Genomic DNA, 72,089 nt, shown 5'->3' with positions numbered 1-72,089 from the left:
TTCGAATGTTTACGTTTTCGCAACTTTCACGAGGAGCACTACGGAGAAGACCGAGTAGATGATCTGAACCGACTGGAAGAGGCCCGCGAAGCAGCCTTAATTCAGTCGACTCGATATTTGCAAGGATTGCACCGTTATCATAATCGCAACGTTCGATCACAAGCATTCTTAGTCGGCGACCTGGTTCTGAGAAAAATTCAAACTACACGAGATTGGCACAAGTTATCCCCCTTATGGGAAGGGCCATTTATAATCTCCGAAGTCACTCGGCCAGGTTCCTATCGACTCAAGCGTGAAGATGGTACTTCTATCGACAACTCCTGGAATATCGAACATCTTCGTCGTTTTTATGCTTAAGCATTACTTTTGTATTTCCCTATTTTGACTGCTAACATCAAGCTTTCCCTTGAAGTTATCAGTCGGGGGCTACTATAATAATAATGGAGTATGATTTTTATCAATTCAATTTGCTTACTTGATTTATCATTGCCTTGCTTAATTTTTTGGCTTAGTCAATGAGGACTGAAAGTTTTTTAATAGCTTTTGCGGGTTTTAGGCTCAATAAGGTTTGACAAAAGCTTTTAAGAAATCAGAAGCTAAGTTCAAAATATTGAGCACAGCATAAATTCATCAGTATTGTACAAATTGTGCCTCCATCATCATCATCATCAGAATCATTGTTATGACATAACATCAATCGGTATCAGTTTTTTCATCATCAGAGTAATCAGATCCAGTCGGCCGAAGGTCGTTGTCCTGAAATCTTTCAACTACATCAACTGCTATCTTATCGGCGGCTTTCTGCGCATCATTGATGAGGTCAAGAGCAGCTTCTTCACTCGTCCCGTCTGCAAAGCCATCAAGGGTGTCAATGTCGATCTTCGGGTACAAGGACTTGGTCATTGCCAACGCCAGGCTTGCCCCCATACTTCCAGCCTCTTTGATATTCTTAAAATATGTATCCGGAGCAACTCTCAGCTTGTCGAAGATTTCGGAAGCATCGAATGTACTCGGACCATTGTTATTGAAGAACATGGCTTGGACAAGTGGGGTAGCAGCGTTGGCGACTTCATCTCTGGCTCCTTCAAGCCTCTTGATTTTGTTGACTAAGACATCGAATTGGGCCTGCGACTTGATTTTGTGGTCTGCATAAACAGATTCATATCAATGAGCAAGCATAAAGAGGATAATGGCTTTTGGAGTATTGATTGCTGGTACCTTCAACGTCTTTCAAAGCCGAGTCCCTCTGCCTTGCCAATTCAGCCTTGTCATTTTCCAGAGTTTGGATCTGTTTTTCCAGTTGAGATATCTTGGCGGCTTGCACTATATTGCCTCTGGTTAATTGATATTACAAAGATGGTAGCATAAGTAAGTTGGACAGAGATTGTGTGTACCTTTTGAGGAGCCACTCAGTTCGAAGTTGGAGTCTTGCAGCTCGGCGATCCGATCACTCAGATCATGTTCAGTTTTCCTAGCAAGCTCCCTAGCTTCGTGTAGCTGGTTTCTGGTAGCCTCAAGGGTTCCAAGGTGGGGAACTAACCTCTCAAGAGTTGCAGTTTTCGCTTCGTTCCTGAGATGGATTCTCTGCAATACAATTTTATCGGCATTTGAGCTGAGTGGCAAACAGGATGGTTGAGGCCGTGCATGAGGGAACTTACGTTTATGATGCGAGTAGCCTGGCTGAGTGCCTTTTTCAGCAGGCATACTTCCTCATCTTCTTTATGCTTGTTTATCACGATTCCCTGAGGTTGCATATCGTCATCCCACCACTTGACTAGAATGGGAGGGTGAGAATCTTCAGCTGCTCGTATCCGGAGGACTTTTTCTTCATCACCAATCATTGGCCCTTGTATATTCATGAATAAAGGTGAAACAATCGAATGAAGTCTGTTAGATCAAAATGATTTCGAAGAATATGTTTACCTGTGATGATTTCCGGTCGGGGACGAGTAGTCTTTTGTGCTTTAACAGGAGAACTGGACCCTGGGTCATTACTGGTATCATTTCTCGGAGGGCTGTCCGTTTGAGTTCCAACTTCAGGGATCTCTCGGTTTGGTTCTGCGCCCGACTGGTTTCCAGTCGGGGGCACCTGATTAACCCCGATTCCAGCTTCGGCCGACTGGTTTCCAGTCGGGGGCTCGTCGCTGGGTTTTACATTGTCGGGATCCGGCTGATTGTCACTTGGGTGATCTTCTGCGGTCGGCTCGGTCTCTTTTGAAGGACCCATCTCCATGTCAGTTGGTTCAGAATCTTTTCCAGAAGGATCTATGTCAGATGGCTTCCTACAAGTTTGAGTTACGCCATTATTATTGCTTCAATAGTGGGTGAGCAGCGCTACGAGGGAGGTAGTCAAACGATTTGTACCTGGAAGATTTCCTGATCTTTGGCATTGGACGACTGAATGTTTTCTTCTTAGGGTTGGTTTGCCTTGGCAGTTTTCTGGTTGCCCCTTTATTGCCGGATTTTCCAGCATCGTCGCCTTCATCATCACTCAGGACCAATTTCCTCTTGCGCGAGTCCGATTGGATGGTTGATTTTGAGATGTTTGATTGGGTTTCAGACCGGATTTTTGGTCCCCCGCTTGCCTGACCAGTCTGCTGGCGAGGTGATCGGCATTGGGTAATCGGAGGGTCTGATTTCATCAAGGCGAATTCCTGGGTATGATGATTCAAGCTTTTTATCAACCTTGCAGATAATGAAAGAATGCTTAGAAGCGAGCTGGGATTTTAAATACATACCGGTGGAGGGGGATTGAAGGCATTGTATGGCACCACAGGCAGCAAGTGCGAATAGCTGACTACAATTGCATTGGAGAAGATTTTATACATCCTCTCCTTCATGACCTTGAATTCAAGGGATTCGGGATCTTCACGGTTAGGGTCATGTTTGCCATCGAATTCAAAGGCTGTGCAAGATCTTTCTTTGATAGGAGCTAGCTGGCTCTTGTTGAAGTGCCGGGTGATTTGTTCTCCTTGTAGACCTTGATCCTTTAGCTTTAGCATGCGATCCATCAGGGCGAGCGCTTGGGCGGCTTCTTCTCCCATTGGAAGTGAATTCCAGGTGTCCTGATAAACTGGAGGGAGAGAGGAGTACTCGGGGAGTGCAGGCTCGGGGTTTTGTACATAAAACCAATTCGCATGGCAGCCTTTGTTTGAAGTTTTAAATGGCATGGAGAAATACTTTTGGCTCAGAGTTCCCCTCAGTTGGAATCCAGCTCCCCCAACTACGCATGGCTTGCTTTTGTTTGGTTGGGGCTTGAGGAAGAAGATGCGACGGAATAGGGCAAAGTGTGGCCTAATGCGCAAAAAAGCTTCGCAGACGTGAATAAAGTTGGCAATGTGAACTATGGAGTTCGGGTTTAAGTGATGCGGGCTAATCCCATAGAAATTTAGAATTCCCCGGAAGAATCTTGAGGTTGGAAGAGAAAATCCGCCATAGAAGAAATGAGAAAATACCACGACTTCATGTGTGTCGGGGGTCGGGAACGCTTCGCCGAATGCTGGACGCCACCCAATGATTTCCTTCGCCGGAAGAATGCCGTGCGCCACCATTTCCTTCAGGTTTTCCTCTATTACATCGGAGGGCGCCCATTGGCTCTCGAAGCTTTCTCTCTCCTCCGCCATGGATGCAAATTGGGTGATGCGATTTGCTTTGGAAATGGCAGAGAGTGGATGGGGGATCAGTGCGGTGGTTGCGCGGAAGGTTTTTTGTGGAGTTTTGGAGGATGGATTGGAGCAGATCGATGAACCCTAGCTTTGCCGGCGCAATTTTGCACTGTAGCAGGAAATGGGGAAAGTGGCGAGAGTCTCGGCGGGGAAGACGAAGAGACGTTTTATTTCTTTTTGGCGTTATTAGGGTATCGGGAGTACTAATGGGCTTGGGCCTAAAAACAGTACTTCAGCCCAATTCTATTTTCAGCGTGGCTCGTTGTGATCCCTGGGGACTTAGGCATTTTTTGCTTTGGCAATTTGTGCTCACAATGGTGTGGCCCGATGCTGTTAAAATCCTTTTTAATGTAGTTAGATGATTCTTTGGAATCACTACGATGCGAACAAAAAGGTACCCAACAGAAAAGTGTTATACTATTTTTGTAAGCTTTTTTAGGCTGCAAAAGCTGTTTGGGTTGATTCGAGATGATTAGTTTTCTCATGGTCATTCTCTTGGCATGTTATATGCTTATTTTGATTATGGTGAGGGTCATAGCCTAGGCTGTTTAGACTCGTTAATTGCCATGATTCTTATCATATTTGGTGGATCATCTTAAGAGTTTTTTACTCGGATTCTTGTCAAATATGTTTATTTATGGACCTTAGGAGTGTCTATCACTCGGGCTTTCTCATATTTCCGTTCTTGGTATGTTAAAGCTAAAAGCAGTCGGCTGGATGTTTTATTGAACGCCGCATATGCTTTGTTATATGATGTTTGGTTGTAAAACCACTTGGTTCTTGACTATATGTTTAGTTTTCTAACTAACCACATAGTCGGGGGCTACACCTAATTAGGTGCATCTAGTCGATGCACCCGTTTTTTCTATTTTAAACCTTCACAGTCTTTGGTTTTGGTATTCGGAGATCTATACAGAAGAAATTGAAGCACTCAGATTATTACTTTATGTTCCAAGAGAAGGCTATTTCGTCGACTGTAAAGATCTCGGGGGCTACTGTGGAGATTATGGATACCCCATATCTATACGACATGTATAGTCTGACTGGGTACAGGGTACCATGTATAGATAGAATATCTTCAAGAGGACTCGGGTTAAGTTTAAACTTGTATGTCAAGGAAATATCCGAGATTCTAGTCGGTTACGATTGTATTTTATCTGTAATTACATATTCCGTTAGGGATATGGACTGTATTTTGTAATACGGACCCCTTCCCCTATATAAGGAGGGGTCCGGGTCCCTCTAGGGACACGTTTTTTCTCCCAGATCATATGATCAATAATATACTCGGCGGATCAATCCCCGGACAGAAGTAGGGTATTACTTCTTGATTAAGAAACCTGAACCTGTATAAAATTCCTTGTCTCTAAACCCATCCACTTTTCCAGCTTGATAGCCACCCCCTTTTAGTATTGCCGAAATCTTGTTTCGACAAAAGAGTAGGTAATTGGTGGCCAACACGTCCTTTTTCTTTTTCAAAGAGTAGGTAATTCGTGATGAGAGTGGTGGTAGATTCACCTTTTTCTTTTACGTGGAAAGAGTAGGGGAAGCCCCAGGGTGATTTTCATTTAATAAAAACAAAAATTGTACAAGAGAGATTATAGATTGTCAATCCATGTTTGAAGATAAGGTCTGGAAACTAATCTAAGCCTAGGTAAATGTAGACTTAGTTCCTCCTTGAGAGTGGTAGATTCACCATTCATTCCTAAAAGAGACGTATATTTTTCTCGACTATAAACTTCTTATCTATTGTCTATTTGTGTCAATATTAGATATGTGTGCACGTACGTGTGCATATATCTGTCCGCTCAGAAAATTTATACGGAAGCGTCTAAATTTGGACGGCATGAAATTTTCATTAATTCCAGTCCCTTTGATGATAATCCAATTTTTCTGATCTAACTTGCTACTTATTAGCTATCACTCACTCCAGTGATTGAACAATAAACTATTATACGTGAACTATTATGTTACAAAATTACAAGGAACAAACTTATAACTCATAAAATTTACAAAATTACATGAAAAAAGTTAAATAGATAAAAATAAAATAAAGTTACAATTAAAAGAAACTAAAAATTGTACATTTATAGCACCATAATTTTAAGTGTTGTACTTTTTGAGTGGAAGCTGGTAGCAAAATTTATTCAACTACGAAAGTAGCCCGCGCACATGTATGGGCATCTTATTTAATATTGCTTGTATTTTTATTACAATGGTTTATATCCGGGTGATATTTTTTACTAAATATTCTTTGACTCCTTTTTAAATATGTATTTCTTAGTTATTTGTTTGGGCATTGACTATGATTTTCTACTAATTACCCTTACAACATATAAATTTTAAACTAAAATTATTTAGAACTGTCTAGTATTGAATTTATTAAAAAAATATTATGTTACAATAAAGAAGTTGATTCCTATCTATTTTCAACCATGTGTTTCTTTTTTAAAAAATATTTAGTGATGTGGACTAGGGTTCCCAACCTTCCGAAGGTTGTGATAAACATTTGATTTGGTAGAGTCACGACACAAATCAATCCGGCTTCTGAACGAACACGCTCTTGAGCCCCACAATCGCAACACCACGTCTCCTCTAATTATCAACCGTGTCGAAACCCAGTTGACCTCGCCGAGAAGGCTAATCCCTGCTTGCGAATCGAAGAACACAAACAAGAACAAGAAAAAATACAACCAAATTGCAGAGGAATGATTAAGCTCACACGTTGGAGTCTTATAAACCGAAGGATCGGCGAAACTGTTCTAGACAGATTAATCTAAGCAAAATCCAAAACCTAGGTGGTGGTGGCTACTAATATATAGAGTTTAGGGTCATGCAAAAAACCCTTGAGCAACTCTAATGAGCTCCAACACGATACACGGCTCAAAGGCCAAAATACGGAACAAATTCTATACGTCAACTTTTTCGGTTGATTCCCGATTACTTCGAAAGAATTTGGATATGGGACGAGAACCATTGGAAAGGCTATCTTCTTAGCTTTCCATCCATATAAAGAACGCCCCAATCCGAGTACGTATGCGACCTGGAAGCCCGTTTTACTGCAAACTGGTCCTGGACTCCGAGACGTACTCGAAGTCGATTTGGCTTGGGCCTCCATCTTGACTTGGATGCCTTTGCTGATCCTCCACGCCTCTAAGTCCCTCTCTAAGTGTCTCCTTGTCCTCTCCATTGTTCCTAATTTTAATATAATAATTAGGTAGCAATCTATTCTCAAAATCATATAAGAAAGAAAATAGGAATGAGCTCACCTCTAAATTCAATTGTCGCGCGCAATCTCTTGTGATTGGTCCTTGAATGAACGGTGGAGAATTGTTGTGTATATCTGAAGGAGAGATATCCTTATCATTTAGCATATTTTTTTAAGTTTTCAAACATCAAGTAATACTTTTTCTTGTATACCATAGATGTCTTTATGTATTTTAGGACATAGTAATAAATTTTGAGGTGTTTCATCTAATCTATTAGACATAGCAATCTATTTCTTTCTAAATAGAGTGAGGTGATTATTCATGTATAGAGACATATGACGGGTTAAACAGTGAGTGGACGTGGTCGCTCGCAGATCGCTCGCGCTTGGCAAGCTGGTGACACCATGCTGGTGTGTGTGCCCTTGAGGCAACACCATGTCAAGGCGCGTGCCCCACAGCTTGGTCTCACCTCTCCTCGTGGCGATGACAGTGTGCCAGCAAGGTATCTCTCATTCTCCCAGGCGAGTCATCTATATCTCTGTGATTTTTTTTAAAAAAAAAGGGTATATTCACATGTAATCGTTCGACAGAAAGTATATTTATATTTTTTTAGGCAAAGCACATACACAGAAAAACGATATCTTCCACTGCTGTACTATTCACATAATCACATGGGACCCAAAAAGCCCAATGGCGATCGATCCCTCCTCCACTTGGTTTCCCTTTTTTTTTCTTTTTTTTTTTGCACCGTATTACTTTCCTATTCTAGTAAATTTATGCACCTAAAGTTTCTACACCTCAAGTTTACATATCTAAAATTTATACACGTAAAGTTTAGAGACCCAAAGTTTATAAGCCAAAAGTTTATATATCCGATTCAAATTTGAATTTGACTAAAAATATTGTATATATATAGTATTTCTTTATATCTAAAATTTATACACCTAAAGTTTATAGACCCAAAGTTTATAAGTCAAAAGTTTATATACCCGATTCAAATTTGAATTTGAATTCAAATATTTTTTATATATAGTATTTCTATACATAAATTTTTCTAACTTTGTTTTTTTATTTTTTTAAAATTTATGGTGTAGTAGGAAGAGAAGAAGGGGAGGAGGAAGGGGGGAGAGGAACGTGTTAGGAAGGGGATGAGGGGTGATCGCCCACAGCGATCACCTGCCCATTAGCGTCACCCAACAATATTCAGAGTCGGTTTGTAAAGGAGGAGCAGAGGTCGGACTTGATCACTTATGATCCGATTTATTAGTTTAGATCAATCTAATATAATGGTCCTAAAGTATAAAGTATAGGACAATTGGTTTAAATGAGTTCAGCTTTTAAGATTTTCTTAGATAATCCCCATTCTAAGCCGTGCTCCAGGTGCTTTACATCTCGATGCTCCCTGGCTAGCAATGATGTTATTATCTTCAATCTTAATTAGCAAACCTATCACACCTCAGCATGTCGCCATTTTTATTCCATGCTCGACGGTAACTACCTGCTGCTGTTGCGCATGTCGGCGGCACACAGCGTCCATTTGTACAAGTTTTTGTTGTGCTTGGCTGAGTCCTATGTATGGTCACCAACTTGTGGTATTTGAATTGTGGACATGACACATGCTTTTTTATGGTCACCAACTTATAAATTCAACATGACAGAAAATTATCATCTATCGCACGGTCACATGTTTTTTTATGGAAATTTGAATGACATGTAAAATGTTGGAGTATGGTGTGCAGCTATGATTTTATGTCATGTTGAATTTATAATTTTTTATTTCCTTCCACACCATCGATCTAATTTATACTTGTAAATGTTTACAGTGATAAATTTATTTTCAATTTCTTACAATGTTCCACTGATATTTGGTTGGCATGCAAAGAATAGGGTTCTACTCTTTCCCTTTTTTAATTATCACTCCGTTGACCTTTTGATATATGTTTGACCATTCTTCTTATTAAAAAATTATTTAATTATCATTTATTTTATATGACTTAATTTATGGTCAAATTTTCTTCAAGCATAACTTCAATTTTTTATATTTACACAAAAAAATTTAAATAAAATGAATGGTCAAACATTTATCAAAAAGTCAACGGTATCATACACTATCTCGGTCCCAAAATAAGTGCAGCCGTGGGTCTCCAACGTTTGACCGTTCGTCATAGTCACACATAAAGTATTATTCATGTTTTATCATCTAATAACATTGAAAAATCTAATCATAAAAAAAATTCAAATAAGACGAATGGTCAAACGTTGGATATGAACCGTGCAAAGCAGCACTTATTTTGGGATGGACGGAGTATTAAAAAACGGAGGTATTATGTCCAAATGACATATTTCCGTATATAGCATATATTATCAGTAATATTGATACTATAGTGTTTCGTGTATTTGATTATCATGCAAAGAATAGGTGTTATCCAGGTGACGTATTTTTGTATTTATCATAATATGAGTAATATTGATCCCATATTATTGGTTTAATAATAAATTTAATAATAGTTCCAATAAATTCGAAAACGGAGATATTGCTTAAAAGTTATGGCAGTAGAACTATCTAATTCTACACATGTAATGGACGGAGAGTACGTATATACGTACCCGAGGAGACATCATGCACATGTCTTTTTTAAGTTTGATCTAACCTGTCACCTACAGAGAGGGAGGTAGAGGCAGAAATTATTTGTTCTTTTTTAAATTTGATCTAATGGTTAAAAATAATAGGCCTACCATGGGCCTTCGGTTTTGTACACCGAAAACCCCATGTGTTTTACAGTACCATTCTCTGAATCCGTAGGTAGTACACACATGGCACAGTTGAATATCACAGGCTGACATCGTTACACAGGTTAAATTATAAATTAATAATACAAGGTAGCCAAAACAGGATCCAAATAGACCGAGCATGATCATGTACGTTACAAAGTACCAAAACAAATAAATGAGATAGAGGAAGCGAAGCAGTGGCGGTCTAATATACTCCACAGGCATCGACTGGTGAACCTAGGTCTGACTCCACTGTCTTCGACATCTCTTCATCAGCATAGTGCATGTATGGTCGACTCCAATTCCTATCTAAAAGATTTAGTTAAGTAAGGGTGAATAACAACCGTACTCAGCAAGCCGCCACTACATATGCCTTTAGTGTACACAGGGGTTAAAGGATGGCTTGGTTTCTTTGCATAAAGCTAGTTTTCACAATTCATTTCACAAACCTATGACCTAGCAGTTTTAACTGAAAAACAACGTTACGTTGAAGTTGTCATTAATCCGCGAGGGTTCATCCATCTTCCCCGAGTCTCACTTGGTCCGGTTTACCCTCCCATTCAGTTTTCCACATTCCCAACATCATAATGACCTTCCCGCCCATCGGGCAAGGTCACACCTCAATTCCAAATCTAAGCAAGATTACAATCTATGAGGCTAGCCAAGAGTAGTACAAGTCCCGGCGCTCAATATCCATGAGCACGGCTATTCGAATATTTAATTAATATGCGATCAATACAAGAAAACCATACAAAATCCTCCAAATAAAGTAACAATCATTCTAGACCCGTAGTGCCATTGGATGGATCTCAATTTTAGGAGAATCACGGAAGTTGAACGGAGTCAATCGGAGTTCGCAAGATATGAATTTCTGAAGTTCATACGGATTTATATATACCGAGGAAAAAGGATACCCAAAATTTGGAAGAGGCTTCCTTTAATTTTGGGAGAAATATTCTCAAGGGTATCCTCTGGACGGGAGGAGGTATAATGGACTTATCCTAGGATGGGCTTGTCAAAAAGATCAAGGAACTCCAAGAAAGCAAACAGTGCTTGTCCCAAAAGATCAAGAAACTCGAAGAAATTGAGTTTTGGAATCGGGACAATTCATGTGCCCATCACACCATGGTGAGATCAGTAGAGAGAAGAAAAAAAGAGATAGAACATTGAGCTTTTCGTCATCTGTTTATCTGTTCTTGTGTGTCAGTTACTCAGTTCATTTTGCCATCAATAATGCAGGAAATTCTGGTTTGTATTGGAACACAGCCATGGAATCCATGAGCATTGAGGAGGAGTGCATCAGCACGCTGCACCAGAGGCGTCGTCCCCGCGGAATTGTAGCGGATGATGCACCGGAGGACGTCGTCAGAGATCGAGCTGGCGATGGTGGGCTACTTTAACTTCAGCGACGAGGCGTCTGAGATCTGCAAGCAATTCCTGACGAACATCAAGAACGCACAGAGCAACTACATATCCATGGGCTGCTTCCTCGCCACCATCTCCGATAGCGTCGCCGCCACCGATGACGCCGTAGCGACGACGGCGGCGCTGCCACCGTCGTGCGGAGCAACCCGTTCAGCGACGCGGAGCAGCTTCCGGCGGGTCCACGACATGTACTCGTCCATTCTTCGCGGCATCAAGTCGAGCCACAGGAAGGTGGCAAGGAAGCTAAAGGTGGTGAGGGCCATCAGGAAGATATCTCAGGAGTGCCTCGTCGTGGCGTGCGGCGCCGCGGCGGCCGCCTCCGTCGCCCTAGCCGCGCACCGCCTGTTCTTTGGCCTCCTCGTCGGGTGCCCGACCCGCTCCTCCCAGCCCCACTCCGGCCGCCGCCACTCCTCCCCGCCACTCCGCTGTCGGCACCACTCGGCCCCGTCTCTCCGGCTAGAGAGAGGGAGAGAGAGGATGAGAGAGAAGGGTAATGAGGATGACAGGTGGGGTCCACGTGGGCCCCACCATTTTTTTTATTATTGTTTGTGTAAAACTGACAAGGTGGGTCCCATAGGTTTTATTATTTTTCGGATCAAATTACCACGTAAGCGCCACGTCAATGCCACGTACCGAGTTAAACTAGCCACGTAGGCACCAACTCACCCAAAACCGGGGTCAAATACTACTAAGAGACCTTATTTTAACAGTTTTGTAAGTTTAAGGATCTGTCGTACCGGTTTTACGATTAAAGAACGAAAATCAGACTGGGCGACAAATAGACAAATAGAGAGACTCAAAGTGAACTTATTCCAACTTTTAGTGGAGCCGAGCAAGAGGGTAGTGATACTTTTGGTGAGTCAAAGTGTTCCACCGAGATGAGTCAAGACAGTGGGCCCCGCTGTGGGTGCCACTTCCCTTTTTCCTTTTCTTATCCTTTTCTTCTCTTTCCGGTTTCTTCCCCTCTTCCCGATTCTTCCTGTGTTCTCTCTCTCTCTCTCGTTCTCTTCTTTGCCTTCACGCGCGCCCGAGAGAAGACAGGCGCCGGCGATGGTGGCCTGGCACAGGGTGGCGGTGGGGGAAAGGAGAGAGGAGAGAGGGAGCGGCGTTGGTGGGGAAGAGGAGGCTGGGGCGCCGGCGGCTCGGGCCGAGCGGCGCGGCAGGAGGCGGCACGGCGGCGCGGCGAGGGAGGATGGCCGGCGAGGTGGGGAGAGAGGAGCTCGGCGGCAGGGGAAAGAAGGCTGCCGTGGGCGGTGCTCGGAGCGGCCGGCGTCGGCGCGGCCGTTCCCGGCTGGGCGGCGACCTGAGGGCGGCCAGGCGGCGTCGGGTGGATGGGGGAGAAGGTCGGGTGGATGGGGAAGAAGGTGATGAGGAGACAATAGCTCAGATATAACCATGTAATCAACCACACGTGCATATGTTTTATATTAGATTTACTTGTTATATATTTGAACAAACGTTGCTACACAATGAGTTGCAGGGGCAGCGCCAGTCAGAGGAGGGAAGTGGGGGAGTTGCGCCGGGCATGAGGTGGTCGGGCGCCGGTTGGGGAGGCAGCCGCCGGCGGCGGCGACGATGGAAGGGGAGGCCGTCGCGCGGGCCGGCGTGGCCGTGGAGGCGGAGCTCGCGCGGGGAAAGAGGTGGCTGGCGGCGGAGGGGAGAGAACGGCACAAGGAGGAAGAGTCGCTCCTGGCGTTGGTTTTGCTTGTGATGCCAATGGCTTCGAGGAGAAGGATCGCGGTGGGGCACAGTGGCGGCGTGGTGGCGTGCAGCGTGGACGCCCGTCTATGAGCAGTGGAGGACAAGGACGAGCGTGTGGACGAGGAGTAGCGGCTTGGGGAGGCGGCGTTGTGACCGTCGGTCAAAGGCTTCCCCCGAGCACGTGTCGGCGGCGGATGGGATGGATGGCGACGAGGTCGACATCCACAGAGGGAGGAGTACTGTATAAGGTAAGCTTCATGCTGCGCTTGCTCTCCCATTTTCGGTGTGTACTCGGCTTTGCATTCGGTGTGAGCTTCCTCTCACTGTGTTGCCGATTTTTGGGGAGGGCTCCTGTGAGCTGGATGTTTGGGTGCAGAGGGGAGAGAGGTTGTCGTGGCTGGACCCACGACTTGAAGGCCGACACCAACATTCGTTCGAGTTGGTAGGGTCACGTGCTGTGGCTTGGTTGGATGGCATGGCTTGCAGGCATTTCACCCAACACCTTGCGTGCGTGCTGGCTTTGCCTGGCTGAGGGAAAGGGAGGAGAAGCAGACCTCCTGCTGGGCCGACAGAGGGAAGAAAGCTGGGCTGAGGGAGAGGGAAAAAGGAAATAGAATTTGTACATTCCAATTGTAATTGAAATTTGTAGATGGACTGCAAACATGTAATGGGAGTGTATAATTGTAATTGGACTGTGTATATGGACTCTCAGCTGTATATTTTGACACTTAATTTGGCTCTGTACTCGGACTATTTAATTGGGTATTTGGGTTGGAAAGATCGGATTTGATTCGGCCACTTAGCCACCTAAGAATTCGACTCAAGATTTCTTTGCGACCGCTTGGACGAAAAGACGACCATATCGACGATTTCTCGAAACGACGCTTGGCATACGAATCCATTGGTTGCGGTAGGGTTTCAGAGGTAGGGGTGCTATAGACGATAGGTTTAGGAGCAGTGTATGGCATACAACACCATTCAACGGGGTGAGGTTCAAAGGTAGAAATAGAGAACGGTGGATATTTGAATTTATGTACGACAGATAAATATGTCAAACGGTTTTAAGGTTTCAAGCTAAAGGCCAGACTCGAGAGTTTTGAGTAGAGGGAAAAAGGGGAGAAGGGAATCCGAGGGAGGCTGAGTCGAAAAGACGAAGCGGGTTTGGATTCATCCTTAGTGTTCAACGGGTTTGAGGAAAGAAACAATATTGCAACAAAATAAAGGGGTTTTGGGGACTTCGATTCGCTTAGCATCCAAGCGCTTGACAAAAATGTCAGAAAGGAGAGGGGACGAGGAAGGATGTCCATGGGAGGACATCCTTTAGGTGGATCAAGACATATGTTAGGTGGATCAATTTAACTATGGTATCCCAACGGTTCAAGGAAAGGACGGGGGTATAGCAATTGTATAGGAGGGTTGAGAGAACCTAGAAGGGATTTTACCCTCATAGGCGATTCTAGAAGAACTACTGGGTTCGAGTAATTCCAGACACTGGAACAATCGGTTTGGGACGGGTTCGATTGGGGAGGATCGAACAACGGAATTTGAATCCGGAGGAAATACGACAAGAGTCGAGATTCACAAGTATGGATGGATTAACCAAGATCTTGGGCACGCGTAAATGCACACAATTAACACCAATCCCATTATGTGGGATGGGCTAGGCCTTCCAAGGAGGAAAACTAGACTTTTCCGTGAATTTTTGAGATAAACTCTTTTAAGATTTTAGTTCATAAATAGCGTTTTGCTAGTAAATTTACTCTAGTTTTTCTTTATAAAACAAATACCACAAATAGGTTCTAATTCATAGAAAAGGGTTTTTAGAAAGACAAATGGTATTTACAAATATTTTCTTAATTAATATTTTCCATAATCATGGTTCTTTTAACAAATAATATTTGAATCTAAAATAAATTTTGACCCTAGATTTTCATCCTCGTGGTCCAAGCGCAATAGAAAATGGGAAGTGAAATCCAATAAAATCCAGCACGACAGATTTTGGAAAAGACTTTTTTGATTAACCTGAATTTTAATTTTGCAAATTTAAAACCAAAATTTTCAGGGTGTTACACCTACCGATTTAAATGAAAATATTTAGATAGATGTTTGTATTTTTTCCTAAAATTTTTATGATTTTTTCTAATTTATTAGTGGGACACATGGCGGCCTAGAAGCATTCGTAGGAATCTATCTGTGAATCTTAATCTCACCCAAATTAAAATTTATGCCATATCTACTTGAGAAATCACACGACTAATTATATTGTTTGCATTTTTACATACGTAGATTAAAATTAGTGTTTTATATTTCTTAAGTAATATTTGAAACCATAAATATGATGCGAATTATTTTTAATAAGATATTATGGAATTATTTATTACATGTCAACGTCATCCATTGCAATGTATTTTGCACTAAAACATAACCAACCTAAGTCATCAATGTAAAATCGCAACAAAATAAGTTATAACTACGTATGTTTAGTCAGACAAATGATAAAAAATATATTCAAAATTCAATAACATAAAAATAAAGGTAATATACATATATTATACTAGCAAAATGCCCATGCGTTGCATTGGGTGAAGCATAAAAAAACAATAGCAATGGGTGTGTAGGAGCAAATCGAATCTTTCCGGTGCAAGTAAGACGCTAACATGACATAATTATTTGTTGATCTAAATCCATTGACATGGATGATTATAGGAAAACTATTAATACCACTTTAAAATAAAATTATGTATTATAGACTAAAGTTTGTAACCCAAAAGGTATTGACTTTTGTGACGTATTATTATGAGTTGGTTGCAATGCATGGTTATTTTTTGGTACTTGATATTGATAAACATCTTTTTTTGACATATTGTAAAGAGTAGCAATAGTATAAGAAATGTTTCTCGCTATCTATCAGATCAACCTCACTGCACTCCAATCGCATAATCGTTTTCATTCAAAAAATTTGACGGAAATCATACAATGAATAGAAAAAAAATTGGATGTAAACACGATTCATTTTGTTGGTGATTACATTTTTTTTAAAAAAAAAGACATGTGATTGTTTTCTATTTTCTAAAAATAATTTATTTTGTAGTAAATAATTCATTTTGTTGGTGATCACATGTTTTTTTTTTAAAAAAATACATGTGATTTTTTATTTTTTAAATTAATAAAATTGCTCCTTATTTTTATCTGATTCCTGGTAGACGTGGATCCAACCTTTTTTGGTGTAGTAGCCTCGGGCAAACCTTCTATTTAAGCTAGTGCTGCCCAAGCTAGGCAAAAGGTGGTATTATTTGTGCACTGACATGTGACCCATGTGGGGCTCACTTGCCACGTCAGTTAAAACTAGCCACGGTACTACCGAGGAATTGAAATTGTCGGTATTGTAAGTTAAAGGATGAGGTATACATGGTATTTTGATTTAGGGATGGATTTCATATTCGATTATAAATTAAGGGACCTAAAGTAAACTTATTCCTGGTTGCTACAGTATCGCACAGTACTGTACTGGGCTGCTGCTTTGCTATGTGGGCTGACTGCTAGGCTGCGTTTGCTTTTTGTTGGGCCGGCCTGCTGCTGCTTTGGTTGGGCTGCTTGCTAGCTTTCTCTCTTTTTTTTTTTCCGTTTCTGAAGCTTTACCTATTTTTTAATTAGGTATATAGATATAGATAGGGGTATCTCAAATAAAAAAAATAAAGGGGTAAATGGAAAGGAAAATTGGTGAGTGCTACGTTCATACGTGTGGAGAGGGAGACGTACGTACGTACGTGAGAGAGAGAGAGGACACAAAGGCACTAAATTCTTCAATCAATTTAATCTAACAGTTTGAAAAAAGGACCCACCTATTTAAATGAAAATCGAGGGCTAGATTTTTTAATCTACTAGAAAAAATACCCGTGTGTTGCAACGTGAAAACTAAAATTATAATAAATATATAAAAATATTAGATATTAGGGTATAGTTTATTTATGATACGAGCGCTTTAAGAAAATATATTCCTGAAGAAATAAAAAGTTTTTTAGAAAAAGACCCCGTTGGACCCCATTGGCTTGCTAGGGCATTCACGCGCACAGCCCACTACGGCCCGGGGATGGAGATCGGCCTGACGCGGGATCAATCGAGTCGTTCATTTTGATGGACGGCTTGAATCAGTCCCGAATCCATCAAAACCGCCGATGCGCAAAAAACCATAACCTAGATTCACTTTTTCCCCTCCCCTACCCTCATGACGGGCCGCATCTCCCCCTTTGGTGCTTCCCTTCCCTGTCCCCCCCATTGGCGTCACCGCTCTCTCTATGCCGTGGGCCGTCTCTCTCCACTGGCGGCGCCTCTCCCCCTCCCTCCCCTTTCCTCACGGGCGGCACTGCTCCCCCTCGCCCTCCCCTCACCGGTGCTCTCCCTCTCCCCACAATTAGCCCCTTTCCTCCTCGTCGGGGTGCCAATGCTACCCGCTCCTCGCCAAATCAGGCTTGAGGCTCACCGGATCTAACCTTGGGAGACGGTGGCGGGCGGCAGTGACAACTCAACCAAGCCACCACCGGCGGCCACTCCGTGCCTCCTCCTCACCGGATCTGGCCTTGGGAGGCAGTGGCAGTAGCTCGAAGGCGACGACGGTGGCTTCGAGCTCCACGGTGGCAAACTCGTATCACTCGTGTTTCCGGCGAGGTCCGGTGGCTAGATTTTTGTTCGATTGTTTTTTTCCTTCGTTTGCCATTTTTCAATTCATGTATTTGGGATGTAACACGAATTGATTTAATTTTTTTGTGTTATTTGACGCAGACTCTGGATGATTTTGTTTCTTGAACTCAGATGTTACGAACGAAAAAAATTTTAGGTGAGGACGGACGAAAATTTTCACCGGAGTCATTGCGTATTTTTATTAGGTATATAGATATATCGATATGCACCGCAACAACTTCCTGAATTTAAGATGGGCTGGAACTGGTAGCCAGGTCTGCAGAAGTATGGTATCTACACCGAGCATACAAACACAACCCAAGGCACAATGGATCGAAGAAGGATAAATGAGTAGATTGATTCACCTCTCCGTTGAATATCGCTGGCCGGCTGTAAGCCTCAATGCCTACCTGTACACGCTCATCACCTAGAGGGGCCGTGCGGTGGTGGGCTGGGGCCTGTGGGCTCGCCACTTTATTGTATCTTCGTGAGCAGCCGGGTTGTCTCCTTCGCTCCATGATTCTCACATCCGACGCGGGCGATTCCAACAGACGAAAAAACGGAAAGAAACGGGAACGTCTGAAGTTTACAATAACTGTGTCCGACATGATCTCCTAGTGACGTACTAAAAATCCTTGGAAAAAACACCTTAAATTTTTATAATAGTACAGATAGAGATTAGAACGTCACATGACGGTTTAGATCGTTTGTAGTAGTACCATAAGATGTCACAAGAACATTTGTACGATTTTTAATGGACTTTAGTATATAACAGATAGATGTATTGTTGTAAATATAGTCTTATATCGGCATATTTTAATCTAAAATATTAAGACAATAATTATGGCATGAACAATGTAGAGGTGATCTAGTGATAAAATCAAATATAACCAGGAGCATGCTTAATGTATAATAAGCATCATGAACATACCAAGAACGTAATAGAATTGCGACTAACACGACTAACAGATGTATCAGAGAATGAGTTAACAGTAGGAGAAAGATATACCCCGAGAATGTCCCTCCGCTGGATTGTGAGGCAGAACTGCCTCCGTTGACGTTGACATTTGCAGTGGCTCCGGCTCCCGGCGCGCCATCTCCAGGGACGGCGGCAGCGGCGGCGGCGGCGGCTCCAGGGACGGCGGCAGCGGCGGCGGCGGCGGCTCCAGTTGCAGACATGGTGGATGACGAGACGATGACGAATAGAGCAGAAGTCGAGAGCAGTCGTGCGGAAGCACTCCCCAAAAACCTGATCACCCACCTACCCGGTGCAGATCTCAGGCGAAGGTGCGGTTCCGGAGGCCCTGCTCGTTCCGATCTCTCGTGCGCGCAAGCGATCAGAAGCAGAGAGGCAGAACAGAGGCAGCACAGGCGCGCGGAGGAGGAAGAACACCAGAGATGGAAAGCAAGCGAGAGAGATCTGATTGGATTAGCGGTTTCCTTATATCGTAGGAGTGATATCCGCCAGTTGCCACAGTAACGACGCGATAATTGAAATTGAATCGCCCTGGCCGTTACGGAGGCAATCGTGGGATCGTGGGATCGGTCCGTTGCAAAAAGGATAGAGGCAGGCAGACGCAACGCACGCACGCACGCCACGCCCTCGCCCACGCCCACCTCAACGCGCGCGTGTGGCTTTCCGATTCCTACCTCATCCGGTCAACAGGGAGCCTCCAATAACTCCCTATTTAAGTTGAGATACTCCTCGTTTAATTCCTGAGGTGGTATTATTATCCTTAACATTTATTATGGGCCTTTGAGATTTAATAGAATAAATCGGGCCTAGCCCAATTATTCTAACAATCCCCACCAAGTTTCAAGGCTCATAAGAAATGTTCTCAAGGTTGTGACTGTTTGATATACCAGTGTTTTGGTGGAGACTGTTAAGTTGAACTTCCATCTAGGAAATGAGCTACATCAAACCACAACTGAACAATGGACTATGCCTTGAATTATCAGTCTTGTGTGATTAGGTTTCACTCAAACCCTTGACTGGTACTGGGCTGCCGTTCGCATCCCCTCTGTTTGGAGCATATAAGTCAAACTACAGGCCTTTTCATGAGTATCTAGAGATCGCCCAAATCTCATAGACTGTGACTAGCAGTCAAACTCATATAGGTGTGTTCCTTTTGAGATGTTCTGCAGGTCAACATCTCTGCTTAGAAAAGCCACTCGGATCACATTAAGGCATGAGCCATCCTACCATGCAGAAAAGAAGAGAAGTACATCATGAAAATGAGCCATTTTCAAGGGTCTCTTCTCTCATTCACACAATAGTTTGTTTCACCATCCAAATTCACGGGATCTCCGATCACAATGGACAGGTTTCCACTATTGTGCAACCTTAGGTGGGTATCAAGCCCATTTCCCTCGATGCACTGTCTAACACATTATGTGGTAGCCCCTTGATAAACTAACCTGCCAGATTTTTAGCCGTTTGGACATAGTCCAATGCTATCACTCCGGAGTTTTTCTGCTTTCTGACAGATTTCAGTCTTCTCTTGATATGCCTAGATGACTTCATGTTGTCCTTTGAACTGTTCACTTTAATAATCACTGTTTGATTATCACAGTTCATTAGGATAGCTAGCACTGGTTTTTGAACCACCAGCAAATCCATTAGGAGTTCACGAAGCCACTCGGCCTCAACTGTAGCAGTATCTAGTGCTGTAAGTTCTGCTTCCATTGTTGACCTCGTTAAGATGGTCTGCTTGCAAAACTTCCAGGAAACAGCGCCACCTCCAAGTGTGAACACATATCCACTTGTGGCTTTTATCTCATCAGCATCAGATATCCAGTTTGAGTCACTATACCCTTCTAGTACTTTTGGGTACCCGGTATAGTGAATTCCATAGCTCATAGTGCCCTTTAGATAGCGCATTACTTTTTCCAAAGCCTGCCAATGATTATCTCCCGGATTTGAGACAAACTGGCTCAGCTTGCTTACAGCAAATGAGAAGTCAGGCCTCGTTGCACTCGCCAAGTACATCAATGAACCAATGATTTGAGAGTATCTCAGTTGATCCCTTACTATTCTTCGGTTTTTCCTTAATAGCACGCTGGGATCATAAGGAGTAAGAGCTGGCTTGCAGTCACTATATCCAAAGCGACTCAAAACCTTGTCCACATAGTGGGATTGCACAAGTGTAATCCCACCCTCAGCTCCTCTTAGTAGCTTAATGTTAAGAATAACATTAGCCTCTCCCAAATCCTTCATTTCAAAACCCTTGGACAGAAAGTCCTTAACCTCCTCAATCACATTGAGGCTGGTTCCAAAGATCAATATGTCATCGACATATAAGCACAAGATCACTCCTTCTCCCCCACCATAGCGATAGTACACACATTTGTCAGCTTCGCTCACACCAAAGCCAGCAGATGTAAGTGTGGTGTCAAACTTCTCATGCCATTGCTTATGTGCTTGCTTAAGGCCATACAAGGATTTCAACAGTTTACACACCATTCCCTCCTGACCTTCTACTACATACCCATCTGGTTGATCCATATAGATCTCCTCCTCCAACTCTCCATTTAGGAAAGCTGTTTTAACGTCCATCTTATGGACGAGAAGACCATGAGAGGCTGCTAGAGCAAGTAGTAATCGAATCGTGGTCAAGCGAGCAACTGGTGAGTATGTGTCGAAAAAATCCCCGCCTTCCTTTTGGGTATAACCCTTGGCCACAAGCCTTGCCTTGTACTTTTCAATTGTACCATCAGGCCTAAGCTTTTTCTTGAAAACCCATTTGCATCCTTCAGGCTTGCACCCATATGGACACTCAACGACTTCCCAAGTACCATTAGACATAATCGAGTCCATCTCACTGCGTACTGCTTCCTTCCAGTAGTCAGCGTCAGGAGACGAATATGCCTCTTCTATGGTTCTTGGGGTGTCATCCACGAGGTATACAATGTAGTCATCTCCAAAGGATTTTGCAAACCTTTGTCTCTTACTCTTACGAGTATCTACAATGTTGTCCTCCTTAGGATTTCCCTCAGGCGTTTGATCATTGTGTTCTATCGGTGCAAAGTGCTCATGGGGTATGACAGTTTCTTGACTAGAAGTGCTAGGTGTATGTTTCATGGGAAATTCATTCTCAAAGAATATAGCATCTCTGGACTCAATAATTGTATCAACACGCATGTCGGGTACTCCAGAGTTTACTATTAAGAATATATAACCCACACTATGAATAGCATAACCAAGGAACACACAATCAACAGTATTTGGTCTAAGTTTTCGCTTTTTGGCTATAGGTACACTTACCTTGGCCAAACAGCCCCATGTTCGTAGGTATGAGAGATTTAATTTCTTCCTTTCCCACTCCTCGAATGGTGTCACTTCCTTATGCTTCATTGGAATTTTATTCAGGACATGACATGCAGTCAAAACTGCCTCACCCCACCATTCCTTGGAAAGCCCCGTAGTGTCTAACATGGCATTCACCATCTCAGTTAGAGTACGGTTCTTTCTTTCAGCCACCCCATTTGATTGGGGTGAATAGGGAGGCGTCCTCTCATGAATAATTCCAAACTCTTCGCAAAAGGATGCAAATTCATTGGAAAAATACTCCACACCTCTATCAGACCTCAACCGTTTGATTTTCCTTTCAAGTTGGTTTCTACCTCAGCTTTATAGGTCTTAAAGTAATGCAATGCTTCATCCTTTGTTTTCAATAGATACACATAACAAAATCTAGTGCAATCATCAATCAGTGTCATGAAATATTTCTTTCCCCCTTTAGTCAACACGCCGTTCATTTCGCACAAATCGGAATGAACAAGTTCTAGAGGTGCCAAATTCCTCGCCTCAGATGCCTTGTGAGGCTTGCGAGGTTGTTTCGATTGAACACAAGTATGGCACTTAGAACCTTTGACTAAAGTGAATTTTAGAATTAAACTCATGTTAGCTAAGCGCGTCATACAACTGAAATTCACATAACAGAGTCGCGAATGCCACACATTAGACTCATCATTGTCGCTAATATGGTTCACAACATTATGATTATTACACATGTCATCCAAAGAAAAGCGGAACAAGCCTCCGCTGTCATAACCTTTTCCAACAAAAGTTCCATATTTAGATACGACACATTTATTGGATTCAAACACAAGTCTAAACCTTCTCTACACAATAGAGAGCCGCTAACAAGATTCTTCTTGATTCAAGGGACATGCTGCACGTTCTTCAGCTGCACGGTCTTTCCCGAAGTAAACTTCAGATCGACCGTACCAACACCATGAACAGTCGCAAGCGACCTGTTTCCCATCAACAAGGAGGAACCTCTCCCGACCTGATAAGAAGAAAACAGAGAAATGTCAGCACATACATGAATATTAGCACCAGTATCAACCCACCAATCAGGTGAATGAAAAACAGAGAGAACTATAGGTAATATTTTACCATACGCTGATGTTCCTCCACTCTCGCTAATGACCATGTTGGCAGACTTTCTGTCTTTGCGCTTAGGACAATCCTTGGCCCAATGCCCAGACTTGCCACACACAAAGCAGTCTCCCTTTGCCTTTCCCTTGCCTTTTTTCTTAAAATTGGTTGTAGCCTTGGGTTTGACATCAGGCTTGACTTTCTTGTTGTTGTCGGATGCATGAGGGTTCTTCTTCTGTACCATATTGGCACTAGAACCTCCCCTCAACCTTTTTGCCCCGGTTGTCCTTTGCCCTCGCCTTCTCTTCAACACCCAAAGACCCAATAAGATCAGAAACACTGAACTTTTGTCTCTTGTGCTTTAGAGAAGTGGCAAAGTCCGACCAAGAAGGTGGCAATTTGGCAATAATGTCACCTGACACAAACTTGTCCGACAACTCATAGTTGTTGTTCTCAAGCTCCTTAGCCAGCATCTGAATCTCATGAGCTTGTTCTACTATAGAACGGTCATCGACCATCTTGTAGTCATAGAACTGCTCCATGACATACAACTCACTGCCGGCGTCGGAAACTCCGAACTTGGCCTCAAGTGCATCCCACATGTCCTTCCCGGAAGGCATGTGCATGTACACATCCACTATGTTGTCAGCGAGTACACTGATCAATGCTCCACGGAACAGGCAATCCGAAGCCTCGAACTTAACCTCTTCCTCAGGAGAGAGAGGTGGTTCACTTCGTTTACCCCGTGAAACATAGAAGCATTGCATCGCTGTCAACCACAATAGTGTACGTGCTTTCCACCTCTTATAGTTAGAACCATCAAATGCATGTGATTTCAGTGCAGCAGCAAAGCCAACTACCGAAAATGACCTATCAGGTTTTTGGATTGTTGGAAATATAGTCATATATCGGCATATTTTAATCCAAAATATTAAGATAACAATTATGGCATGAACAATGTGGGGTGATCTAGTGATAAAATCAAATATAACCAGGAGCATGCTTAAGGTATAATAAGCATCATGAACATACCAAGAACGCAATAGAATTGCGACTAACACGACTAATAGAGGTATCAAAGAATGAGTTAACAGTAGGAGAAAGATATACCCCGAGAATGTCCCTCCGCTGGATTGTGAGGCAGAACTGCCTCCGTTGACGTTGACGTTTGTAGCGGCTCCGGCTCCTAGCGCGCCATCTCCAGGGACGGCGGTAGCGGCTCCAGGGACGGCGGCGGCGGCGGCGGAAGCACTCCCCAAAAACCTGATCACCCGCCTACCCGGTGCAGATCTCAGGCGAAGGTGTGGTTCCAGAGGCCCTGCTCGTTCCGATCTCTCGCGCGCGCAAACGATCAAAAGCAGGGAGGCAGAACAGAGGCAGCACAGGCGCACAGAGGAGGAAGAACACCAGAGATGGAAAGCAAGCGAGAGAAATCTGATCGGATTAGCGGTTTCCTTATATCACAGGAGTGATATCGACCGACGCGATAATTGGAATTGAATCGCCTGGCCGTTACGGAGGCAATCGTGGGATCGGTCGTTGCAAAAAGGATAGAGGCAGGCAGACACAACGCACGCCACGCCCTCGCCCCGGCGCGCGTGTGGCTTTCCGATTTCCACCTCAACCGGTCAACAGGGAACCTCCAATAACTCCCTATTTAAGTTGAAATACTCCTCGTTTAATTCCTGAGATGGTATTATTATCCTTAACATTTATTATGGGTCTTTGAGATTTAATATAATAAATTGGGCCTAGCCCAATTACTCTCACATGTATATCGGGCTTACAGTCATCTGCCAAACATTAATAAATGAATTCCGGAGAAACCGAAACCCATGTCATAAAACACCTCTACAAAAACATCTTCTTCAGCTAACATATGACTAACTTTATTCGCCGAGCGCCGAGTCCACACCACCTTTGATTCTGGGAATCCATTTAGTATTGTTTTCACGTCCTAAATCATTTATCGAATTCTATTTGAGGCACATATTCGTCACCTTCAGTGAATCAGTTTTAATCATCAGTTTAGTGATCCCAAATTCCCCCACCGGGTCTCACTTGTGGAGAAACCGTCCCGGTTTGCATCTCTCGTAAAGTTCCGGGTTGTAAACTAGGACCACGAACGCTCGGCACGATAAAATATATGGCACTGTCCCAATCATTACAAATCACCACTCCCACTGTACCAATTTTTTCAGTTGACATGAAATTTTAATACCATGTAATTCCTCTATTTCATATTATAAGTTGCTTAGTTTTTTCTTAGTCAAACTTAGGCCCCATTCGTTTCCACTAGAAATACCGGATGAAGTTTTGGATTTTCATGGCACGCTTTTCAAACTGCTAAACGGTGCGTTTCGTGCGAAAACTTTCTATATAAAAGTTATTCTAAAATATTAGATTAATCTATTTTTCAAGTTTGTAATAATTAAAACTCAATTAAGCACACGTTATTACCAACTCGTTTTGCGTGAAACACTTAATCTTTATCTTGATATTTATCTTAAGGAGATTCAAACACCACCTTAAAAGTATGATCAAATTTATAGAAAAATATACTAATATTTTCAACACAAAATAAACATATTATCAAAACATATTTAATGTTCAATTTAATTAAACTAATTTAGTGATGTAAATTTTGCTAACTTTTTTTCTATATAAATTTTGTCAAATCTAAAGAATTGTAACTAAGAAAAAAGCTTACCGACATATAATATGAAACGGAGAGAGAGTAGTTTCTAGGTGACTGAAAATTTATAAATATTTAGATGCCTGAAATTCAGGAAATGGGCACGAGCGTGCGTGTGCCCACCGTAGCGATTACGACATGTCACCCTTTCCAACCGCTTTTTCCGAATATGCGTGTGTATACGTAAGCCTGTGCGGCCGGATCGACGCCGTGCGCGATTGGTCGGTCATGTAGGTCATCGTCGTCGAGCGAGCGAGCGAGCAGCCAAGCCAGGAAACGCCTGGTCAACCCCGGCGTTGGCTGTTCTCAAAAAAACCCCGGCGTTGGCTAAGCTCACCGCTAGGTTGGTAGATACTACAGTAGTTTGAAGCGTACTCCTCTGTAAAAAAAAAAAAAGACAAACCTTTAGTTTCTATGTCCAACGTTTGACCGTCCGTTTTATTTGAAAAAATCATTAAAAAAATAAAAAGATAAGTCACGCATAAAATATTAATTATGTTTTATCATCTAATAACAATTAAAATACTAATTATAAAAAGATTAACATAAGATAGATAATCAAATATTGGACACGGATAGTTAGAATTTATTTTTTTCGAGACGGAGAGAGTAGTATTGGGTTGTCCCGGTCAAATCGAATAGAATCGAAATCGATGGGCGCCGCGGCACCTTGGATTCCGTGGCTGACCTCCCGGACCTGCATGCTACTGCCAAATTAACCTCACTAAAGTTTATTTAGTTAATCCTTTAATTAGTTTGCTCATTCTTTGGTCGGTTAATCTCTAATATAAGCGAATTGAAGGGATTAATTCCACATATAATAGAAACAAGATAAATCCTGTTGATTTTCTTAGAGGAGGGATTAACCGACGAAAGTCTCGCAGGCATGAACCGAACACGTCGTAAGAGGAACGGCCTATGAACCGAACACGTCGTAAGAGGAACACGTCGCATGTCCTTCCCGACGTTTGACTGTTTGGGGGATCCAGTGAACGAACGGCGCAACTTCTGTTCTTTTCATCTTTTTAACTTTTAAGCTATTTCATACATGTATGTACATGAGCTTACGAGAGGGCAGTGGTTGCAGTGATCCGAGTAGTACCCTAAAGTCCTGAGTTCAAATCTTTATAGGAGCGAATTTTAGATTAGGTTGTTTGCGGTGCTAAGTTCTCTATTTCAATGGCCGTATATATCCAGTTGGATGTGAAGGCCGGGTAAAAATTACCCTTCTCTAAAAAAGATAAAAAAAATGTACATGAGCTTAATTTATTGATGAATGATTATATTCTAGTGCAATTCAAGTTTACTCTCTCTATATAAAAAAAAGAGAAACCCTGGGTTTCTGTATCTAACGTTTGACTGTTCGTTCTATATGAAATTTTTTTATAATTAGTATTTTCATTGTTGTTAGATGATAAAACATGATTAATACTTTATGTGTGACTTGTCTTTTTAATTTTTTTCATATTTTTTTCAAATAATACGGACGGTCAAACGTTCGACACGGAAATTTAGGGTTTGTTTTTTTTTTGACGGAGGGAGTATACTTCAACGATGTTGTTTATGTAGTCTCGTACACCGTACTTCAGCATCGGCAAACGTAGAACTAAATTTTAGGGTACACATTATGCGGCATCTTTTCCTCCGGAGAAGAATGGCATTGACTAAATATATTCCAAGTTGACTAAATATAAAATAAATCTAATATTTACATATAAGCATCTTTATGAAATTAATAGTGATCTTGTATTTATTTATCCTTTTCTTCCCTAACAACTTATTTATCCGGAAGAATTGAACAGTATGTAGCGGGGGCTCAAGCACACCTGCCTCATGTTGGGATCGTCACTGTACTTCAGTGCTCCTCCTGATCGAATACAACGTACGATGTTGTTTTATATTTATTGATATACTGCGAATATATTATGAGTGAAGTACGCTAGCTATCTAAAGTTGAGGCCATGTCATTTAGTTTCAAAAACTCTTATAGATACAGCTATTTAAACTTCTTAACACTGGTGGAGAAACCATCTTTACTCTCGGTTGGAAACCCTCCTTTAGTCCCGGTTTTTCAACCGGGAGTAAGGATCCAGGACTAAAGATGTCCATTTTTAGTCCTGGTTGAAATAATAGGGATCTTTAGTTCCACTAAAGAGAGAGGATCTTTTAGTCCTAGTAAATGTTACCAACCGGGACTAAAGAGACAATAGCAGCGGTACCAGATGGTCCCCCTTTTTTTTTTCTTTTTTCCTTTTTATTTTCTCGCGAATCAAGTAGGCAAATCCCCAAATCAATCCCCAAATCAAAGTAACATCCCAAATTCACATCACCAAATCCACATCACAAATCATAAAGTTACTTATACACACAAATCAAATACATTACAATATCCTAAAAAATACTCAAATACCAAACAATGAATCATAAATTTGTACATCTTAGTGAATCACAATTTTTTTTTAAAAAAAAGAAAAAACAATGCCACTGCCGCCGCTCGCCACGACCGCTGGGCGCGGCCCCGCCGGCCTTCGCCCCACCGCCCGCCGCGCTAGCCACCGCTCGCCGGATGGGAAGGGGAGGAGGAAGGGGAGGAGTTGGAGGAAAGGGGATGAGGAAGAGAGTTAGAGAGGATAGATCTGAGGAGAGGGGGAGAGATTCGATCTGCCTAAGTTGTAACTGTGGAGGAGAGGATAAGTGATAGGGATTATATACTACGTGTTCAATTTTAGTCCCGGTTGATATTATCAACCGGGACTAAAGATCATCCCGGTTGGTAATACCAACAGTGACTAAAGTGGTGATCTTTAGTCTCGGTTATTGACACCAACCAGGACTAAAGATCCTCGGCCCCCTGACATATATCTGACAGGGGATGAACCGGAACTAAAGATTACCAACAGGGACTAAAGATCAAAATTTTTATAACTGGGACTAAAAACAATCTTGTATAAAGTGGATTTTACCAGACCGACCAAAGATGGTTTCTCCACCAGTATAAAGTGTGTCATTTCGATCCAAGATTGCAGGGATCCCTTCATAATCTTACGTAATATTGATGTGACATATATGCCACATGGAATTCAAATATGGTTCCGTACCACTGAACTTGTGGTATTTAAATGTTTGTCTTTTCATGGTGTATTCAAAGTGGCTGCTACTTCGGGCGCAGCGAACTTAACTCGTGCATGCAGTGCCACCGAAGTCCAAGTGATTCAGCTTCCACGCACACAGTACATCTGAATTGATTCATGCCGCTCAAACAGCAGACAGACACGTCTACAAAACTTTCACTCTTTAACAATCTTTCATCTCAAACTTACACATTTAAAACATGAAACTTTCGTCTCAAGTTACGAAACTTTCAATTCAAGTCTAAAACTTTCGTGCCAAAATCGCACAATTTTCGATTGAAAGATCTAAAACTTTCATCCCAAAATCACAAAAACTTTTATCTAAAGATCACACAAACTTTGTAACTCAAATATGATCTTTGTAATTCAAAATCTAGAACTTTCATATGAATACCAAAATCTTTGTTCTCCTCCAGCCTCAAAGGTCGACATGTTTCCGGCCGCTGCCAAAACTACAGTCATTTCACAGTGCCCTCCTATTGTTCCTCCTGCTCCGAAGAGGCCAACACAAGCCCATCGGTGGCAACGACAGAAATGGCATAGTGCCCTCGGCGGGACAACGGCTGGTGACCAATTGTATAGAGTAGGGTTGAGGTCGAAGAAAGAGGCCGCTAGGAAGGAGGAAGGAGTCCCATGCTTGCCGTCAGGAATGAGAAAAGAGGCTACCTCAGAGGAGGAAGAAGAGGGCTCCTGCTCACTGGTTCCTTGGGGGTAAGGGGCGAGAGGATAGTGGATCCACGTGCCTCGCTATATAGAATAATTGCTAACAAGAAGATAAGGGGATAAAATTTATCACTACTTCGCTAACTAGTGTGTGTGCGCGAATTAGCATTACTGCTATTCTAAACTTTGGCAAACCAATCCCCTCCCATATTTTTCTTTGTTACCGTGTTGAATTTATTATGCCCAGATTAATTATTGGTTAATTGGATCCATGCCACTATAATTATATGGTTTTGAAATATACCATTAATATTCATCAATTTATAACCATGTCATTGCACTTTTCCTGTTATTTGATATGTGCCACTAGATAACCCTTCAAAGCATTCATCAAATTTTTTAGACCAAAATTCCCTCGTCTTCCTCCTCTCATCCCCTCCACTCCTCCTCAATTCATAAAAGTGAAAAAGCTAGAAAATCATCAGAAATTTTAGTCGAATCCAATCGAGTGATCATTGAATAAAATCATATCTTAGATTGATTCAATGCAAACTCAAAAAAGAGAGGAGAAACCATGTCTGCGAGGGAGAAAATCACCACCAAATTTATAGCTAACGAAAACCCCAATCCACCGCGTTGTCCTCGTTGGCTCTCGCTTCTGACCTCACCGTGGCCACTGGATCCACTACTAGATCTGCTGCTCGTGCGACCCCATCCCTATGTCAAGCTCACCCCTCTTCTTCCCCCAGTCCTCCGTCCCTATCCACCCTATGGGGGAATCCGGTTACGTCGGCGAGGCCGGGGACTGCCATCTCCACCGCCACCAACTTTTCCATGTACCACCGCCATGATGTAGGAGAGCTCGAGCTCCTTCACTCCACTAAAAACATTCAGCACAGCTTGGCTGTTGGAGGCATGTCACGAGGGCCTTCAACCAAGCCTACCGAAGCAAACCAACGATTGCCAGAGCGAACCACTGCAGTGAAGTGCCGATTAACGAATAGATAGCAGCCTCGGGCGAAGCTGTTAGGCGAAGCAGAAGCCTTCGCTACTGAGCCAAGTGCCTTCGCCTCAAAGCTAGAGAACCCAAGGCCCAAATGGACCGATTCGCCCAAGGAGGCCCACGTTGTGGCCCACAAAGAAGCCCATGGCTAAATTGTCTACAGTTACCCTTGTAAATGTCCCTATCATAAGGATATCCATGTAAATTCCTCTGTACTTATTAATTATAGGGTGCATGAGTTTGTAGTAAGACTATAAATAAACCTCCAAGGGACATGTAATGGGGGGATTCCAAAAAAAATTCAATATTAATACATACAGTTTTACTTTTTCCATCAAGAGTACCACGTTCTTCGATGAACGCTGTTGTCATTTGATAACATTGGCCTTCCTGACGCCTCCTTCCACGCTCTTCAGTCACAGCGCGTGCACATGAATTAGCAGCGACGCTGCGAGTGCCACACGTTTTTCAAGCTTGGAGAGACTGGAGAGGGATGGAGGAGATGGAGGGATGGAGGAGAGAAGCTGAGCTGCAGCCAGTAGAAGAAAGGGGAGAAGGGATGAAGTTTAGAAAGGAGGGTGGAGGAGGAAGACAAGGGCATTCTAGTCAAAAAAAATTGTAGAATGGTCTAAAAGGTACGTAATGACATATATCAAATAATAGGGAAATTATAATGCCATGATTACAAATTGTTAAATAGTAACGATGTATTTGAAAACCGTTAAAGTTATATTGGCACCAATCCAATTAACCCTTAATTATATCAAGAATGTTCAACATGTCAACTTATTTTTGTTTTCCATATTAATGTACGGCACTCATGCATGTAATTAAGTTCTATTATGTTTTTTAAGTAAGGTTTGTTTTCAAAATGCTAATTAACACAAATGATGAAATATCTCCAGCCGGTGCGCATTTCATACTGCAAACGTTCTACTCCCGTTGTACCTATTTGCTGGTGATATTTGAAAGGCAAAACTCTTCTCTACTTTTTTAATATAATAATGGAAAACCAAATTTTCTGACTCCAGTTCTGGCTTCTAGGTCGATTGTTGAACCTTCACTGTGTTTAGTTCCAAAATAATTCTTCAAACTTTTAACTTTTCTATCACATTAAAACTTTTCTACACACATAAACTTTCAACTTTTCCGTCGCATCGTTCTAATTTTAACCAAACTTTCAATTTTATTTTAGTGTGAACTAAGCACAGCCCTTATGGGGGTTGACTTTTCTGCAGTATTGTCCATTTGTCCGTTTCACTAAGTCAAAGTGCAGCGGGCACATTATATATTCCTCTCAAATGACATCTGTGCATGATTTTTATTTCTTTTGGGTGTGGTTAGTTCTTTGGGTGTAAAGTTTTTAAAGTATACGGACGCACATTTGAATTATTAAACATATACTAATAACAAAAAAAAAATTGCAGATTTCGCCTGTAAACTGCGAGACGAATAATCCGTCATTAGCAAATATTTACGGTAGCATCATATCAAATCATGGCGTAATTAGGCTCGAAAGATTCATTTCGTAATTTACATGCAAATTGTGCAATTGGTTTTTTCCCCACATTTAATGTCCCATGCATGTGTATAAATATTTGATGTGATGTTTTTGGCCAAAATTTTTTGGGATCTAACCAAAGCCTTTGTGCTTTATATGTAACATCTGTGACTGTAGAGTGAGCATATTATACTCCCTTCGTTTAATATTGTAAGTTGTTTTGAATTTTTTCTCTAGCTAAACTTTTTAAGTTTGATAATTTTTTATAGAAAAATATAGTAACATTTTCAACATAAAACGAACATATTATCAAAATATATATTCAATTTTATATTTAAAAGAAATAATTTGGTGTTGTGGAAGTTGTTAATTTTTATAAATTTACTGAAACCTAACTACGTTTGTTTAGAAAAGAACGGCTTATAGTATAAAACAAAGGGAGAACATATAAAGTATAAAATATAGAGGTCAGACCTCTGTGGTTGGTAGTTGGGGCATGCTTGACTGAGCCGTGGCAACCAATTTTAAACTTCAGAAATTAGGGCTTTGAATTGCTTCATTAATCAGTTTGGGCTTTTGGATCTCTATATTAACTCACATGTACTAATGATAGATTAATTAGGTTTAATAAATTTATCTCGTGGTTTTCAGATAAATTATGAAATTAGTTTTTTTATTCGTATTCGAAAACCTCTTCCAATATCCGGTCAAACGTCCCATGTGACATTAAAAAAATTCTTTTCGCGAACTAGACACATAGACACATGAGTATAGGAGGTGCGTGCTTGGTCGATACGCACTTCACACGTGCCATCTTTCTATCACATTACTGTTCATGCCGTCAATATTAATTTCCTTATCTTGGATGATAGCAACTAATGCAATCATGCATGATGATTATATATTTCTGTCTACAGTAGTCTATGCATAAATAATTTGATGCAATTAATTCCACATTAATTCGCTGTTTCAGCATCCATCTTACTAGTTAGAGTACTACACAAGTATACACTATCTGTCGCATTCCACAACTTGATCTCAGATAACGTTGATCTCTTCAACTCATGTGATAAATCTAATGAAAATCTTCAGTGCCCAACGTGTGCATCTACCTCTCCTCCTCACCAACCACCCACTATATAAACCCTTCCCCACTTAACCACGGTTAGTTCATACCAACACATCTCCATTGCTGCTTAAGTTTCTTGGACCAAACGTGCACCCCAAGTGTTCGACGATATGGAGCTCACCATGGCGTTGACGATGTCGCTCGCGCTGCTCGTGCTCTCCGCGGCGTACGTGTTGGTCGCGTTGAGGAGGAGCCGGTCGTCGTCGTCAAAGCCACGGCGGCTGCCGCCGTCGCCGCCGGGGTGGCCGGTGATCGGGCACCTCCACCTCATGTCCGGCATGCCGCACCACGCGCTGGCCGAGCTGGCGCGCACCATGCGCGCGCCGCTGTTCCGGATGCGGCTGGGGAGCGTGCCGGCGGTGGTGATCTCCAAGCCGGACCTCGCCCGCGCCGCGCTCACCACCAACGACGCCGCGCTGGCGTCGCGGCCGCACCTGCTCTCCGGCCAGTTCCTGTCGTTCGGCTGCTCCGACGTGACGTTCGCGCCGGCGGGGCCGTACCACCGGATGGCGCGCCGCGTGGTGGTGTCGGAGCTCCTGTCGGCGCGTCGCGTCGCCACGTACGGCGCCGTCAGGGTCAAGGAGCTCCGCCGCCTGCTCGCGCACCTCACCAAGAACACCTCGCCGGCGAAGCCCGTCGACCTCAGCGAGTGCTTCCTCAACCTCGCCAACGACGTGCTCTGCCGCGTCGCGTTCGGCCGCCGGTTCCCGCACGGCGAGGGCGACAAGCTCGGCGCGGTGCTCGCCGAGGCGCAGGACCTCTTCGCCGGGTTCACCATCGGCGACTTCTTCCCCGAGCTCGAGCCCGTCGCCAGCACCGTCACCGGACTCCGCCGCCGCCTCAAGAAGTGCCTCGCCGACCTCCGCGAGGCCTGCGACGTGATCGTGGACGAACACATCAGCGGCAACCGCCAGCGCATCCCCGGCGACCGCGACGAGGACTTCGTCGACGTCCTCCTCCGCGTCCAGAAATCCCCCGACCTCGAGGTCCCCCTAACCGACGACAATCTCAAGGCCCTCGTCCTGGTACGTCATTAATACCCACCATTAAAACTCTCGAATTGACTCGCCGCCATTGTTGCTCCTCCTCTGATCTTGACATGACGTGACAACAACCACCAGGACATGTTCGTCGCCGGCACGGACACCACGTTCGCGACGCTGGAGTGGGTGATGACGGAGCTAGTCCGCCACCCACGGATCCTCAAGAAGGCGCAGGAGGAGGTCCGGCGAGTCGTCGGCGACAGCGGCCGCGTCGAGGAGTCCCACCTCGGCGAGCTCCACTACATGCGCGCCATCATCAAGGAGACGTTCCGGCTGCACCCGGCGGTGCCGTTGCTCGTGCCGCGCGAGTCCGTCGCGCCGTGCACGCTGGGCGGCTACGACATCCCGGCGAGGACGCGGGTGTTCATCAACACGTTCGCCATGGGGCGCGACCCGGAGATCTGGGACAACCCGCTGGAGTACTCGCCGGAGAGGTTCGAGAGCGCCGGCGGCGGCGGCGAGATCGACCTCAAGGACCCGGACTACAAGCTGCTGCCGTTCGGCGGCGGGCGGCGAGGGTGCCCCGGCTACACGTTCGCGCTCGCCACCGTGCAGGTGTCGCTCGCCAGCTTGCTATACCACTTCGAGTGGGCGCTGCCCGCCGGCGTGCGCGCCGAGGACGTCAACCTCGACGAGACGTTCGGCCTCGCCACGAGGAAGAAGGAGCCGCTCTTCGTCGCCGTCAGGAAGAGCGAAGCGTACGAGTTTAAGGGAGAGGAGCTTAGTGAGGTTTAAGTTAAATTAAGTAATGATTAGCGATAGATAGATTTTTATTATTTTTATTATGTTTTGGGATAATAATAAGGGTTAAAGTTTTGTGCTTGCTAAGTAACCTGGAGGCTGGAGCTGGTAATATTGTGACTAAGCAGAGAAGCAAGCCTGTGTGATTTCGATGTAAAAGTACAGGATATGGTGCCTAATGAATAAAAGAAGTCAATAAGTGGCGTATTTCTCTTGTAACTTGTAAGCTATATCGAATTTTAAACTTTAGAGATTAATTTATGGTTCTTTTTGTTATGATTAATGACCGCCAAACTTTAGCTTAATACTATAAATTTTGCCGAAAAAGTACTTTTCCCCTTTGATCGGACGTCTTCATGTAGCGTAGAAAAGCTCGTGTTTCTTTTGTAGTATTGGAGAGAGGGACAGAGCCACATGTTGGGTAACTTGGACTAACCACCCCCCACATGGCAAAAAAAGAAAAAAAGAAAAAATAAATCCAAAAGAAAAAAACTAAATTTATACTTCAAAAAATATAATATCTCCAAAAATTTCATATGCACCGGACAACATGATTCTTCAAGGGAAAAATGGTGACGGTCAAATGGAAAAATTCCGGGACAGCGTCAATGATTTTACAAACGTTGGACTTTCAGAGATGTAGCGTAGCGCCAGTTCAGTGGTTCACGCTGCTTACAGTATAGGTGTGTTTAGATCACGTCAAAATTAGAAGTTTAGTTGAAAAGTTAGAAGTTTGTGTGTAGAAAAGTTTTGATGTGATGAAAAAGTTAGAAATTTAAAGAAAAGTTTTGGATCTAGACTCGGCCTATATCGCGCCGCTGTACTTCCTGGTCTTAAAAGCGATTTGAACCCATCGTCTGAAACTTCCTCTTCAGAGAAGAAATACAGGGCCTGTAGTTCGTGAAATTAAAATTTTTGGATGTCACATCAGATGTTTAACCGGATGTTGGAAGAGATTTTCGGACACAAATGAAAAAACTAATTTCATAACTCGCCTAGAAACAATGAGCCGAATCTTTTGAGCCTAATTAATCCGCTATTAGCACATTTGAGTTACTGTAGCACTTATGGCTAATCATGGATTAATTAGACTCAAAAGATTCGTCTCGCGATTTTCTCTCTGTGCGATTAGTTTTTTTTTAATATATATTTAATGCTCTTTGCATGTGTCTAAATATTCGATGTCCATGTGATGTTTTTTTGAAAAACTTTTGGGAACAGACGGAGCCATAGTGGGTTGGTAAGCGTTTTACGGAGTAATAGACTACTAGATCGACCGATGAGTTGTCTGATCTCTCTGGGGTGTGACAGGCGATGACAAGCTGCAAGAAGACAAGATCAGGGAGCTGATTTTTCCACTTCTTTCGGGACTGATTTGCTGGATGTTCATTCCGTGCAATTCTGTCATGGAACATTCCACAGTAAAGATTGTCCCCTCCTTCATGTTTTTTGTTTCCAAAGGGCCCAGGCTACCTACACTACAGCTGCTTCTTGCTCGACGGGTGAGGTAGGTGACAATTTCAAATTGTAGTTGCTCACTACCAGGAATTAATTCAATGAAGACAGTGCATAAATTGAGTTTGTACTAGTTTCTATGGTGTGAAGATGTGCCACGAATTAAAGGGCATTTTGAAAAGATTCTTAATCATTTAAACAAGTGATATTTAATCACGAACTCTCCTTCTAGATTGAAAATGAAGATTTATTCTCCTGTTCCACATGTCGCCGTTGTTGAGTTGTGATCCAAATTCATTTGCGCACATATAAAGGCTAGTTTTGGACGGAGCGAAGCGAAGGCCCGGGACGTCTAGGGGGGTCGCGGTACGGATCTTTATCCTTTTAGGGTTTCACCTTCATATATATATAACACACTTCTCGTAAGGCGCCGTTCGGCATTGTAACCTCACCCCGATATAGTGAAGATATTTTGCTGGCTGGTGTTCATGGTTTTTTCTCTCCTGCTTTGGAAGGGTTTTCCACGTTAAATCTCGTGTTTTCTATGATTGATCTATTGTTCTTTATTGTTTGTTTGCCTATCATTTCCTAACAAGTGGTATCAGAGCTTGTTCTCACATTAGGGTTCCGGGATGGCATCGATGAAGTATGATCTACTGCTGCTAGACTAAAAGACGAGATTCGCGCTGTAGCAAGTTACGACACAGGCTGTTCTGACGCAATCTTCGAATCTTGATGAGGCACTGGAAAGCTTCGGGAAAAAGAAGAAGGATGAATGGACCGCTGAGGAGAAGAGGAAAGATCGTAAGGCTCTATTGCTGATTCAATTTCATCTATCTAATGATATTTTGTCAAAAGTGTTGCAGGAACGAACTGCTGCAGAACTTTGGCTCAAACTGGTATTGATCTGCATGTCTAAGGATCTAACCAGTAAAATTCATATGAAGATGAAGTTGTTCTCGCACAAGTTGCAGGAGACTGGTTCTATGTTGAACCACATATCAGTCTTCAAGGAGATCGTTGCCAACCTAGTGTCGATCGAGGTACAGTTTCATGATAAAGATTTAGGTCTTCTATTGTTATGCTCACTTCCTAGTTCGTATGCAAATTTCCGTGACACCATACTATTAAGCCGTGAAGAACTAATCCTTTCGGAAGTTTATGAGGCACTCCAGAACAGGGAGAAGATAAAAGGTATGGTTTAGTCTGACGTGTCGTCCTCCAAGGGCGAAGCATTGCAGGTCAGAGCAAAGAACCTACAACAACAGCAACGATCGTGGCAAGAGCCAGAACGGTGGAGATTGTTTGAAGTCCAGAGGTAAGAAGTTCTATAAGTACTGCAAGGAGAAAGATCACTTCATTGAAGAATGTTGGAAGCTGTAGAATAAGTAGAAAAGGAAATCCAATGGTAAGGCCTCTGTCATCTTGGTGCTGAAAACTCTGATTCAGGAGACTGTCTTATTGTTTTTGCTGGTTGTGTTGCTGGTCATGATGAATGGATATTTGATACCGCATGTTCGTTTCATATCTGCATTAACAGAGATTGGTTCAGTTCTTACAAGTTTGTGCAGAATGGAGATGTCATGCGTATGGGAGACGATAACCCACGTGAGATCGTGGGCATTGGCTCTGTTCAGATCAAGACGCATGATGGGATGACACGTACGCTGAAAGATATGAGACACATACCAAGGATGGCGAGAAATCTCATCTCTCTCAGCACACTTGATGCAGAAGGATACAAATACTCCAGTTCAGGTGGAGTTGTAAAGGTATCAAAAGGCTCTCTCGTTTATATGATAAGTGATCTGAATTCTGCAAAGTTATATGTCCTTAGAGGAAGTACATTGCATGGTTCTGTTACCGCTACCACTGTTTCTAATGATGAACCTAGTAAGACTAACATGTGGCATATGCGTCTTGGACATTTGAGTGAACTTGGTATGGTAGAATTGATGAAGAGGAACCTGCTGGATGGCTGTACTCAGGGTAACATGAAGTTATGTGAGCACTATGTTTTTGGTAAGCACAAGAGGGTAAAATTTAATACCTCAGTTCATTGCACCAAAGGTATATTTGATTATGTACATGCTGATTTGTGGGGCCTTCTCGTAAGCCCTCTAATGGTGGTGCTCGTTATATGCTTACCATTATCGATAATTACTCTAGAAAAGTGTGGCCTTATTTCTTGCATTCTGTTCGGATGCTTTTGATGATTACTGCAGGAAGGAAGCCATCGTCTGGCATCACACCACCCCGTACACTCCGCAACAGAATGGTGTGGCTGAGCGCATGAATAGAACTATCATCTCGAAGGCTCGTTGTATGTTGTCCAACGCTCGTATGAACAAGCGTTTTTTGGCAGAGGCTACTAACACCGCCTTGATCAACATGTCACCTTCTACCCCACTTAATAAGAAAACTCCCATTGAGGTATGGTCTGGTATACCTGCTGATTATTCACAGTTGAGAGTTTTTGGCTGCACTGCTTATGCTTATGTTGATAATGGAAAATTAGAGCGTAGAGCTATTAAGTGTCTGTTTCTTGGTTATGGTTCAGGAGTAAAAGGATATAAGTTATGGAATCCTGACACTAAAAGGATTGTCATGTGCAAGAGTGTTGTTTTCAATGAATCTGTTATGTTTATTGATAGCTTGTCCACAGATGTTATACCAGGTGGTTCTGATGAGGAGCAGCAATATGTCAGCGTGCAGGTGGAGCACGTGGATGATCAGGAAATTGAAATTGTTGATAATGATGTTCATGATACTGTCAAGCACTCATCCCCTGTTTTGCAGCCACAAGATCAACCTATTGCACATCGCAGAACAAAGAGGAGTTGTGGAGCTCTAGTCCGTCTAATTGAGGAATGTGATATGGTTTATTATGCTTTTAGTTGTGCTGAACAAGTGAATACTCATGAGCCGGCTGCATATACTGAAGCTGTTGTTTCTGATGATCGTGAGAAGTTGATCTCAGCTATGCAGGAGGAGATGCAGTCTCTCGAGAAGAATGGCACATGGGAGCTTGTGCGCTTGCCAAAACAGAAGAAGACCGTCCGTTGCAAACGGATATTCAAGGGAAATGAGGGTTTATCTCTTAGTGAGCTTCGGAGGTTTAAAGCAAGGTTAATAGCAAAAGGCCTCAGTCAGATTCCTGGTGTTGATTATAATGATGTGTTCTCTTCAGTTGTATAGCATAGTTCAATTCGTACATTCTTTAGTATTGTTGCTATGCATGATCTTGAGCTTGAGCAGTTAGATGTGAAGACAACATTTTTACATGGAGAGCTTGAGGAGGAGATATACATGGACCAGCCAGAAGAGTTCATAGTACCTAGTAAGGAGGATTATATTTGCAAGTTGAAAATATCCTTATATGGTTTGAAACAGTCTCCTCGTCAATGGTATAAAAGGTTTGATTCATTTATGTTGTCACGTGGATTCAAGAGGTCTGAATATGATAGCTGTGTATACATTAAATTTGTTAATGGATCACCTATATACTTACTATTATATGTTGATGATATGCTGATTGCCGCCAAGAGCAAGGAAGAAATCACTATATTGAAGAAACAATTGACTAGTGAGTTTGAGATGAAGGATCTTGGTGTTGCTAAGAAAAATTCTAAGTATGAAAATTACTAGTGGCCGACATTCTTGTTTGATATTTCTTAGTCAGCAAAGTAACAATAAGAAGGTTCTTTAGCATTTCAACATGCATGATGCAAAGCCTGTTAGTACTCCTGTTGTACCTCATTTTAAATTATCAGCTTTACAATATGCTAGTACAGATGAGGAGGTAGAATACATGTCAAGGGTTCCATATTCTAGTGCTGTTGGTTCTTTGATGTATGCCATGGTTTGCTCTCGTCCGGATTTATCTCATGCTATGAGTTTGATAAGTAGATACATAGCTAATCCTATCAAAGAACAGTGGAAGGCTGTTCAGTAGATTTTCAGGTACCTTCGAGGCACGACAGATGCTTGCTTGAAGTTTGGTAGGACTGATAAGGGACTTGTTGGCTATGTGGATTCAGATTTTGCTACTGATTTGGATAAGTAAAGATCACTCACAGGTTATGTGTTTATTATTGGTAGTTGTGCTGTGAGTTTGAAGGCAACATTGCAGCTTGTTGTTGCCCAGTCTACCACTGAAGTAGAATATATGGCTATTGCTGAAGCATGTAAGGAATCAGTTTGGCTGAAAGGATTGTTTGCTGAGTTTTGTGGAGTTGATTCTTGCATTAACTTGTTTTGTGACAGTCAAAGTGTCACATACCTTGCTAAAGATCAGATGTTCCATGAGAGGACAAAGCACATTGATATCAAGTACCATTATATTCGCGATGTAGTCACACAAGGTAAGCTAATGGTATGCAAGATAAGCACTCATGATAATCCTGCTGATATGATGACAAAGCCAGTTCCTGTTGCTAAGTTTGAGCTTTGCTCAAGCTTAGTTGGTACAGTAGTTTAGCCCAAGAGGCTATTTGGCGTCGAGAGTGTTTTTTTCTTTGTTGTGTTCAGGGTGAAGGATTGATTTATGCTATAAAAAAGGAATTTGTCTCAAGGTGGAGTTTGTTGAGTTGTGATCCAAATTCATTTGCACACGTATAAAGGCCAGCTTCGGATGGAGCGAAGCGGAGGCTCGGGACGCCTAGGGGTTGCGGGGGGTACGGATCGTTATCCTTTTAGGGTTTCACCTTCATATATACTTCTTTTAAGCTGCCATTCGGCGTTGTAACCTCACCCCGATATAGTGAAGATATTTTGCTGGCTGGCGCCATGGTTTTTTCTCTCCTGCTTTAGAAGGGTTTTTCATGTTAAATCTCGTGTCTTCTGTGATTGATCCATTGTTTTTTATTGTTTTTTTTGCCTATCGTTTTCTAGCAGTCGTCACAGGGGATATATGGTCAGATCTCCCTATAAAAGAAGAAATTTCATGAGTACAGGAAATAGCTGCCAGGTTTACATGACAAAATTCTTAAATCATGAAAGCATAGGGCATGCCCAATGTTTATTACCAAACTCGGTAGTAACATGGGCCTTCATACTGTTTCTGCGTGATGGTGTAGGGTATAACTTAGGGCCGCTAAAAAAAGGGAAAATTGAAACCATGGCATTATAATTTTGTAAAATTTAAGATATGCCATCCTGACCCACATGTCATTGACTAATGTGGGTCCTACATATCATTGAGATACCGAAGCATATCTCAAACTTTGCAAAATTATAATGGCATGGTTCCAAATTACCCTAAAAAAACTCACCGATCCTCAGCTCCAATGACTCAGTTCTACTTCCCTGTCCTAATAAAAGGACAACTTAGGAGAAGATGTGACTTCACCTAGTATAATGAATCTGGACTACCCTTCATCCAGATTCATTGTACTAGGAGGGATCACATCCCCTTCTATATTGTCTTTTTTTGGACGGAAAAAATACTAGCAAAAACTCATTGAAACTCATTGACACTGCAAATAGCATAATTTATTAATTATTCCTTGTTGCCGATAGCAACCATATGATTGAGCAGTACTCCCTCTCTCCTTCCCAAATTGATCATCATATATATATTTATACACCTATACTAAGCATAATTTAAATCACATCAATCAAGACAGCATGCACACATTCTCCGGCCCATAATGCATGCATCGTTTAAGACACTATGCCAATTACACCCTAGCATGCTAAAAAAATTGTATTTCGATTAAATCCGTGTCTCCATGCGGTTATATTTGAGAAATCATGGATTCTATTACATGATGGTTAATTTAGGAAGGAGGAAATAGTTATTAATCACACAATGCTTCTTGCCAGGTACTCTCTCCATCAAAAAGTTTAAGACTGAGTACATTCTTTGGTTTTTTTTTAAAAAAAAACTAAGTTTTCTTTGTAGTCACAATGTGCTAAATTAAATTATTGATTGGAACCCAAGAAACTATTTTAGTGCTTATTACTCCCTCCGTCCTATAATATAAGGGATTTTGAGTTTTTACTTGCAACGTTTGACCACTCGTCTTATTCAATTTTTTTTTTGCAAATATAAAAAACGAAAAGTTGTGCTTAAAGTACTATAGATAATAAAGTAAGTCACAAATAAATTAATTAATAATTATTTGTGACTTACTTTATTATCTATAGTACTTTAAGCACAACTTTTCGTTTTTTATATTTGCAAAAAAAATTTTAAATAAGACGAGTGGTCAAACGTTGCAAGCAAAAACTGAAAATCCCTTATATTGTGAGATGGAGGGAGTAGTTACATATTCATTGGTTTTGTCACATGGTGAATGAGTTAATTGCTCATTGGTCTTTGTATAAAAGGAAATATGTTTTAGACTTTTCGATGGAGCGAATAGAAGTAGTGGCAGAGCCAGGATTTCTCTAAGCCTAGCGCTCAAAACTAAAGACTAAAGCTATCCAAAAGTACGATGTAAGGTCCATAAAACCCCTCTCTACATTCTATCCTCGCAATTACAATTTACCCAATAAATTGTCGCAATTACAATTTACCCAATAAATTGTAGCGCATCTATAGATGGAAAGAAGCATATCTATTATTTAGTATAGTAAAGTCAGTTTTTTTTTCTAAAAAAAAACAACAACATAATAAAAATAAAGCTAGTTTGTTCGTATGTATAGTGATGCGTTTGTGCGTGCTTTTGCAGTTTATTTGAAACAAGTCAGTTTCATTGAGAATTGGAACTTGAAGCGGATGCACCGCCGCGGCTATATCACAGTGATTCTAGCCTTCTAGGAGCTGGAGGACGAGACGCTGAAGCATATGGTTTTGTTTGTAGGATTGTTAGGCTATATGTTTATTCTTACTAGTCCAAACAAGCAGTCTAAATAAACAGTCTAAGGGGGTGTTTAGATCTCACCCCAAAATCACCCTATCACATCGAACGTTTGAACACCTGCATGAAGTATTAAATATAGGCTAAAAATAACTAATTGCACATATTACGACTAATTTGCGAGACGAATCTTTTAAGCCTAATTGCTCCATTATTTGACAATGTAGTGCTACAGTAAACATTTGCTAATAACAGATTAATTAGGCTTAATAAATTCGTTTCGTGGTTTACTGACATATTCTGTAATTAGTTTTTTTTATTAGTGCCCGAACACCCATGCGACACTCTATATAATATCTGATGTGACACACCAAAACTTTACACTCTAGATCTAAACACTCCCTAAGCCTAGGGCTGAGGCATGGTACTGATCAATTTCTAAGTATAAGACCATCAAAAATTTTCCATGTCTCAAGCCCAGGCGTGGTTCCACCATTGAGTTGAAGGGAAGATTTAGCATTTACCCTTATAATGTACAATGTCCGTTTCATCTTGTAAGCCGTTTTGACTTTTTCCGATCAAACTATAAAAAAAATAGCAATATTTCAATACAAAACAAACATATTATCAAGTTCAATATAGTATTTAATGTAACTAATTTTGTATTGTAAATATTGCTAAATGTTTCTATAAGCATGGTCAAATATAAAGAAGGTTTGACTGGGAAAAAAAACAAAACGGAATAAAAGCTAAGCAGGCACATTAGCAGGCTAAACCGACTATGTTCGAATTAGCAAGGAACAATTACACTGAACAAGTTGAGTTAACTTGACATGCCATATGACTGTTACACAAACTGAACCTTGTGAGTGCCAACGAATGATGGCCACTTGACACAGCGAAGAACCATTATTTCGTAGCAAATTACATCTGTCCACTCAATAGAATACCCCACGACACTTCTGCTATGACTATGAGGAAGAATCAGCAATTAGTAAGCAGAAAAGATTAGAACAAACAGGCAACCAAAACTAGACAGGCCAGCCACGAGCTCGGAGACGAATGGCCCGGGAGGCCATAGCTCTCAGATTCGCTCGAGCAGCGGACACCGTGCTGCTGCTGCTCCGAGGTGGCTGCCTCTCGCTCTCGCTCTCGAAAGCCGTCATGAACTCCTCCTGCTGCAGCCTGTACGCCAATGCCGCGTCATCAGACTGGTGTGATCTCACTGAGACGACCCTGGCACTAGGGACCAGCTGCGAAGCCCGGACAAAGCCTCTCCCTGTTGCTGTGCTGCTGCCCTCCTGTGCGACGAAGGTGCTTCTTCTGCTGCCTGTTGTTGTGAAGCTCCTGTTGTTGGTAGCGCTGCTTCTTGTGCTGCGCTGCGTGATGTAGCCGATGCCATTGGAACTGCTGCTTCTTATGCCACCTTGTGCCATGCTGTTACTTCTTTGAGAGATTTGTTGCGCCAAGTCGTCGTTGGTTTCTGAGGATGAAGCGATTGAAGTCCTCCTTGCCTCGGTTTCACTAGGAAATAGCAGCTGGATGGTGTTCCAGAGCACTGTGTTGACTGTGCAAGATCTTGAATTGCTGCAGGGTACAATTCGTTTAGTTCTTTACTATACATGCTACGAGAAAATGACATTGCACAACTGTAGAGCTTTTTACCTGATTAATTGCCGGCACTTAGGACACCTTTTTCCACATTTAGCTGCGGCATGTTTTAAGCATTTCATGCAGAAGCTGTTCAGCAAAATTAGTGACAAAAAATATGAGCTTGGTAATTCTGTACCATTGAGAAAGGAATAATAAAATATTTGACAGCTCCCATTTCTCTCACATTTGTTCTCTCAATCAAACTCAGAGAGAAATCATTATAATTCAGAGAGAAAGCATTTGTTCTGTAAGTCAAGTTGAAAACAGTATTTAACCAGGTAGTGGTAGATATAATTCGGAGATAAAGATGATTTCATGGAATAATTTATGACTGGTTGTAGTGATTACTAAGAAGAGTAGTACTGTAAAAATGATAAATTTCCAGTTTAAACAAATATTTAGTATCCAGCCTGTCTACTCCAGCTATAATGGATGAAAATTAACTACCGTACTCCAGCCGACAAACTATCAACACAGACAAAGCAAGGATTTGAAGGTAATCTAAACTGTAATCTTTAGATGACAAATATGATTTGTTTTAATCCAGGTCCAAATGGGTAAATGACAACGGAATTTTCCCTCAGGAAACAACATTTCACTCACAACATTTGTTCCTGAATCAAACACCAGGGTACCATTGGATACAATTTGGGGAGAGAATTTCAATTAACAATTTATGAACGGTTATATGAAAACTAAGATGAGTACCACTTGTAAAAGGTGGTAAATTCCAAATTTAAGGAAATATTTAGTATCTGTATTGTCTACTCCAGCTATGATAGATGAAAGTTATCATTTTTCTTCCAGGCAGATGCCTGTCGAACTCAAAGCAAAAAACTCAAGGTATCTCAAAACTGTAAATATGGACTAGAAATATGTTTCACTTTAGTCCAGATTCAAATGACGACGAATACTTCACTAAACAGAAAAGATAATACTAATTCCTGAAATTTAAGCATATTTTTCAGAAGCTGACTAGTGAAAACTGAAAAGGGCAACTATTACGAGGTTCCAAAAGTTATGCAGAACAAGGAAATGTTCAAATTGATTCCAGTTCATGTTTTCCAGTTTCCACTAAAATGTGTTGACCTAATCAAGTTCAAGGAAGTGATATTGAACTTAGTAGTTGATGACTGAATAGTGGTAAATATGATTTGAGTAAATGATTTACGGAACAATTTATCGAGTGAGATGAGTAATGTTGTTCTACATAATAAAATGCACAATGACCAAATATTAGCAAAATCATAACTCACAGACAACAAACTGCAGGATATCTATACTGCAAATCCAGATTGCAAATAAAATTTGCCTTATTCTGATGCAAAATACCAACACAATTCAGCAAAAAGCATACTAATTCCTGAAATTGTCAGTGCACTGCTTTTTTGATAGATACATACATGCATCTCTATGCCAAATCCCTTTCGATTGCAGAAGCTAATAATGCTTTGTTTCATGATACTTTTTTTACTGAATTTAAGCCACTTCCTTTCGAATAAACAGTACAGTATAAAATTACCTGTGCCCGCAAGGCGTGGTGCTCGGCTCGAAGCAGATCTCCAAACATATCTGCAAAAAAGGAAAAAAAATCCAACAGACAAATTACTCTCCAAGAACGTCAAATCAACTATGCGAGAGAAAAATATCAATCGAAATAAAATAAAGCAGCAAATCCCTCTTACAGCACAAGACAGCTCCTCCCGGAGGCGATCCATACAGGGCAGCTCGCTGGTTGCCGCTGCTTTCTCGGAACAGGCCTCCTTCTCCCCAACGACGACGGTCTTCTTTTCTTCCTCCTTCACCTCCTTCTTGCCATCTGCAGATCCCCCAAATCAACAACGGATCGAGAGTTCGAGATACCCCACCAAGAAACACTCAAGAAATGGATCGATCAGCAAAGCAAGCGAGAAGAAATCGGCAACCTGCCGTGGTATCCGGCTTCTTCTCGTCGTCGTCGAGCAGAAAAACCACCGGCGGGATCGATCCCGGCGGCTGCCTCCACGACCTCCGCTTCCTGGAGCAACGCAACGTTTTCTCCGGAATCAAGAAAAGGTACAAGAAACCAACCAAGGGGAAGGTGAGGAAGGCAGAGGCGGGATCGGGTTACCTACCTAGTGTTAGATCCGGCGCTCCCGCCGCCGCCGGCGGAGGAGGAGGTGGTGGAGGCCCGCCTCCTGCGGCGGGACTCGCGGACGGGGGTGTCCTCGACGACGAGCGCCGCGTGGAGGAGCGACTCCTCGTCCCACCCGGCCTGCGCGGCCGCCGACCGGAAACGCGGGCTGAGGAAGCTGCTGGCGTCCTTGGCCGCCGCCGCCGCCGCCGCACGCCGCGGCGCCGACCTAGGGTTCGGGCTCTCCGCCGCCTCCCTCGCCGCCGCCGCCATCCCTCGCGTGGAGACGAGATGCCGTTGGGTGGGGAAAGGAAAGGGGGAGGAGCAACGGTCGGAAATTTCGAAATGGAGAGGAATCAAAGCGGGGGCGTTTATAAGGAAGGCGTGATTGGCGGATTGCTTCCACGAGACGATAAGGCCTGTTTTTTGGGCCCGCAATACTGGCCCATCAAAAGTAATGGGCCGGGCCAGGATTGTTTAGCTTCTCGGGCATAGGAGTTTGTGAGAATAAGTTCACTTTGCGTCCCTCTAATTGTCACCCAGTCTGATTTTCGTCCCTTGATCACAAAACCGGGTACGACAGGTCCCCTAACTTACGAAACCGTTTAAATAAGTTCCCTCGGCAGTATTTGACCCAGTTTTAGCTGAGGTGGCGCATACGTGGCTAATTTGGCTCGGTCTTCATGTGACGTGACGCTTACGTGGCAATTCGATCCGAAATATAATAAAATCTATGGGACCCAAATATCAGTTTCACACACACAATAATAATAAATGGTGGGACCCACGTGGACACCACCTATCATCCTCACTACCCCTTCTCTCTATCCCCTATCTCTCTATCCTCTCTCTACTTCCTCTTCCCTCTCCCCCCTCTCTCTCTCCCCTAAGAATAGCGAGCGGCGGCGGGCAGCGCAGAGGGGTGGCGACGGAGCTGAGAGGTGGCAGGCGGCGGGTGGAGCGGCGACGAGCGGCGGGTGGAGCGCGACGACGACCACTGCGGCCACCGCCCTTGCCTCGGCCCGGCCCATCGTCGTGCCAGGTCTGGCACCGCCGTGTGGCTGCCTCCTTCCCTCGGACGCCAACCGCCGGCCCGCATCGCCTCCTTCCGGCTCCTCCTCACTCCGACTCCTCCACCCCGCCGCCCTCCGCCGTCGTCGCCATCAGGTGCCTGGCCCACTCCTCCCCGCCCCGCGCTGTTTCGGCGAACGGCGAGGGACTACTACATGTCGAGGCGGTCCACCCGCCCGCACTACCGCGACATCTCCTCGTCGGCGCACAGACCCGTCGCCGGTGGCGGCAGGCGGCTGGAGCTGCAGAGCGTGGTGACCGACGCGAGCCGCGCCATCGTCGTGGTGCCTAACACAACACCTCCTTCGCCAGCAACGACGACAGCGTCGTTGCCGACTCCGCCGTCTACTCCGCGCACGGCCACGACGCCGGTACAGCGACACTAAGGCCGCCGCCATCGCCGCCACCGCCGCCTCCCGCGAGGTCTCCTTCTCGCGCGACAACCACGAACAGCTACGCGTCTCCTTCTCCTTCTTCGATTTCTCAGCTTTGATACAAATCCGATATTCTCCTTTTCGTTTTTTTTTTTTGCTTGATGCAGATTAGTGTGTACATGGCGTTCCTTGCTGCAGTTCTCGTCGTAGGAGCCTATCTTGGTGAGCATTTTTGCGAATTAACCATGACAAAGTTCAATTCTTGGGAATCTCTTGAATCGAATTATGAGTTTCTGACTCTGTGCAAGCAGAGATCACCTGCTGGAGGATCATCGGCAAGAGGTCGGCGCTGCGGATGCGGCGTGAGTACCTGAAGGCGGTGCTGAGGCAGGAGATCGGATTCTTTGACACGGAGGTGAGCACCGGCGAGGTGATGCACAGCATCTCCGGCGATGTCGCCCAAATCCAAGAAGTCATGGGAGAAAAGGTAGCACACACACAAATTTTACCCCAAATACATACTATGTTGAAGGCTGCCACCGCTCCTTCCCCACTCAACTCTGGCCGCCGCTCCACCACCGCCACTGCTCCACCCCACCCTCCGGCTGGAGAGAGAAGAGGGAGAGAGAGGATAAAGAGAGTGGATAGAGAGAAGGGGTAGTGAGGATGACCCCACCATTTTCTTGTTATAGTGTGTGTGAAACTGACATGTGAGTCCCATAGGTTTTTATTATTTTTCGGATCGAATTTGCTATGTAAGCGCCACTTTAATACCATATCAGACAAAGACCGAGTCAAATTTGCCATATAGACGCCACCTTAGCTAAAACCGGAGTCAAATACTGCCGAGGGACTTTATTTAAACGGTTTCGTAAGTTGGGGGACCTACTGTACCCAGTTTTGCGATCGAGGGACGAAAATCAGACTGGGTGACAAATAGAGGGACCCAAAGTGAACTTACTCCGGAGTTTGTGAGTCAGGTATTTCGGCCTGTGGGCTCGCAAAACTGCGTTGTCAAAATTTATTTTTTTTAATTACACCACAGACTAGATTTTTCACCTTCCTGTTCTTTTGAAAAACTTATTTTAAGCCAACGTTATTGACGCTGTGGTCCAATATAACAGCGCCAATAACATTGACGTCATCCCTCTCGCCCCAGTAAAAGTTAAGTCACTAATATGAAGGGGGACGATGCCAATTATCGTTGGGTGTCGAGAATATATTTGTAAAATTTTAAAAAGGATGTACTTGTAGCAGAAAAGAACCTACTTGTAATAAAAGTATTTACAAATTGGTCTTCGGTGCCGATAATTGCTCTAGGGTCCTATTTGTAAATATTTTTTATTACAATTTGAATTTTTTTTACGAATAGGTTCTTTTTAAAAAATTATAAATTGGTCATTGGCGTCGACAACATTGGCGCCATCCCCTTCACATTAGTGACTTTGCTTTCACCGGAGGATTAGGACATGGCACCAACATAATTGGCACAACAATATTTGACCACAGCGCCAATAACACTGACGCCACGAAAAGAATCTTCAATAATAAGCTTTTTAGGGCCGATTTGTAAAATAAATTTCTAAAAGGATCAAATGTAAAAAAAAAGCAAACATGACATACGCACGCACACACCACTATACACGCAATACCACAGTCATCCCTACGAATGTGTCTTCTAAATGCTTAAGAGACAAAAACAACAACACATCTCTGATGTCACTAAAGTTATGTTGAAAACCTAGCAACATGTGTGTAACATTTATGGACACCGAAATTTAAATCTTGGTGGGTGAAGTCATACACCCACGACTCTACCATCACAACACTAGTGGTTCCTCCCCAACTGCGTTGTCAAAATCGAACTTTTACAACTCGGCAACAAGCAAGGAAACACTATGATTTGTTGGATCGGTGTCGTTTGCTTACACAATTGTCAAATCGTAGGGGAAACCTCTGTTTTGACCCGGAGCACGACAACCAGATACTCCCTCTCTCCAGCACTATAGGGGATAATGGTCTCTTGGCTGTGGTCGTAACTTATCTCTTATGTACAGAAAACGAGCTAACTTATTTATATATGATTTATTAATAAGTATTAGCTTAAAAACTTATAAAATAAATTAATATAATTTTAAGACAAATTTCTCAATTTCTTCTGGTAGAAAATATAATATTTAACAGTTTAGAAAACATGAGTATATAAAACGAGAAGTAAAGTTGGGAAGAGTACTTGCCGAACACAACTTTGGATCTTATTTGGATCCAGGGACCAACTTGGAGTCCCTGTCACATTAGATGTTTGGACTAATTTAGAGTATTAAACATAGACTACTTACAAAACTAATTACATATAAATGAGAGCTAATTGGCGTGATAAATTTTTTAAGCCTAATTAATCTATAATTAGCATATGTTTACTGTAGCATCACATAGGCTAATCATGGATTAATTAGACTCAATAGATTCATCTCGTGAATTAGTCCAGAGTTATGAAGTGGGTCTTATTAATAGTCTAGTTTAATATTTCTAATTAGTTTTCAAACATCCGATGTGGTACATACTAAACACAACACCCACCCCCACCCCGGGCGTTTGTTCAGAATTATAGGAAGTTTTGGTTATCCCGATCGCGATTGGATCAGTACATCAACGATCAGTAGTCCCACCCGTTCCCATTTGAGAAAAGCACGGCGAAAATCACGTGTACTTGGTACTAATATGCCGAAGTTCAATAGTTTGTTCCTCAAAAGTGTACTTCGTGCAGTCCAATGTGTACTCTTGAAGTCCTAGATGCACTTTTTCATCTTACTTAATTTGTGCTAAATTGGAAATAATACCCTATATTATTGGACGGAGAAAGCATATTGTAGAAGCAACCAAAATATTTAGGACATGTGTTACAGCATGATCAACAGCCTCCTTATATTTGGGGAAAATTGTAAAAGCACCTCATATGTCACTTGACGTTTGACATTTTATTATTTTATTACAAATATCCATCCCTTACTTTGTTTTGTTGTAAAAACCATCTCAGTCCACATATTTTTAACTGAATCAGCCTAATATCGCTTTAGGGCTACCACAGGCTAAGCTAGCCAAGTCTCAATCTTGGATTATTTTTTTTCATGTTTCATTAAAATTTTGTTTTGGGTATAGCGAAACTTAGTGCGAAAACATTTAAGCTCTCATAAGCATTTTTTATTTGTGGAATCTCAAAAAGTGTCATGATATGACTGTGGCTACTATGGATACAACCGTGCTCACATCATGAATCAATAAAAGGATATCAATATCAAGTCCTCTAAGTGTTACAATCCGATTCGGCCACCAGCTACATTGCTAACTTTAAACTGCCGCCAAATCTGCATACGAGCTCTGTTTTTGGCCCGTGATCCAGCCGTGTTCCCAAATTCCATCATAGTTGACCGCAATCAAAGAAACAATATGCTGCATCGCCTATAATGGACCTCATGGGATTGTAACTTCATCTGGGACCCCGGCCCAAGTGAGGCCCATGTGGGGTGCACCCTAGCCAATGTGGGGTGCACCCCAGCCAGGTGGATCATGACCATTAGGGCCCCTAGGTCGTCCTCCCACCACCTTAAATAGCTAGGTACCTCTGCATCGTTTCTCGGGTTTGATTAGATTAAAGTTTAGTTTCACTTACTTTGCCGTGTAATCCCGTGATCGGTTAGATCACCGGTTTACTCGTTACAGAACCCCAACTTATCATTTGTATTCAATTTATATTTGTAATTCAAATTGTTTTTTTATTGTTCTTACTTGTTTCTTCGATTTGCTTGTAGGAATAAGGTTGATCTGTATCAGCAAGATCAACAACGCATGGAGAGGTGTATCGATCGGTAAGGCGCAACACAACAACGTGTCGTACGGTCGTAGTCGAGTCGTCAACGTTTCTCCCAAATCGTAGTTATCATCAACTCACCAAAAGATCGGGCCAATTATGGCCGTGAGTGTTTTGAGTGGAACTTAGGCTTTATCATGTCAAGACTATACACTAGAAGTATTTAATTTTGATAAAGACATATTGATTAGTGGCTCATAATATACGAAAACATATTTATTTGGTTAATCACGTATGCACCAGGGTGGTTTTTGAAAAAAAAAAATTTGATTACATAGGTGAGCATTTGCAACAAAAGGACTTATGGGATAGAACATCAAACTTCAAGTGACATATGGGGTGCTTTTTACATATCTATACTAATAAAAAAATATACCAGTTTCATCCACACGTCTTTCTAACCCTTAAGATCTTTTCATCCAATGGTTCATGCCACGAGTTCGATCCATCTCTGGAATTAGAAATCTCTGCTCCGCATAAACATTGGTTACAGAAATTACCGATCAATCAAAAGAAAAAGAAAAAAAAGGAATCTTCGCTCACGGTTGAGTGTGCCAACCTGCCTCCGCCTTCTCCCCCGTTTACCCTACCCTTCGCGCTCGCTCCGTCACACCACCGTCGTAGGCGCCGGGCATTGCCACTGCCTTCTCCACCGGTCACCCTACCCCACGCCGCCGCCTAGTTAGCGAAGCTAGTGCGGTGGTTAAATTGGTTTACTCCTACCAACTTGTTCGAGCCACATCATTCATAGACTTATTTATGTTTTTTTCAATACTTGTTCCGTTTCATGTTTTGCTTGTCATTCATTCTTCTTTCAAAATTTGAAACAAACAAATCTAAGAACTTAAATTACAATATTATTAATCTTTATAAATATACCTAGTTCAATAACTACAAGTCTGCATTTCTAAGTATAAAAAGAATGAAATTGAATTTGAAGTATGTGCACAATACTCCTTATTATTTTTTTGTTACAACTTGTGTGGATCGAATTTTAAGTTGCGTGCTTATAGAGTTGAGAGAATCTACTATATGCCACTGAGTTTATCTCATTCAACGATTTACTACTAATATTCTCTTTCTACAATATTACCTATGGGGTACATGATACCTGGGTACCTAAGGAAAGGTCTTTGGGCTGTGCGGCATGGGATGGGCCAAGTGCCCAACGCCCATGCGGCTAACTTGTAATCTAAGAAAGAGATATAGGATAGGGAAATCAATCTTATCCCTTGTAAATAGATGGCATGTACGAACTAGCTACCGGTGACACTAGCTTTATATAAAGGGAGCCGCGCCGGGAGAAACCCTTAGGGGTTAGACACTCCGTCATTTATACGCGCCATCGGCTGCTTCATCACTGACTTGCGCACACCGGCATAGATCCAATCTGCACCAACTTGAGTAGGGTATTACCACATCTCGAGGGTCTGAACCAGTATAAATTTGTGTCACCATCTCTTCTTGATCTAGTGCACTTTATAAATTATATTGCCAATACTAGAAATCAACAATACCAGTGAATTTATCAATTGTTTTATAATATACCACTGTGCTGAGCCTTTTTCAGAAAAAAAAACCAAAATACCCTTAGAGACCTACGAGGCTAACAATTAATTTATCTCATTAGAATTTAAAACAAAATATGAAACTTTTTATTTGACCTTCTTACACAACAGAGAAGTTTGTATATAATAAGTTTTAAGTTTTTTTTGGTATTTTTATACTTTAGGAAAAATATTTTTAGGTATATCGAGAGAAACTGCTTACACAAGAGATAATAGAAAAAAAAATCTTATGGAGCATGTTAAAGATAATTTACATTAAAAACAAAAACACAAAAAAAAAGCATTTTAGATAGCATATAACATATAAGTTATATTTTAAAAATGTCAAAATGTAAAAAAAAATAAAACCTATATATAAACTTTCATATTTTGTAAGGAGGCCAAATAAGAAGTTTCATACTTTCTGAAACTTCTAGTGAGATAAATCAATGGTTAACCTTGTATATGCATAAGAGCATTTTAGATATTTTTGATAAATAAGCCATACCCAATGGCGTATTGTTGAATAATTGATAAGTCATCAGTATATTATAAAAAGAGAATGTCAATGGTAAATTATTGAACTATGACAAACTCAGTGGTATAAAATAGATTCTCGAATTATATATCCTACATTAATTTATCTTATCAATTTTTTTTAATTTTCTTATAACTATTTAAACTAGTAATATACCCGTACTAACGCTACGGTGTCATAACATTTTTCTTAATAAGTTATTAAAATTCGATTGCAATGAAAATAATGTTCCTAAAATCTGTCCATTTAAGCTTTCAGTCCAAGGTCATATATCAAAAAAATATTATGATATAACTTAAAATTATTTATTCAAGATCATCAACGATTATATCTAATCAATTCAATATACACTATACGAGGACAATGCATATCCATGCCAAAAAGAATGGTTGAGTTATTCCTCGAGAAATCAAGATAGATAAGTATGAATCTTTTTTTGGGTAAGTATGCACCGCGAACGACCCAACCGATTACTGCAAAAACCATTGACTTCAGGTAAAATATGGTTGAATTTTGTCAAAAATTTAAAGTCAGTTTGAATTTTTAAACTTGCCGAAAACACAAAACCAAACATTTTTGTTATCAAGCCAGTCTAATAAGTTTGAATTTTTTTTAAACCCTACCGGAGAGTAAACTTGAAATATTTATAATAGGAGGTATTAACAACAAAATATATAATTCTTCTTATCATTACTTCTTTTGCATGTCTTAAATCAATATCCTTTACTGAAACATATATTGTCTTTTGATTATTTCTGCCGTGACTATAATACTCTTTTGGTTATCATTGATTCAAGCATTCAAGCTAAGTATTTGTCAGCAAGCTGCAAGCCATTCCTGTTGTATGTTTCTGCTTTCCAGCGGCATACATCCTTCCAAGAGCCAAAAGTTCAATCGAAGCCATCTAAAGAATAAATAGCCAGCCACATCCTTTGATTATAGTTGAGTTATCATGTGTACAGAAAAAAAATACAATATTACATCAGATTATCTTTCTACTGCTACAACTTTATTAATTTTAATACAGTTTGTTTCGTCGTAGCATCCGCCACTTTGGCACAACCTTCATTTAACATGTCAAGTTGTCAACCTACATGCTACAGCACGGCCTCAACCCTGCTTCCATGCATAGACAAGCTCTCTTCCAATGCCATTTTTGGCCTCAACCCTGCTTCCATGCTTAGACAAGCTCTCTTCTAAGAAATATGTCCTTTTAATATAAAGAGCTAATGAGTTTCAGTATTATTAAATATCTCTTCTATATAGGAAATATGTTGTTAATCAAAACAATGCAACCCTGATCAGCAAGAGGCAAAGATAAACATACCATCCAGTATTATTACATATCTCTTATGTACAGGAAATATGTTAATTAAAATAATGCAACCCTAATCAGCAAGAGACAAAGATAAACATGCTATCACTAAATGTGAGATACCTATTTATCCAGAACAAGTGATGACAAGAAACATAGCTTTAGAAAATTATCTGTATAATATTTGTATGTTTATCTTCCCTAACATTCATTTTCAGATCGTTGGATTCAGACCATGTCCCAATCCACTTTACTTCTCACACATTCCAGGCCCTAATCTTAAATATACATCTCATTACACTATGTATTGATTGTACCAGTACACTCCATGTCACTGCAAAGGCAAGTTTCTGTACAGGCTAATAAAATATGTGCTATTGTTTCTTCTATAGAATGATTTGGTCTGACAGAATGAGAAGTAAACAAAAATCTGAAAAGCAACAAATACTGCAAGGAACTGAACTTCATTCAACTACCACTACAGAGTGAGACTGATTTTACTTGGCACTATTATGGAGTACCAATCAAGTGGAAGCCGCAGCCTTCCTGACCTTACCTTAATAAATGTGGTATTTGATTTAACAAATTAATCCACCGAAAAAAGTCACCGCTATAAAGTTTTAGTGCCTGGGATCAAGAAGGTCACACATGGATCGGATCAATACACGGTGGCTACCAAGTGTAACTTCAAGGGGCACAACAACCCACACCGAATCAGCTGCAAGGGTTTTTTTATAGTATAGATAGAACCAACTTCCGTCGATCCAATACTTAACTTATTTTATCCAAGTTTGCATGGCCTAGTGAAGTTATAAGTTTGGAATGCAGTATACATGTGATCGTACCTGCCCTGCTATCGCACCTCCATGGCAAACAACAAACAGTATTATCTGATGCTGTCTACAAAAATCATAGAAATTAAATGGGCTGCATATAACTCTTCTTCCCCTGCAAGAAGCATTTGAGTGAAGCCATTAAGGAATATAACCAAAAAAAATTCTGAGAACCATTGTACAAAAGCTCAATGAAATTAAGGAGTACCTGCCGCTGTACCGGATGTGAAGAACAGATTGCCAAACTGAATCCATAATATTCCTGAAAAAATTAGGCATACAGAGTACAAATATATATCACAAGAAGATTGATATTTAATAAAACTCAAAACATATGCTCTGCTAACCTGAAACCAGAGATTGAAGATCCTGACCTCCCTGCAATCATCAAAATAACCATACAAGTACGGTTAGTTTACAGATTAAACCAAATTTTTTTTCTTAAAAAACAAGCGGTCATTAAGAAGTTCAGTACTACTTGACTTAAGTAGAATTTCAGAACTTCAGGTTCAGGACAAATGAAGTTTAGACCTGCGAGTTCAGCCGTTCATGGAAGGTTCACGAATCACACCATACTTTTGCTGCATAAGAAGCGTGGTACCTCAGTTGCATTCACAGATCAGAATACAATTCCATTGTCTTCAATCCAGTGACCACCACTGCCCTGAAAATCTGAAAAAGAAATGTTTAGCCTTGAAAGCCATCATTCAAAGCATGTTGTCACACTGTGACCGTTTTAGCATTCAAAGGGCATATTATCTTCTAGTGATCCTTGTGGACAGTAGGACTGCTTTTAATCTATAGCAGGCTGCTTCTGATCTATAACAGCGGAATCAAAATAAAGCATCGCAAGCCCTGTACTTGGTGCCTATACACTATACAATTGTTCCACATATATTATGTCACAAGCTTCTACCTTTTGTGCTGAAAAACAAACCCCCTTGTAATGTTCTTGTAATGGTGGATTCTCTGTGCCTTTGAACCTGCAATATAAAGAATACTTCATATGAAAACTCAACATGAAGTAATAATCTTAGTTCTGAAGAGAAGGGAAATGCTGAAATCACATAATGCAAGCAAAGTTTAAGGTGGTATTGCTGCCAATGATGCTGACCTCGTCCAATCAGAGAGCGCGGGCGGCTGATGGTGCTGCCGATGGTTGAACTCACCAATCAGAGGGTGCGGCTTCATCAATCGGAGAGGCAGTTGGAGATGATCTGCGACCGTTCAGGCGCCCTACTCCCCTGGCTTCGACGACGCGTGGGCCAGCCATTGAGGCGTCGATGCAGGGAAGGTTTTGCGACCGGGCTTTGAGGCGTGGAACCGGTGACCCCGGCGAACGCGGCCGTGGGGTCGGCGACGGACTCACCGTGGAGGTGATGCAAACAGGCGGGAAGAAATCGGCAATGCGGCGCGACGGTGAGGGCAAGGCGACGGCGATGCGAGGCGATGCCGGTTGAGGCGGAGGCTGAGGAGACAGCGGCGATGCCAGTTGAGGCGGTGGCGACAGGCAATCGTCGGAGGTCGAGCGCGAGGTGCGCGACTGGGAGGAGGGTGGGAGACTGGAGAGGCGACCGGCGAGGCGTTCCTCCTCGCAGGCGCTGACCGGGGGCGGCGCGAAGGCAGACCGGCGACGCGGAGGCGAGGGATCCGGGGTGGAGGGCGCTGTGATTTGCCGAGGGGAGGGGAGGTGATCCGTCTGGAACTCTGGATCGGATCGGGAGGTGCTCTACTCGTGAGAAGCGCGCGGTCACGCGGATGCGGAGGAGGCGCGGCGATTGCGGCAGAGAGGGTCAGAGGGAGGTGCGGGAGAGGATGCGGAGGGAGGCGTGGGACACGCGCGCTGATCCGGGACGTTGGATCCAAATTCATCATATTAATTTGGATAATTGGATGTGTGACATGACGAATGAGTAATGAGTAAAACAACTTGTTGAACTGTAGGGTAGATGCTATTTTTCTCATCGTTTTATTCGTTTGTCCTATGTTTCTGCTCAAACACAATCAAAGCACCGGACATTCAGTCTTTATGCCTAAAGGAAATAAAAGAAATTAAAATTTAAATGGAAAGAATCGTGATATCTATCTATATCTATATCTATACCTATAATAATCGGGTACTTTCTAAAAATCGGACACTTTCTAGAAGCACATTAATTAGAAAAATCTAGCCATTGATTATTTAGATCGTACTATCATGACTGTCTATAAAAAAATCTAACCTCATGGGCTTATTATAAGCCCTATTACGCTTTTTTTTCTCAACAACCAGACCGTACGTGTTTTTTTTTCTCAACGAGCAGTCCAATCTCTTTTTTCTTCAGATGGCCTCTCGATCATATCTTCCTAAGAACAGAACAAATGGAAACGATCTCGCTACCTTCGTTATGAAAGAGAACAGATGCGGACGCCAACAGAAGAGGAACAGGGCACATGATCAGATTGACTTAATTCGCCAATGACGGGCTGCTCCGGTTCGCAGTTCATCCCGATTGGCAGCGAATCGGACTCCAGTCGACCACGCCCCAGCCCGGTCGCTCTTCGTCTCAATCGGCGGCGATTGGAACCCATGGAGGTTTCTCCCATGAGCCATCATCTCAACTATAGTTTATTTGCCCATATATGTGTAACTGAAAACACATCTACTGTCGTAGAGACACTGACAACAGTTGTGCATGTTTATTTTCAGGCTTGCATCCTCGATTAATTTGTTTGGCCTTCGGCTTCGGCGTCCCTGACTCCTCTTGCAGGATTGTGGAGATGAGCCTAACTGATTGAAAGAAAAAGAGATACAGAAAAAGAAAATCAGCATAACAAATGAATGAAAATTCTCATATATTATGCAATCAGAGTGTCTGTTTATTTTGCATGATTACAAGGGAGACACATTCACATACACTTAACTTGCTTAAAGAGAAAATTAATAGCTGCGAATTCTTAACCTTGTGGGTGTGTAAATTTATGGACAAAAGGATTTGAACCTGAGGGTGGTGGCTTAGCTGATTATTTATTTATTTATTTCCTATCATGGTTTAGCTAACTATAATTAATTTCCTTTCAGAACCAACGAGTCAGCAGGATAGAGCGCAATAGATCTATTGCAAGAGGTAACTCGAAGATGTTCATAGTTTATTACACACTTACTATGGTGATGATCATGGGGATGTTGTGCTTAGATGAAGCCATATTCTTAACATGCATTCTAACTATTAGCTTCAATTTCATTAAGAAAACTATTGCATCAAGCCAAATATTTGCTCAATTTTATCATACTGATGAAGTGGTGGGAAATTGCCGAAAAATGCTTCTCAATGTATAATTGTGGCTAATATTGGGTTTATATGATGTAAACCGCTAATAATGTCATCAATTATTCACTATTTCTTTAACAAATATTGCCAATAGTTTACAATCTATCGGTAATCCAAATTATCCTGTAGGGAATCATGGTATCTGTTATAGAGGACATAATGGAAATCCATGAAAGCCCGACGGGCTTACGGTCGGCAATATTCCGTTGGAAATGTAATGGCCAACGGTATATAGAATCACCGTAAGCGAGTTGACAAATCCCCGACTGTAAACTATCGGCCATAGCATTCCCAACAGTTTTCTAGGATAACCAACGATGATTTCACCGTCGGCAAAGATTGCATGTCCTGTAGTATAACCTCATGGCAATGGTCTATACTTATAACTCCAATATATAATTATCCATCTGTAACTATGTTGTGAGTACTCCTACTTCATTACAAGCTAACAAATTCACTGTGCAAATTAATCCCACTCGATCTTCACATCTTCATATGGCTGGTATGTGAATTAACTTTCGTATGCACCAACAATCTACAACATTGAAGGGTCTTGAGATTTGTGCTAGTGAAACGTACCATGCCATGACAAGATGATGGTTTACTATATAGGGGAGAGATACACAATGGCACTGTCACATTTTGAGTTCTTCCCTAATTGCCCTTTTCTATTAGTATGTCACAGCACAAGCATTCATTGATTCAAAGCAAATTTCTATCTTGTACTGGTACAGATAAACATTGGTATTTTTTTTATCTCTCTTCACTTTATAGTTGAGTGATATATATTTAGATTTGTTGAACATGTTTGTAATGATATATCATATATCTTTCTTTCTATGAAATATAAAATTTGCAGATGATTTCTTAATGACATATCTCTAAATAGCATGTAGAAAATGATTTATATATCTAAATAAATGTGCAAATGGTCTCCCAAAGTTCATACTAATGACATTTCTCTTAAAATGGAACATGCAAATGACACATCTCTAAATAGCATTTAGATAATAATTTTTATCTAAACCTATAACTTGCACGACATTTGAAAGACTAATACCAAATAAATTGACTAGACAATCATGAGAAAAAAAAGTGCAAATGCAAAACAAAGAGAACACAAAATCCACCCATAGAAAGTTAGTACAACCGTTGGGGGGGGGGGGGATGGAAATTTATTATTCTTGAATAAAATATCAATTTACATATATCATCTCATAATATGTTGTACTAAATCTACATCATATATTTTTGAGAAATATAATATATATTTTTATCAACATATTAAATAAATGTATATCAGTACTTAAAAAAAAGGAAACCCACAAATATTGAACTAGTAACAACTAATCTGTTCATGAAGTAAAAAAAAATATTTGTTCAAACTACTCTAATACTACTTGAAGGGTATTTTTGACCACAAAAATTATAACATGTACCAAACCTTGCAGCCACCATGAAGGGAATTATGTACACGAGTCAAACTATCCATGTAGGTGCATATGTACCTTGGTTCATATTATCCAGCTCCTATATATATGGAAAAGCAAATCTGCACCTGTGCACACCTACACCCACAATCCATACCGTCGAAGCTGTTCCAAGATTCCCACTATAAAGTCACTGAGTCCCTGCTGCTCCTTCAGATCCGGTGGTGTTGAAGCACTCGCCGGCCTCCCGTCTGCGTCGATCCCTACTGCTGCGACTTGCGAGAAGTTAAAGTTTTTGGAAGGAGAGGCAACTGCGACCTGCGAGGCTGTGGGGTTAGGTTGGGGATGGGCCGCGTTGATGAGCTGCATATTTTTATTTATAACCCGTGTATCAGGACTCAGGGGTAATGCTGGGAATCCTGGAATAGCATTGTGTACCATGCCTATCTGCTCTGCGAGGCTCTATAGGGGAATCAAGTGGGCTAGGTACATTTTGGCAAGTAATGACCCCTCACCATCCTAACTCAAAAGGACACTTGTCAACATACCAATGTAGGTGCACATGCACCCGGGTGCAAATTATCCAATTCATATATATATATATATATATATATATATATATACACACACACACACACATATATATATATACACACATACATACATACATATACACACACACATACATACATATACATACATACATACATATACATACATATATATACATACATATATATATATACATATACATATATATATATATATATATATATATATATATATATATATATATATATATATATAACAGAATCGCAAACAGTAAAGCCAGAAAAAAAATAATATTAGAAACCAGAAACGGATTGTACGGATGGAAACATATCGATATCGATCGAAAGCCGATAAAACATATAAGAAACATTGAACGATAAAATCGCACGGTTAACTTTACATAAGGAAATTCAAGTTACACTATGTAAATTATAAAATGTCTCCTTTTAACCTTGTACTCAAGTAAGATGTCTAATTGAGAAGTTGATGGGCCTATAAACTCTTAATCAAATAAAGAAATAGTATGAGAAATGCGGTATTACCATAATATAAAAAAGGTAATCACCGTAATCATTTCCATTTCCATTTCGTCTTCAATCCTTTTTTTCTTCTTGTCTCCTCACTCCTTTTCCTCCACCCTCTCCTCTCCTCCCACTTATCCCCTCCTCCCCTACTCTCTCTCCATCCCACTCCCATCTGCCCTTCTCACTCGGGCTAGCGACGACAATAGTGGGAGCAGCGACCGCCTCAAACCATGTGGATCCCACCACCTTTACGTCCTTGCACTTGGATCCGTCAGTGGCGGCCACGGGATGGGCGGATCTCGTACCCTCTCCCTCTCCTACGTGAATCCTGTCGCCTATAACCCCCATGCACATGGATCCGCCAGTGGTGGTGACGGGAGGAGCAGATCTAGCGATTTGTGCCCCTCCCTTGTGGATCCTGCCGCCACTCCACCGTACTCACCTACGGATCCGCTACAGCCACTGACTTTGAGCTGCGACGATGACAGCGGCGGCGGTGGCTTCGAGCGATGACGACACAATGGATTCGAGCGACAACGTCTGCGGATCCTGACGTGATGACAGAGGCAACTTCGGCACGACGTTGATGGCGCAGACTGTGTTGGCGATATTTTTTTCCCTATGAATGGATCTAGGGTTTTTGGATTTTTGGTTTTTGAAAATTTTAATTTTTTGCCAACTTTTTTTCGACGGGAGGCTTAACGCACCCACATGCGAAAATACAATTTTTGCAAGCAGTTGCACTACCTGCATAGGAAAATAATGATTTTCATATACACCTATGCACATGAAGTTGTTTTGCCCTTCTGCGAAAATATGTTCCGGCCGCTTGGGAAAATGATTTATGTTGTAGTTATATTAACTTTAGTAAATGTGGTATATTTAAAATGTTTCATCTCCAAATTATTTAGTATTTGTTGATACAGTGATAAAATGATTTGCTATTTACTAACACTATAACAAACAATTTCATATTACCTATGTGAAATCTCCTTTTGACTGCACGTTTTTGCATTATGAAAATTGAACTATTGTATATAAGAAAAACATAGTTCCACATGGTATACAGGCGATAAGCGAGCACGTCAATCATATAGTACGTACAAATTTATATAGTGCGCATGCATGACCTTGACCTTGCTGTGGAGGGAACAACAACGTCGTCTCGAGCTTCAGGAGGGTGAGGAATCCACGGCGCGGTCAAAAGACGACAGTGCCGGTGGTTCCTCACATAGACGGATCTGGGGGTAATAAAAAAAAGAGTAAAGTCCATCTAAGCTTTGTACCGCTGTGTCATCCCGGTCCCTAAACTCACAAATCGACCGATCAGGTTCTCAAACTTATTCAACTATGTCATCCCGGTTCCTAAACTTGCAGATCAGTCATTTAGGTCCTCCAACTTGTTCAGTTGTGTCACCCCGGTCCCTAAACAGGACGGTCTAAAAACTTTATATCAAAAAATAATTCATAACTTTTTCAAGTGAACTCTAATGAAGACAAACTTTATATCAAAATTGTAGCCCTCGACGCGACCTACAACTTTGTAGTTGAAAAGTTTTTGAATTAAAACTGTTTAGGGTCCCAAAATAATGTTGCATGTTTATAGATTTTGAAATTTTAATTTTAAAATTACGATTTGGGACAAAAAATGACTTAAAATAAAAAAAATTCAACTACAAAGTTGTAGATCGTGTCGAGGGCTACAAGTTTGATATAAAGTTTGTCTTCATTAGAATTTACATGAAAAATTTATGAATTATTTTTAAATATAAAGTTTTTAGACCGTCCTATTTGACCCAGATGATATTCAAATCCAAGTTTAGGGACCGGGGTGACACAACTGAATAAGTTGGAGGATCTAAACGAGTGATCTGCAAGTTTAGGGACCGGGATGACACAGTCGAACAAGTTTGAGGACCTGAACGGTCGATTTGCGAGTTTATGGACCGGGATGATAAGGCGGTACAAGTTTAGGGACCGGTGATGGTCTTTACTCAAAAATCATAGCCAAATGCATATATATACCTAGGTGGTATTTCACGCTTTGCTACGGAATTGATGCATGAATATATGTAAAATATTGTACAAATGATGATGTTAACATGCTATGAAAATAATATGGGGGAGAAGATGATGTGTCATGCTCGTATAAAATTTTAGATGCTCATTGTTAGTAGCTGATGAGGTGACATGTTTGGATGTTGAGGTTTAGCTTTTACTACCTCCGTCTCTAAATATAAGGGATTTTGGTGGAATGTGACATATCTTAGTACAGCGAATCTGGACAAAATATATCACATCCTATTAAAATCCCTTATATTTAGGGACAGAGGAAGTAATAATTATCAGTGGGTACTAACAATATAGAAAGTATAGATATATGAAAATAAACTTTTGAAAAAAAAGAAGAAAAAAGCTCCTTTATAAATATTTTATAAATATATTATGATACATATTTAATCAATCGATATTTCTAACTTGGTTATATTTAAGGTGTTTAAAAAAATTATATAAGTTGGACCATTCATATAAAATTTATAGATAAGCCATTGCTTCATCAGAGCAAGTTTAATAGTATACCCAACTACTAGCTACAAATCATTTATAGCCAATATAACAGCTCATTCATACATTTAGTTATCTATAAATCATTAATATATGGTCTCACCTCTCATACACACACAACGTATTAAAGTTCGTGACGTAGCTGGCTATAAATTTGTAGCCTATTTTCCTTCTCTCTCTTCTCTTCTCTTCTCTTCTCTTCTCCATGTGTGCCAGACTTAGCCAGGGGCGTGAAGGTCGTGCTTCTCGTGCTCCGTCCAAAGCTTTCCTGGGTCGTTGAGCAGCAACACTTAGCTCGTTGGAGGCGGCGTACGGACAATGAAGCAGCAGAGGCGATGCATCATGGCTATTGTGGATGGGGGAAGGGCTGCTGGTGTGGGGATTGGTTTGGTGTGGGTGTTCTGTGTGGGGATTGATTTCAGATCGAGGAAATGGAATGGGGGAAAGAGAGTGGAAGATAATAGGAGTGGTATATGCCTAGGCCCTGAAAGTTTCACATCCCGCCACTTTTCCCTCCTTGCCGCCTCTCATTTCCCGCCCCACTATTTAGAGCATCTATAAGAGACTAGCCAAATGGTTCTCCAAGCTAAAATTTAGCTAAATTGGATAAAAAATCTACTTCAACAAACTAGCCAAATGGCTCTCCAAGCCATCCGGCTGGCTAAATTCCCAACCTCATTGACCAAAGTTGGCCAGCCAGGACGGCTTGCCATCTGGTGTGGGTCCCACCCCCTCTATCCTCTCTCTCCCCCTTTCCCCATCCGCCCAGCACCGCCGCCGGACGTCCTCCCGGCGTCCCATCTACCCAGCACCGCCACCCCATCCTCCCAGCGTTGCCGCCGTCATCCTCCCGGCGCCCTATCCGCCTAGAGCCGCCGCCCCATCCGCCTAGCGCCACCGCTGCTGTCGTCCCAGCGCAGCATCGATGCTGTGCGGCACGGCGGCGTCGAACTCGGAGGAGGCGTCGAACCACTGGTCCGCGTCCCTGACTCGTGCTCTCCTCGTCACCAGCGTCGTCTCGCCAACCCACCGGCGCTGCGGGTCGCAGCCGCCCGGATTCCTCGGCTCCACACCCTTCTCAGCCCGGCGCCCGTCGTCGGCACCGCCGCGCGCCTCGGCAAAGCAGCTAGCGGCGGCGAACGGGGATGGCACGACGGAGGCGCCGATCTTGGTGGCGGCGGCGGCGGCCAAATCCTCGTCGAAGCTGACTCCCATCGTCGTCGCCTCCCGTCGTATGCGCCTCCTACTCCTCGTCGCCGTCGCCGATGGAGAGGTATGCCCGCTCGCTGCTGAGCTTGCCGGCACGAGTAGGCGCAGCATCGCCGCCGCCTCTCGCTGGTGCAAGCAGCAGCAACGTCGTCTTCGCCGCCGATTTCCGCCATTTGTCCGCTCGGTCGCCCGCCGACGGCACAGGGGAGTCAACGAGGGAGTGCCACCGCCGGATCCGCCCGCCGAATCCCCCGCTGAGTGCCGCTGCCGAATCTGCCGTTTGGAGCTCTGGCTGCAGCCCCCACCGCCGTCTCGACCACCGCCGATCTTGCATGGCGACCCCCTCCGTGGCTTAGTCGACCTCCTTCCGTGGCCGCCTCATCCGCATGCACGCGGGCTCATGTGGGAAAGGGGAGAAGTAATAGAGACTGACATGTGGGACCCACTGTCAGATTGGAGAGTGGGATGGAGAGACTATTGGAGTAAAAGGCAAGTATGACTAGCTAATTTTTTTTAAACAGTTGGCTAAATGGACATATAGAGAGTCTACAATAGCCTATCTGTTAAAGATGCTCTTAGGTCACCTCAGAATCTTTGGCAAGCTAGATGCATATCTACACGTGTCGACAGACAAACAACTACTACCACAGAATTTTCACCAGTAGACACTTTGACAGGACATTTCCCGGCATACCGAGGCATTGTTTAGTTCCCAAAATTTTTTTTCCATAAATATTACATCGAATCTTCGGATATATACATAGAACATTAAATATAGATAAAATGAAAAACTAATTGTACATTTTGCTTTCGCGAGACGAATATTTTGAGCCTAATTAGTGCATGATTAGCTATAAGTGATACAGTAATCCACATGTGCTAATGACAGATTAATTAGGCTTAATAAATTCGTCTCGCGGTTTCCAAGCGAGTTATGAAATTAGTTTTTTCATTCATGTCCCAAAACCCCTTCTGACATCCGGTCAAATGTTCGATATGACATACAAAAATTTTCTTTTTGCGAATTAAATAAGTCCTGAGTGCTAGCGAAAAAAAAATACCGAGAGCGGCCTCCTTTTTGGTGTGGTGTACTACGTCCGCCCCATAAAAAACGAATGTGGCATATCTGTACTATGAATTTGGATAAAATTTGGATAAATGTCCAAATTCGTAGAATCAAGATATGTCACATCTAGAAGTAGATTGGTTTTTTATGGGATGGAGGGAGCAGTGAACAAGTAAAATCTGCTAAAGAGCCTCGTGTATACATCAATAATTAATCTATAACAAATGAAGTTCAAAATTTACAATATATATCCTGCACATTCACGTCTGTACATTAATTGATCTACCTTCTTTTTCAGAACAAAAAGGCATGATCACTTCACCATTAACATAGTTACGTTAACAAAGAAAAAAAAGAAATTGTCTGTACATCGATCAGCCTCTTCTCCGTGCAACATGAAAGACCTGAAATCGAAAAGGGAGACAAAATTACACTTCCCAGGGTCTAAAACAATTGTTTATGTGGGTGGTTTTCACGAAAACAGATCGATATCAGTCGATTCTTCAAATCACATAATTCAAAGTCTCAAGTAGCAGACTAGAGCTGACGACCATCATGTTTCAGTTACTACATGATTGACGACAAGCTTACTCATGCAATTTATATATAAATAGTATCACTTGTCATACATGTGTCCATCTGGCCATGTTCTGTCCAATAATAGCAAACGTATGATTGGCTCGATTGATTTTGTCCAACTTCCAATGGCCATCTATACCCCGCTGGAAATACCACTGTCGTTTGGTGATCATCGGTTTAAATAAACAAATCAGCAAAGACAAAATGAATTTCAAAGTTGAACCTTTTCTATCTGATATATACTATTTGATTTGATTCCACTGTTTGTCAGTTTAGAAGAGTAGGGGGTTATTTCATTCAATAGCATACTTGACGGCTAAACCTTATGCGAAGTTCCCCTGAAAAAAAAAATCAAAAGCTTATGCAGAGTTTGGCTTTTATTTTTATTTTGAAAAATTCAGTTGTTTACCTCAAACTTCGTTCTGAGTGCAGTATTAACGCTAAATTTAAAACCTGGTAAACTTTTAAACTCAAAATCATGAATCCGGATTAATATTATCTTCAAATGTGATTTTTGTTGAAATGACGATGGTTTTCGTTCAAATGTGATTTTTGTTCAAATGACGATGGTTTTCGTTAATAATGTATATTGCTACCAAACAAGTTTCATCACTACAAATCGTCTGTAGATACCATATGGTTGTGTTCGGCTCAGCTGATTCCCATCCTCTCCTTCCTGTTTTCCACACACACGTTTCACCAACTATGTATTTTTTGTAAAAATTTTCCACAGTAAAGATGCTTTCAAAATTCATAGCGACCTATTTTTTAAAAAGTTTTTTAGCTAATACTTAATTAATCATGCACTAATCCATCGCTCTGTTTTTCGTGCGGAAGGTGAGGATTCCAAGAACACATCCTTGGCCGTGTTCTTAGGTGAAACCCTCACCTCTGACATGTAAAATGGAGCAATGGATTAATGCATGATTAATTAGTTATTAGCTTAAAAAAACTATAAATTTTGATTAATATGATTTTTTAAAGCAACTTTTCTATAGAAAATATTTACAAAACACGCACCGTTTAGTAGTTTGAAAAGCGTGCGCGCTGTAAACGAGAGAGTGAGGTCGGCTTAGTTCGGCAGCAAGGGTTCCCAACCCATCTCCCTCGTGTTCCGTGCGTACGCTTTTCAAACTATTAAACGGTGTGTTTTTAGCAAAAAGTTTCTATATGAAAGTTACTTAAAAAACCATATCGATCCTTTTTTAAAAAAATAGCAAATACTCCCTCCGTCCCACAATGTAGCAACCTAGGATGGGTCAATCTAGACATGGCCATCCTAAAACTATAAATCTGGACATGACTCATTCGTAGTCCTAGGATAGGACCCACCCTAGGTTATTATATTTTGGGACGGAGAGAGTACTTAATTAATCACGTGCTAATGAACCGCTCCATTTTTCATACGTGGGAGATATGTTTCCAACTGCCTGCAGCGAACACAGCCTTAGTAGGATGTAAGCAGGTACATTATCATAGCTCGCTAGCAAATTCGTGCCAACAAGATGATCCAAGTCCCATATGTAAGTGAGGAAATGAGTTATGTGAAAAATAAGAGAAACTTTATGGTTTAATGAGAAAGTACCTCGAGCTATTGAGATTTTACAATAAAATTTTTGGTATTTCAAGATATTTCTACTTATATGTACCGAATTTACAATAGAAAATATGGTACCTCCCGATCAGAGGTGGACGAAGGGTATTCATTTCTTTTTTTACAAAACAAAATAAGTATATACAATGTAATACATATATATAATAAAATTATATTTATATATAAATATATTTAAATAAAACAAATAAAACCATATTTCTAGGCCTTGCTCCATCCTCTCTCTCCTCTAATGGCCTAATTTGTGCAAGTCTAGCGGCTCATTTCGATGATTCGTGCATGCTAATTAAATTTTTTTTTGGCTCCTTTATATTTCGAATACACAACTTTAAAATTATGGGTCCGCCCTTGCTCCCGATACTTTCTTAAGAATGATAAAATTACCCCAAAAATAAAGTTCTACTGGTCTAATTAAGCAGAGAGAGAGAGATGGAGTAACTAAGAAACATGCATTGTCCAAAATATACACATATGCAGGAACAGAAGCATTACTTGAGAAGGAATTAAGCAATGATCAACCAGAGCAAGAATGATAAAGCAACCGACGAACCTGCAGTTAATTAGTGGAGTAGTTAGTTAGCTCGATCGGCCACGCGCGCCGATCGAGCACGTCGTCGATCAGCTAACCGAGCGCCGAGCGGAGGAGGCCCGCGAGCTCGTCGGCGGCGAGGCAGCAGACGGCGATCCAGCCGTCGAGCAGCGCCCACACGTTCCGCAGGATGCACGCCACCGTCTCCCACGGCATCGCCATTGTAGGAATTGAAGATACGATCACTTGACCATGGATCGAGGAGGAAGAGAAGGAGATAAGAAAGATCAAAGGCAGGCAGCTGCAGCCTGCAGCGAGAGAGACGACATAGGTGGCTTAATTCTGAAGTGGTAGCAGTACAATCTGGCCCATGATACCACACGCTAGCTACATGATCAGCTCGAGCCAACGACGACCATGATTGGGCTGGAAGTTCGGTGGAGATCGAAGGGGAGATATACAAATCCGTGCAGTAATCCGGAAGGATTTAGCATCCACGTCGGCATGCTTAGGATCAACCTGAAGGTGACAACGAGGATGAGCTCTTTTTAATACTATTTCTGTGGATTCCAAGTTTGGAATATTTGGGAGACAAGCATGAGCTCCCACATGCCTCTCTCTCTTGCTGTTGTGTGCATGTTCCGAACATGTATTATTATATAGCTGTACAATTGATTGACTTTATATGTACAACTCAGTTACTCTTCAGCATTATCGATCTTTTGCTCTGGTTTGATGTTAGCCGTTGACAGTAATATTATCTTTCGTTTTGGTTCGACATCAATCGTGAATCGTCGATGGTGGTGATACGTGCGAAATTCGATTCATCTCCATGGATTTCAAAGATTTACTTTTGGTTTGAGAATGATAAGGACTAGATATAATCGTTTGAGAAAAACATTGGTTATGTAAATTGTCATCCACTATTAATGGAAATTCTATGTCATGTCATGTTAAGTTATTCTATGGGGGGTGTAGAATATATTGTTGTGCTGATTACCCTGCTCTATCTGCCAGTGATATATCTTTGCATCTTTGCCATGCAATGAGAAGAGTTAAAAGCCAATAGTAGAAAATAAAGTACGATAAAAAAATCAAAATTATAAAATTAAGATCTAAAATTAAAATTTTAGTTGTATTTGATAAGCTTAAACGAAATGATGGAGCTATTCCTTTTTCGATATCTGGGTAATCCAAATCTTGTCCCAAACTTTCCCAACGTTTGTAAAACTCAGCCTAGTTCAGGTAAACACAAAGCCTTGAAGATAAACTAACACAAAACGCTTCATAAAGGGGCTGTTCAGATTGATGTTATTTTCAACCATACTATTTTTTTTTGGCAAAGTTACCAAAAATGTGTATACGTTTAATTTGTTGCTAAATTTTGATAAATACATAAGAAATCATGCCAAAATTTTGGCAATATTGCCAACTTGCCAAAATTTGGTAAGGTTTATTTTGGCTATAATCTGAACAGGCCCAAAGTGTCTCTGGCTATGCTTATGCTATTTCAATAAGAGAACATAACCGAACACTTTAAATACCTTAGTAGCCGGTAACAAACTAATGAAAAGTGAAACTCAAAATAAAACGAGAATGAGCCACATCATTCGATAAATATTTGCCATTGGATTCACTATAGGACAGAAAAGAATAAATGAATCTTGACTATTGGATTAAATGGATGGTAAAATCAATAATTAAAGAGGCTTCTGGAGACAAAGCTATTAGAAGAGGAAAGAAAGGAAGGAAAAGAAGATAGAAAATAGACATAGGATGGTACAAGGTTATACATATAATTTACGATTTGCTCCTATAATAAAAAAAACTATTTTATAAATAAACTCTCTTATATTCACCTGTCAAGATTGAGCTATTTAAGAACATATACAAATGTACGTTCATATAATTAATTTTGTTTGGAACAATTAATTGTTAATATATTTGAGGAAAATATTTCTACATGCACAATCATGATTTTCACACTAATTTAAAATCAACCCAAACTCATGCCTTAAAAACATACAAAAATTTATACATAGGCTATAAAAAGTGCATGCAATAGAAAATAAGGGGTTATGCAACCACGAAGACATATAAAACAATGACTTGGGCAAATATGAATTTTACAATAAATATTTTAATTGTTAATATATTTGAGGAAAATATTTCTACATGCACAATCATGATTTTCACACGAATTTAAAATGAACCCAAACTCATGCCTTAAAAACATACAAAAATTTATACGTAGGCTATAAAGAGTGCACGCAATAGAAAATAAGGGGTTTTGCAACCACGATGACATATAAAACAATGACTCAGGCAAATATGAATTTTGCAATAAATGACTTATGTTTTTTCTTTATAGCGATGAGAAACCCATGAAAAATGGATTGCC

At 41.7% G+C, this 72,089-nt stretch overlaps 3 protein-coding genes and 2 long non-coding RNA genes across 7 annotated transcripts; 3 read left to right on the top strand and 2 right to left on the bottom strand.

Moving 5' to 3' along the window:
• Positions 1 to 12,052: 12,052 nt before the first annotated feature.
• LOC127756908 (uncharacterized) lies at positions 12,053 to 13,557 on the top strand. Of its 2 annotated transcripts, none has more exons than XR_008013330.1 (2): positions 12,053 to 12,468; positions 12,552 to 13,557. XR_008013330.1 is itself a non-coding variant. In XM_052282291.1 (2 exons), the coding sequence occupies exons 1-2, from the start codon at positions 12,264 to 12,266 to the stop codon at positions 12,860 to 12,862; spliced, it is 483 nt and encodes a 160-aa protein (XP_052138251.1). In that variant the 5' UTR covers positions 12,053 to 12,263; the 3' UTR covers positions 12,863 to 13,557. The 2 variants fall into 2 exon arrangements, 1 of the variants encoding a protein (XP_052138251.1); XM_052282291.1 differs by having other exon boundaries at positions 12,053 to 12,435.
• A 19,431-nt stretch (positions 13,558 to 32,988) lies between these two features.
• On the top strand, positions 32,989 to 34,957 carry LOC127756755 (tryptamine 5-hydroxylase). The gene is made up of 2 exons (XM_052282129.1): positions 32,989 to 33,979; positions 34,076 to 34,957. Exons 1-2 carry the CDS (start codon positions 33,065 to 33,067, stop codon positions 34,730 to 34,732), a joined length of 1,572 nt encoding a protein of 523 aa, XP_052138089.1. The 5' UTR covers positions 32,989 to 33,064; the 3' UTR covers positions 34,733 to 34,957.
• Positions 34,958 to 43,698: 8,741 nt separating this feature from the next.
• On the bottom strand, positions 43,699 to 47,614 carry LOC127757771 (uncharacterized). Its single transcript, XM_052283347.1, has 6 exons — positions 46,767 to 47,614; positions 46,578 to 46,669; positions 46,338 to 46,471; positions 46,175 to 46,224; positions 44,665 to 44,739; positions 43,699 to 44,586 (listed from the first exon to the last, which is right to left on the bottom strand). Exons 1-6 carry the CDS (start codon positions 47,036 to 47,038, stop codon positions 44,031 to 44,033), a joined length of 1,179 nt encoding a protein of 392 aa, XP_052139307.1. The 5' UTR covers positions 47,039 to 47,614; the 3' UTR covers positions 43,699 to 44,030.
• Positions 47,615 to 47,636: 22 nt separating this feature from the next.
• On the top strand, positions 47,637 to 49,018 carry LOC127757772 (uncharacterized). Its single transcript, XR_008013531.1, has 2 exons — positions 47,637 to 48,432; positions 48,522 to 49,018. It is a non-coding gene; the product is annotated as an uncharacterized LOC127757772 (long non-coding RNA).
• A 5,597-nt stretch (positions 49,019 to 54,615) lies between these two features.
• LOC127756580 (uncharacterized) lies at positions 54,616 to 58,136 on the bottom strand. Of its 2 annotated transcripts, XR_008013244.1 has the most exons (7): positions 57,426 to 58,136; positions 57,228 to 57,294; positions 56,843 to 56,983; positions 56,659 to 56,689; positions 56,520 to 56,573; positions 56,324 to 56,426; positions 54,616 to 55,373 (listed from the first exon to the last, which is right to left on the bottom strand). It is a non-coding gene; the product is annotated as an uncharacterized LOC127756580 (long non-coding RNA). The 2 variants fall into 2 exon arrangements; XR_008013243.1 differs by lacking the exon at positions 54,616 to 55,373 and having other exon boundaries at positions 55,482 to 56,426.
• Positions 58,137 to 72,089: the final 13,953 nt, after the last annotated feature.

Source organism: Oryza glaberrima, chromosome 12 (genome assembly GCF_000147395.1).
Source record: "Oryza glaberrima chromosome 12, OglaRS2, whole genome shotgun sequence".
NCBI classification, from domain to species: domain Eukaryota; kingdom Viridiplantae; phylum Streptophyta; class Magnoliopsida; order Poales; family Poaceae; genus Oryza; species Oryza glaberrima.
Note: the sequence above shows the minus strand (reverse complement) of the source record. Positions and strands in the feature narration are given on the sequence as shown.

Coding starts and splice junctions, on each gene's coding strand:
- LOC127756755 (XM_052282129.1), top strand. CDS start 33,065: ATGGAGCTCACCATGGCGTTGACGATGTCGCTCGCGCTGCTCGTGCTC. Junction 33,980..34,075: donor ATCTCAAGGCCCTCGTCCTG/GTACGTCATTAA, acceptor AACAACCACCAG/GACATGTTCGTCGCCGGCAC.
- LOC127757771 (XM_052283347.1), bottom strand. CDS start 47,038: ATGGCGGCGGCGGCGAGGGAGGCGGCGGAGAGCCCGAACCCTAGGTCG. Junction 46,225..46,337: donor GGGAGGAGCTGTCTTGTGCT/GTAAGAGGGATT, acceptor CCTTTTTTGCAG/ATATGTTTGGAGATCTGCTT. Junction 44,587..44,664: donor AAGTGCCGGCAATTAATCAG/GTAAAAAGCTCT, acceptor TGTACCCTGCAG/CAATTCAAGATCTTGCACAG.
- LOC127756908 (XM_052282291.1), top strand. CDS start 12,264: ATGGCCGGCGAGGTGGGGAGAGAGGAGCTCGGCGGCAGGGGAAAGAAG. Junction 12,436..12,551: donor TCGGGTGGATGGGGAAGAAG/GTGATGAGGAGA, acceptor AATGAGTTGCAG/GGGCAGCGCCAGTCAGAGGA.